At 36.6% G+C, this 72,089-nt stretch overlaps 1 protein-coding gene across 1 annotated transcript; it reads left to right on the forward strand.

Moving 5' to 3' along the window:
* The first annotated feature begins 31,289 nt into the window (after nucleotides 1-31,289).
* Nucleotides 31,290-55,447, forward strand: TMX3 (thioredoxin related transmembrane protein 3). Its single transcript, XM_032222800.1, has 16 exons — nucleotides 31,290-31,405; nucleotides 33,211-33,268; nucleotides 34,705-34,744; nucleotides 35,164-35,287; nucleotides 35,567-35,612; nucleotides 35,923-36,003; nucleotides 38,302-38,401; nucleotides 39,141-39,218; nucleotides 42,929-42,995; nucleotides 43,884-43,982; nucleotides 45,659-45,716; nucleotides 47,630-47,683; nucleotides 50,053-50,109; nucleotides 50,914-51,043; nucleotides 51,627-51,695; nucleotides 52,895-55,447. Exons 1-16 carry the CDS (start codon nucleotides 31,357-31,359, stop codon nucleotides 53,156-53,158), a joined length of 1,374 nt encoding a protein of 457 aa, XP_032078691.1. The 5' UTR covers nucleotides 31,290-31,356; the 3' UTR covers nucleotides 53,159-55,447.
* The last annotated feature ends 16,642 nt before the right edge of the window (nucleotides 55,448-72,089 follow it).

Genomic DNA, 72,089 nt, shown 5'->3' on the forward strand with positions numbered 1-72,089 from the left:
TACCAAGTTAGCCATCTGCTGCTTAGCTAGGTCCCTGTATATAGCAAGCATATTGTATAAACTAAATCACTATTACACTAGCTTTTTAGTGGAAGAAATTCCAGGAACTAATAAAAAATATTTGTAATATTGAAATGTTCAAGCACTGTCTAGCCTGGTTGCTAGGGAACACTCTGTATTTAATAATCCCTCTGCAAACTCTGGTCTTTTGCATCAAAGAGCTAATAACAGACCAAAAACCTCCCAATATTATTAGTTAAAGTACAATTTAACTTTTACTTGGAACTTTGGTATTGTTGCTGTCACCACTGTTGCAATAAAAAGCCAGTGTATAAAATCAGTGAACAACAAATGTATAAACTATGGATAATCATAGTAATAAATGCATACATTTATTTTAATTTTAACTTGTAACTATAATGCCAGGTTCACTTCTACCTTCCCTTCTAAAAGCAGACAGTATTTTCCTACTACTAATATGTTATAAATTCTTATGAATGCTTTTTGAATAAAGCACAGAGTAAAAATTATCCAAAGAAACACAAGAAGTAAATATCTTTTACTAGACCTAAGTGCAAAATCTCCATGTTAAAATAAATTCTAAGTGTAACTTGCACAGATTAGACAGACTTTCTAAATATTAAATGGGTCCCAACTTCCAAAAACATCTACATATAGAGAATTCTTCCAATCATGTGATGCTCAATTCATTCATTTTCTTCCATCACAATCAAAAGACTCTACTATATTACTGCCTCTTAAAAGTATTATAAATACATACATAATTGTTTCTAAAATGTAGTGTTTGAAGTACTCTATGGAACCAATATATCATAATGGAAAACATATATTTGTCCATCAATTTACTCATCTGGACACAGATGTAGCATTTTCAAAATGTTAGGCAGGATACTACATTAACCAAATTGCAGAAACACCTATATGACCAAACTCAATTTTATGAATGTTTTTATGGCACTCATTAAACAGTTGTAAGTCCTGATCCATTCTCCTGAATGGATTTACTAGAAACTGGCAAAAGCTGATGGAAACTAGTAAAAAAATGTCATAAATGATGTCACATGACCATTGGACAACACAACTGGTCTTAAATGTGAACCAGTTGCCACGTTGCCCAGAGTTGTTTCAATAGTGAGATAAGAAACAAACCTGAACAAACCTGAAATGCAATCATGTGACTGTGGGAAGGGGGGCAGTGAGATATTTTACAACAGTCAGAAATGCTTTACAGACCCTAAAGCAATCTTTCTGAAACTGTTGTAACTCTGGACAGTCATTAAACCTAGTTGCAAATTGATAGATTTTTATGGAGCTCTTTTTTGTCTCTTTTCCTAGGGACAAGTAAACCCTGCAACAAGAAGTTACAAGACTGTTGTTAAATAGATTATAATATCTTGGGAGCAGTGAACAATCTATGGTAGTTATTTGTGTGAACAGGAAAGGAATGGCATTCCCCAAGTAGTTGGGAGACAAATGCAAAATTTCTTAGTGAGCCAAACGATGTCTTCTGACTGTGTCTGAAGTTGAAACTGGAATAAATTTTATTTATTTAACAAACTTCAATAGCAATATACTATATACTATCAGAGGAATGGAATCAAGATCATGTGAAGTGTTAATACCACTTTATAATGCCTTGGTAAGGCCACATTTGGAATACTGCATCTAGTTTTGGTCACCATGATGTAAAAAAGATATTGAGACTCTAGAAAGAGAGAAGAGAAAGAGTGCAGAGAAAGCAACAAAGATGATTAGGGGGCTGGAGGCTAAAACATATAAAGAACGGTTGCTGCAACTGGGTATGTCTAGTTTGATGAAAATAAGAACTAGGTGTGACATGATAGCAGTGTTCCAATATCTCAGGGGCTGCCACAAAGAAGAATGAGTCAAGCTATTCTCGAAATCACCTGAAGACAAGAAGCAATGGTTGGAAAATAATCAAGAGAAGCAACCTAGAACTAAGGAGAAATTTCCTGACAGTTAGAACAATTAACCAGTGGAACAACTCCAGAAATTGTAAATGCTCCAACACTGTAAATTTTTAAAAAGAGATTGGATAACAATTTCCCTGAAATGATATAGGTTTCCTGCATAAGCAGACAGTTAGACTAGAAGACCTCCAAGGTCCCTTCCAACTCTTCTATTCTATTCTACTTTACTCTACTCTATCTACTCTATTCTATTGAAAAGATTCAGAGCATGAAAATCCCATATATATACTATAAAGCAGAATAGCAATAGCAATAGCACTTAGACTTATATAGTGCTTTACAGTGCTTTATAGCCCTCTCTAAGGGGTTTAAAGTCAGCATATTTCCCCCAACAATTTAGGTCCTCATTTTACCCATCTCAGAAGGATGGAAGGCTAAATCAACTTTGAACCTGGTGAGGTTTGAACTGCCAAATTGCAGTCAGCGGCAGTCAGCAGCAGTAGCCTGTAGTACTGCACTCTAACCACTGCACCACCATGACTCATGAAAGCTGGTACATGCTTGGACAATTGGAATTATTCTTTTTTTTAATAAACAAGATAATTACACTTTTTCAAGCAAGATAGAAAAAGCTAACATTACTTTCTGGAAATTTTGTGTGTGTGTGTGTGTGTGTGTGTGTGTGTGTGTGAGAAATCACATAATTACTTTTAAATCTAGGTTTATTCAATTCAATCAATGAAATCTTCAAAGTTCGGATCTTAAGTACATTTTTAAAATTGCATACCAAAAGCAGAAACATTATTGCAATTACATTTATCCACTTGGCACCACTATTTAATAAAATACTTTTAATATTAGCACTAATATGAGTAGTAAGATACTGTCAATAATATGATTTAAAATATTGATAATAGCAGTTTAAAAAGAATTTCTGGAAGGCGTTTAAAAAGATGTGCCTTAGTATTTCCAGATGATTGTCAATCCACCACTTGCAGACTAAATATGGACTTTTAAGAGAAAAATATATCTCAGGAAATTGGAAACAGAATCTGTTTTCCATGCTATGCAATATACAATGTACTTTGATTTAAAAAAACCTACTAAGATAGCCATTTCAAAGTATTTCTTCAGAAAATATTGATTGAGTAAATTCTTGAATTTTTCATCTACTTTGTCACCTCCACAATATTTTCTGCATTTTATTAAGATGGAAATGAAACATTGATATATGTATTGCTTTTATTTTGCTGAGAATGGATTGAATTACCTCTGTATGAGTTTTGATTTTCCAGGAAATTTGAAGCATATGGAATCCTTATATGAATCCAGAATTGAGAATTTCCAAGTCAGTTCCTATACCTTGTTTATCTTCTAAACACTTTTCAGAAGCATAAACTTTCTAAAACAAAAATGCAGTTATATAGCATTTGCAGGAAGCCAGTCACATAGATGCAATTGGTTGTAGAAAATTCAAATAATTACTTAGGTGTATGGAAGTCACATGATCTGGGGATAAGAAAATTAATTTTAGAATAAAACATATAACATATAATTATAAAACATGATCCAATATTTTTCCATATTATAAAATGTAGAATAAAGAATCAAAGTATCCAAAACAAAAATAATCAGTGGACTTAGATTTTTGTTAAAATGGCATATATAATTACAATCATAACATATAATTAATTTAGTAAAACCTGTTTGGTTTGTTTGTTTCTTGGATCCCTCAGTAAATTTTAAAGAGAGTTGGTTATTTATCTTTCTAGGTTTGAAAGCCAATAAATTTGAAGATGTGTTAAGAAATAAGATTTGGTCATGCTCTGTGGCTTTCCATACTGATTAAAAATATTTAATATTGTTAATATGGGATGTAGTAAGTAATTTAGTAAGGCAGTTGAGATTTAGAGTTCCTAATGTGATATTAAATTATATTCCTAAAATTTGGAATTTATTTCTTTAAAAAAAACCTTTAGATCTACCATTTTTGGACTGTTGAAGAAAATATGTTTCTAGAAAAATATTTGTATACCTGAGACCAAAAATAAAGACTTTATGAAATATATGTACTCAATTCTGAATTAGACTCTCTTTTGATAACAGTGGAAAGACTGGACAAATGATTCCAGGACACTCAGTTTTAACTTGTTTTATTATTTTTAATCCTACATGATTGATTGTTGCATTCTCTCTATTTTTCCTTTTACTCTCTGTAACATAATATAATATGTTGTACAGAATACAGGGTAAATATATGCCTTACCATAAATTTGACTATGGTTCCTGATCAGCATTGATACTGATGCTGAGTTGAAAACACACAGACAGTTACTGGGAAGAGAAAGCTGAATAATGATAATGAAACATGTATAATATTGTGACACAAATGCTTTGGTGTATTTACTTGAGTCAGACATTAGGATGCTACTACATAAATCTAGTGTGTGCTAACATAACCACACACATTACAGGTTTTGCTGCAGGTACTGCCATGTAGAAATAAATTGTGAACAGGAATAAGCAGATAAGTCAGTACCAGAATGCTTCTTTCTGTAGTAGATAGTGCCATTTTTTCCTGCTGAGAGCTTTAAGAAATGGGTGGGAAGTCTAGCATAGAAAGCCCAAACAATTTACAATGTACTGCACCTTTAAGGAAACGGTGTCTTCTATTGTGAGAGAAAAAAGAAGGACTGAGAGATTCACTTAATGAGGTCGGCAGTGAAATCATTCTTTCACCTGTGCCTCTAAGCAGTTTCCTAATGATGAAAGTAAAGCAGTAAACTTTTTTGTTGTTGAATCCTTCAGAAGAGAGGAAAATCTACCCTTAGAGCTCCCGTACTGGTGGGAGAGTTGGCTGCAAGTTTGTTTAATCCAGAGCTAAAAAGGATCCTGCTTGGAAAAACCCTGAAGAATCAGCTTTTAAATTTAGGACTGGCACTGTGCTTTAGCAGAGGCTATATGCTTAAGAACAACCTGCAGAGAACTTCTGAAAAGTGTTGCAGTAAGTCAATTGACTGGTAGAGACGGATTGCCTAATAGCCTATCCATCCAGCCTAGAAAAAGAAAATAACACTATTGGCAAGACACATAAAAGGCAAACTTGACTAGAGAGAAAGAAATCTGGAGACAATTTATTTAATATAAATCACATTTGACTTCAAAAGCAGTTATTTACATTCTTAAATCCACTCAGAGGGTAAGCCAATACAATTCACATAGTTTTTTGCACATTTTTCTTGTTCTTACTATGGATTACTTATATATGCCAGATCCAATCTACTTATAAATGGATTGTCATGTATAAAAAGTTGGATTTGGCAAGTTCTGTGACATAGAAACGCCCATAAACTATCACTTGGTTATTCCTCCTCCTTATTAACCTATTATTTACATTATTTTACAGATAGAAATTTGGGGAAAGAGTTTACTACCAGATAAGAGGATGCTTTTATGAAAGAACTCTACACTGAGAGACTCACTTCTTCATGTTCATAAGGCATTCCTTCAACGCTGGGAATAGGTAGACATTGCATGGTGCCAAATCTGGACCGAATGAGGGGTGTAATCAAACAGTGGGTTCCAACTTCATTATTATGCCTTGGTGGTTGGTAAGTTAAGCTGCAGTTTACAATAAAAGGCGCCTAATAGGGAGAAGACTTCATCCACTACTTGGCTTCTTTCCTCTCCATCTATGAACTCATTCGCCATAAATAAACGATAAAGAAATAAAAACAATAAAGAATACCACCAACACCACCACAGCAAATAATATTACACCAAAATTAGAAGTATTAAATACTTAAGAACTCTAAAATGATTTCCTAAATATCTCTGAAACAAAATAGTCTTAATTGAAGATGTCAAGATATAAATAGATACCACTGTAAAAAGGATTCAGTGAGTTTTTAAAAAGGCATTGCTAATGAATGTTTTGATCAGCTCTAAAATGGACTGTTTTACATAGCCATCTACAGCAAGTCTCAGTGGTGGTGGTGGCATCAGTATGCAACTCTTATGGATTTACATCTCAATCTCTCAGGCAATTCTGTAAGTCATGAGTTTGCATTGTGACATGACTCATATTTCATCACTTTTTCATACCTTGTGAATACCTCTAGTGGAGTCTGAGACATAAGAAGCTATACAAAGCTGCTTAAAAAGATTCATTGTGTTTATGCTTTATGTATATATCACTAACTAAAAAGCCTATAGCTAAACTATATCAAAGTAGTATATAATATTCCATAGTTCTAGTAAGTATTCTCTGCAATGGGCTTGCTTAGAAAACATTTTAACAGTAAGAAAAAAAATGTGCTTAGATCTCAAATACCTTCTTAGATGCAAAATATTTGGATTTTTAAAGCTTGTACTGAACATGTACTTATTTCAGTTGCCATATTAATTTACTCTGCAAAATATTTATATTCAAGCCTTGCAATAAAATACTAAAACCTATTGGAAATGAATCACCTAAAATAATAGGCTAATAGTATTAGCTGCATTAACAGAAGGCCATGTGTGCAATAAAAATTATGGATAGGGTTATCTTTGCTTTGCAAAGTCATTTTTAAAGCATCAACTCTCTGTTATCACTTTATGGCACTACTGTGTCCTGCCAAATGTTAGGAATTATTTAACATTTGGCAGGACATAGTATTACCATCAAATTATCAGATGCATTACAATGATGTTATAAACTGAGATTTTCTTTTAGGAAATTTGAAAGAAAAAAAATGATAGGTTTGTATGGCAATGCTGGAAGAATAGTTTATTGCCTTATGGAAAGAGGTTTCTCACATACAAAGTGGATCTCATCAGTTGCTCATCATAATTGATGGAATTAAGAGTTATTGACACAAAACAGAGGGGGGGTTGTCTTAACTTAGAAATTTTTATTTATTTGGAGCTAACAAATCAGGACCCCAGGTTTCAACTTTACACTGAACCAACAACTTACTCCTTTAACCTAGGATTGACATTTTAAAAAACATATCAAGATATTACAACCGCACAGAGATAAGCTACCAAAAGCAAGCATACTGCATTATGGCTTAGTGTGATATGTAAATGTTGCTATGCTCTGAGAATGTCTTTTCTTTCATGCTTTTATTGTCTGTTAGCAGGCCTTTTTGCTAGGCCGTAACTGGCAGCAAAATCTTCTATAGGAAATGGTTTAAACAGGTAGCTAGATAGGACTTGCAAAGTCTGCACATCTAGCCACACAGGACGGATGTAGCCGACCACAAATTGTTCTTGATACCTATAGAATTTGCTTGTTTTGTACTTGCTTGGAAAACAGCTAAACTAGGGCACACACGTGAAACTTAGGAAGCGCGCAGTTATCAATTCTATTATTGGTCCAGATGCATAATTTGTAACCAATGACATTTGCAATGTTTGAAAACCTCATTTGCGTATGAAAATTTATATATTCAGCTTTGCTACATAATAAAGTTGTCATTCACCCAGAGAGATCGTGCCCTCAAGTTCTTTCTAGGATTAGCTTCGTGGGTGACCCCCTTGATTGTTGTGCCCAGGTGCCGCCCTGGAGAAGCCGTTCCCTCCAGGGACGGACTGTGGTGAACAACAAGTGGTGACCCCGACGTGATTTTTTCCGCCGGACCGACGCAGTCTCGCCGCTGCGTGCCTGAGACCCCATCGCTTACCCGCGCGCTCGTCGTCGTTCGTGGAAACGACTGATCTTTCGTAAGTATGGGGGCGGATCTGTCCAAGGAGCAGGTGGCTCATGTTAAAGAACTTGGCCAGATTCTCAGAGCTTCTAAAAGTCAATTAAAAAAGAAATTTGTCTTTCCTACCAAATCTGAATTACGCCAACTGTTAATACACATTTGGCAAAACTGCCCCTCCTATCCTCACCATGGCTCCCTTAAACCTGGACCATGGGTGAAAATAGGCACATATCTCCATCAGGAACCTCGTGCTCCTACTCCGATGCTCCTGACTTGGAAGGTTATACTTGCTGCTCTTAGACTCCATCATTCTGACCCTTCTCCTGTTTTTCCCATAGAACCCCCTGATCTTACTCCCCCACCTCCTTATTTAGATCGCCCTTCAAGTTTTGTCCCGTCTGTCTCCTCTCCCTCTGTTTCCCCCCCTCCCTCTCCTTCTGTTTCTGACATTTCGCTCACATCACCTCCCCCTCCTTCTTCTGATCCTGCCGGCGTTTATTTTGCTTCCTCTCTCTCTCTCCCTACTATGGCTGGCAGTGCTGTGGCTCGTGGTTTGGCTTCTGCCCGAGCCGATCCTTCTCTTACCCCAGATGATCTGGAACTTCTTTCTGCTTTTCCCGTTGACTTAACGGGCGCCGCTGCTCCCGTCTATGAAGACCTCCCTTTTAGAGTGCTGAAAAATCTCAGACACTTGTCCACTATTTCTCAGATACCCACCCTTTTTGTAGCCCTAATTACAAAAGCCCTTCAGCTCCAGTGGAAGCCTCCTTCAACAGCTTTTTTCTATCAAAGACGCTATAACTGTCTTTGCCGATGGGAGCATGTGCCTGGCAGGAGGATGGTACATGGCACACCCAGCTCACAGAGCCACAAAAATCTGCTCAAAGAGATGAATTGGCCACTTCTTTCTTGGCCTTTCAGTTATTTGACAAACAACCGTTTAACTTAATTCTTGCTAGTCTTTATGTGACTCAGATTATAACTTCTTTGTGTGAGTCTTATCTCTCTTCTTCTGTTGATTCACAACTTTTGTCTCTGTTTCTCACTTTACAAGGTCTTGTCTCCTCTCGCTGTTATTTTTTCCATGTCTCCCATATCTGAAGTCAGCCCTTCTCTGGGCCTCTCCAGGAGGGCAATGATGTTGCTGACGCTGCGGCATCAGCCCCCCCACCCCACGTCAATGTTTGTTCTGCTATCACACCTTGGGATAGCCACTCTTACTTTCACCAGAATAAAAAAGCGCTCATAAAACCATTTGGCATTACTGCAAATGAGGCATCTGCTATTATTCAACTATGCCCCACCTGTAGCCAGCAGGCAAACCCTCTCCCTATGGGAGTTAATCCCTGAGGGACAGAGTGTTGCCAAATTTGGCAAATGCATGTTATACATGTTCAGGCTACATTATGGCATCCCCCCAAAGGGGTGAAGCCACCAAACATGTTATTAATCATTCGATTCGGACCTTTGCATCGCTGGGACGCCCAAAAGAGAAATTTGGCATTCCTTATAACAGCCAGGGTCAGGCGTTGGCTGAGCGCGCCAACCAGACATTAAAACATGCCCTGGACAGATATATTGGCAATAGGGGAAAATGCCCCCTGGCCTCCCAGCAGTGCAACACACCGGCAGCCCACCATCCTCGGCAGCGACTCGTCATTTTGCAGCTCCACCTACTGCAGACACCTCCCGTCCACCTGTCTACTATCGCTGCTTGCCTGACTTGACGTGGCGAGGACCTGCTGACCTGCTGACCTGGGAAAGGAACTACGCTGCAATCCAATTAAAATACAAAGTTCTTTGGATCCCAGGACGGCACGTAAGACCATATTTGCCAAAACCACCTATACAACCACCTACACAAACACAGAAGCAGCCTGACCATGACCAACCAACAGGAACCACAGCTTGAGGCTGTCTCTGTCTCTGACCTGGAACACAGAGCAGAGCACCCTCCACCCTCCACTCCCCCGACCGGCTGCCCTGTCTTTCGCCGCAGATCCCCCTACTATGTGTTTGGTTGAATGCTACCTGTTGTCATTATTTGAACCAGTCCGGACAAATTGAAACCAGTGTGGAAAAATTACATGATACCGTTCAAACAGTTGGACAAACATACAAAGCCTTGGACTCCTGGTGGGATTGGATGACCTCTTGGTTACCAAATTTTAACTGGTTGGGAAATGTTTCCAAGACCGTTATAACCCTTGTTGCTTTGCTGATACTGTTGTGTTGCTGTATTCAATGTGCACCCTCTTTATTCACTATGTGTAAGAATATACTCTAGCTTGGTTCCACAGAAGAATATTCACATTGTCAACCACATGGAGTTACATGAACAGTCAACCCCTTCATGGGGAAAGATCCCTTCTGCATGCCCAGTGATGAAGAGGGAGACGCTGCCTTTTAACAAAAACAGTGTTGGAATTCATTCCGGGTGTGTGTGTGCAGGGCAGTTTTTGCTGTCTGAAACACACATACACAGGGATGCAAAAACATCGCACCAGAAACATCCTTCCGGCCTAAACGGCCAGGACTCATTATGCAGCCTCATGTAACATGAAGTATGTGAGCTAGCAACTCCCACACATGCCCTTTCTCCCCCCCTATGCTGTGCTGTAACTGTCTATTCCCCCTTTGCCATGATGTGATTTTTTTATTGGTTTATGTGTAGAATGCTGTGATTAGCCCTGGTAGATGAAGAGGAAGAGTCTTTTTGACAAAAAGATAATAAAAAGAAAAGGAGGAGATGTTGCTATGCTCTGAGAATGTCTTTTCTTTCATGCTTTTATTGTCTGTTAGCAGGCCCTTTTGCTAGGCCGTAACTGGCAGCAAAATCTTCTATAGGAAATGGTTTAAACAGGTAGCTAGATAGGACTTGCAAAGTCTGCACATCTAGCCACACAGGACGGATGTAGCCGACCACAAATTGTTCTTGATACCTATAGAATTTGCTTGTTTTGTACTTGCTTGGAAAACAGCTAAACTAGGGCACACACGTGAAACTTAGGAAGCGCGCAGTTATCAATTCTATTATTGGTCCAGATGCATAATTTGTAACCAATGACATTTGCAATGTTTGAAAACCTCATTTGCGTATGAAAATTTATATATTCAGCTTTGCTACATAATAAAGTTGTCATTCACCCAGAGAGATCGTGCCCTCAAGTTCTTTCTAGGATTAGCTTCGTGGGTGACCCCCTTGATTGTTGTGCCCAGGTGCCGCCCTGGAGAAGCCGTTCCCTCCAGGGACGGACTGTGGTGAACAACATGTAAACCCAAGTATTTGTTTGATTCTCAAAAACCAGCTTAGAAAATGAAGTAATAGACTGAGCTGGAAGCAGAGCCCTCTGTAGCAATACTGAAGTTGGATTAAATAACTTTCTTGGCCTTTTTGATTTGAAGGCTGTGAGTTGTATAGTTGTACTGTCTGCTCAGAGAAGAGATTCCTTGACAATAATACATTCAAGTAATATTCCTTCAAACATTGCTTGTAAATTGCTGTTGTATTTAAAGTCCCAGTACTGACAGATAACCTTCAGAAATAAAAACAATTCCCAATGAATACAGAATGTGGATAAATTAAATAAGATTTTAGCACATAATATGTGATTATTTTCTAAATGGTTCCAGATGATTTCCTTTCAATTCTTCAGGGAAATGACTAGTTTAAGAGGAATTCAAAATTGGAATTTATTCAGTTGATTGAACTATGACTATCACTAAACATAAATCCTTTTATGAGAACAGTTGATCACATTCTCTAGCAATGTACATGCCTTGAGAGAGAAAATATTTTATTTGCATTATAGAGCAGAAACAAAATGCAGACTGCAGCTGTATGGATTATTTTGCTATATAATTGCTATGTCCTATAGTCAGCAATTGCCGTATAGCTGAATGTTCCATTCTTTTGCTGAACTAAGAATAAGACACTAGTAAACCTTTTTGGCATTATTGTCCTGAAAGCTGGATATATAGATATATCAGTAGAGTTACTAGGAGCTGAATTTGAAGGCATTCTTTATCTTACCAAACTTATGCTTTTGGATAATATTATGCAAATGTGCAAAAATGTACATTTTGATATGAGACATATAATTACATCCTTCATTGCATTTGTGATGGTTAATCAACATCTACATTTTCATTGAATTGTTTCCCTTCATGACACAGCCCTTTACTTTGTTACCAGTTCACATGTGCTTGATGAGAGAGTGGTGGTCATGGTGGTGGGGAATATTAGTATAGAAGAATTCATTTTCACTGAAGTATCAGCTGCCAGGAAAGCATTTTCTTCCCTGTTCTAAGATTTCATTATGATGGTATAGAATCCTTTCAATGAAGAAAGCATTTTAACTCAGTATTGCTGCTGATTTGAATACTCAACGAACCATTCCATTTTTAAAGTGATTGGAGAACAGTTTGAACACTGATCCTAGGTTTATTCTAATACTGATGCCAAGTGCTCTAAATCTTCCTTAACACAATCCAACTAGAATAGAATAGAACAGAATAGAACAGAACAGAACTAAATTTAAATGAGAACAGTGACAAAAAGCCCCCTTGCCTCAAATTTGTTTTATTGTTTTAATCTTATTTTTAGTGGGATTGCAACTTGCTGTGTGATTCCCTTGGATGGAAAGAAAACTACAAATATTTCAGCAAATAACAAATCTACACTAGGGCTATGCAGTGTTTCAGAGTTGGCTTCCAAAAGATTCTTCGGAGTACAGAAGGACATAAACATAGCAACTGTCTAGACTTCTAAATAAACTTCTGGAGATCAACTCTGAAAGATGGCACAGTCTCCTGGCTCACCTTCCAATTCAGGAACTGGCAAAGAATATAGAGCCTTTTAAAATATTATTCTCCCAGTTTGGCAACTGCTTCCACTGTTCACAGTATTTCAATTTCTAAACCACTGAGGCTGCAAAGGAAGCCATCTCTTTAAGACAGCAGTACACAGGGGAGGAAAATCTGCACTATAAGCAATTTAAAGCAAAGCAATTTCTAAAGGCAGAAACACATGGAAGCAATACGTTATCTTCCAAACACCATTGGGACTCATTCTGCCATTTTTTAAATTCAATATAATTGCCAAAAAGATAGCTTTCCTTGAAGATGAAGGTGTTTATGGCAGCAATGTAGTGTCTTAAAAGTCAAACCAATATGGCACAACAGCTGTGCAGTTTGGAGGGACAACAATTTGCTATAAACACAGCTGCAATGTATATCTTATCAAAATTCAGCTTTCATATTAGGTGCAGTCAAAACTGGCAAAGTTTTTGAGGTGCTTTTGAAATTCATTGTAAAGTAATAGAATAATCAATTGTCTGTATAAGTATTAGTAGTTCTCAAACTTCTATTGTTGTATGGTTGTTGTTTTTCAAAATGTTTTGCATATGTGTGTGTCTATGTGATGTGTGTGTGTGTGTGTTTGTGTGTGTGGATAGCTAGCTAGCTAGCTAGCTAGCTAGAGATAGATAGATAGATAGATAGATAGATAGATAGATAGATAGATGATAGATAGATAGATAGATAGATAGATAGATAGATAGATAGATAGATAGATAGATATAATCTCTGACAATCTGAAGCTGAATATTAGAACATGGGATATTAAGAATTTTCATACTGTTGTAACAAATCCTAATACTTTATGATTTCAAACTGAAAAAAATTGGTGAAGTCAGAATTTATTCTTGAAATTATTTGCAACAAATAATGACACTTTGGATGAAAGAAAAACTGTGAATATTTTCTACAAAAAATGCTTTGGATCTTATATCAACTTAAGTTTTTTAAGTGTTGCTAAAAATAAAGTGATTTTTTTTAAAAAAAACAACATTGCTATTTATATTCTTTCTGATTGTTTCAGGTATCAGACACCTGAATCAGACATTTATGTCTTACATTCATAATCAGTATCTTACATTAAAGACACAAGATGCAGCTTTAGTTCATTGTATACAAATAATTCTGAATTAATATGTGCATGTATATGATAGTTTTGCTCCTAACAGCATTGATCTTCAGAATTAATAAGATGCTGGAAACAGATGTCCATGCCTGGAAAGAAAACACAAATATTACATATATTTCTCCATATCAAATTTGCTCTTTCCTCATATCAGAAAAATGAAGAAACGTATGACAAAGAAGATAAACTGAGATGTCAAAAGAATGAAAAGCTCAGATTGCTCAGTTTGTACAAGAAAAAGAAAATTAAAGATGAAACAATATCATATTTAATTTTCACCAACTAATGTGGAATTTACAATAGGATTAACAATATAATACATAAAACCCTTCAGAATGAAATAATGGTTATTTGGATTGTAAATATTTTACTTAGCAATTGTAAAATAACAGTGGTAGAGGCTGATACTGGGACAAGGGCAGGGGTGGGTTCAGTGGTGGGTTTCAAATTTTTTTGGAACCTACTCTGTGGGTGTGGCCTCCTTTGTGGGAGTGGCTTGCCGGCCATGTGACTAAGTGGGAGTGGCTTGGTGGTCATGTGACCGGGTGGGCATGGTCACATTGGAAAATGTTGTGAAACTCAACTAACAATGCTCTTGCTTAGCAACCAAAATTTTGGCCTCAATTTTGATCATAAGTTCTCATTCTCTCCTTCCTTCCTTCCTTTTTCTTCCTTCCTTCCTTCCTTCTTTCCTTCCTTCCTTCCTTCCTTCTTTCTTATGTCTCTTTCTCCCTCTTTCTTTCTTTCTTTCTTTCTTTCTTTTTTCCTTCCTTCCTTCCTTCCTTCCTTCCTTCCTTCCTTCCGTCCGTAGAAAGGAAAGTGACTCCAGAGCTATGGCTGGTGTCAGGCCGGCAAAGGCTTCCCACTGACCCCCCCCCCACCTCCGAGTTCCTGATAGATCGAATTATTTCAGCAACATCTCCCCCACCATGGCACCGCGCCTCCCCTTCGCACGTCACCTCCGCTCCGTTCTCCAGCAAGCCTCATGGGGGTTTTTTTGCCTTTAGGAATAAGAATGTTTAAAAGGCTTTTTTTTAATTTGGAAAAAAAAAGTTGATACAGGTTCTGCAAGAGCAAATCTCGATCGTACGGCAATGCTTTTTAGTTCTCCAAATAATGGTCACTGCTTATTGTAGTGAGTCAGCCTCCTAACTTCAGTCCAGGCTCTGCAATTACCTTCTCTCCCCACCCGCCCCCAAACCCGCAGAAACAGGGAAGAATCGGTCATTATCATTAGCACTCTCTCAGACGCCTAGCCTCACCTTCAGACGTAAGGGACGGGGAAGAGCAATCTCCCGGGGATACAAATATTCCCCAAGTGGCCACCACCTGCTTCTCGTCCTCCCCCACTAGAAAACAGGAGAGGAGTAAAATAATGCTACGCTTTGGAAATGCGGATCTCCAACGCCAGGCCCATGCCAGGAAGTTCGGGGCTTCCCTCTGGTCTTCCTGCACAGCCAGCAGCCACATCCACAGGAGCCATGGGGAAAGGTGGGCTGTGGGAAAGGGGAGCAAGTGCGGTCTCCCGCCTGCCCGCTCCAATCTCGCCCGCCCAGTTCCCAAACCACACTCTTTGAAAAGAGTTCTCCAGCAGCCTCTGGCAAGGTGTCTTCCCCGCCCCACTCGGGCCGAAAGAAAATAAAGCAAATAAAATATAAAATGTTGGTTTACGTTTCTCTGCTGCTTCTCTCCCAGGCTGGATCCAAGAGGAGATCCATGTCCTAGTCTTCCTCCTGCCCTCATGGGCTTCAGGCACCAAAGGCACCGGGCAAGATTGTGCAGGAGCCTGCTGCCCGCTGCCCTGCCTGGCTCCCATGACTGAAGGTGAGAGAGAAGCGGTAGCTGGAACGAGGTCCAGTGTGGTCCCTGGCCCTTCCCCATAGGATCCAGGGACAGGAAGGGACCCTCCTTCAACCCTGCTGTTTCTGGGGGGTGTGGAGCCCTGGGGGAGCCTGGCGGGGTAAGGGAATCCTCTGCTCTTGTTCCTTCCTCAGCTGTGGAGGAAGCCCATGCTTCTTTTGACTGAGCAGGAGGCCAGGGAGGCGAGCAGGAGGGGGAGCTTGGGAGGCTAATGGGGCTTGGGTTTAGTCTCCTTGCATGTTGCAGCAGCCCCAAGTGTGTCCAACTCGGCGTCGAATCAGGGCATGTTGCAAGAGTGAGTGAGTGAAGACCTTTTCTGGCCAGCGCAAAGGACTTCCCTGGAATTGCTTTTCTGAGCACGGTCGATGGGCCTGCACCTCCACCACCAGAAATCCGGAAAAGGATTTCACTTCATCGCCAGTTGTGGTTGAGACAGTCAATGGGGAGGGGGGGATCTGGCAGGTTTCTCAAACTGACCCCCTCCCCCTTGGATGCGTCCCTGGTAGACCCAGAGGTTACTTACTTCTGGGTCCACCGACCAACCAGTTCACATGGACTGGGGGGGACTGGTAGAAACCCACCACTGGGTGGGTTCCTGCCAGTTCTAACCTCTTCTATAGAAGAGGTCCCACAAATCTACAGTGCAGTTTACAACCATTTCCAGCTCCCTCCCCCTGCACATCATCAAGATGAAGAGCGAGAGGAGGAATTCTGAGAATTGAAGTCTACAAGTCTTAAAGCTGTCAAGTTTGAACACCCCTGGGGTTTTTTTCTAAAGGATTAGGGGTGCAAGGGCCTTGTAACTTGACAGCTTTAAGACTTGCACACTTCAATGCCAGAGTTCCTGAGCCAACATGACTGGAGGTGGAATTCTGGGAGTTGAAGTCCACAAGGCTTAAAGCTGTCAACTTTGAACACCCCTGCGGTTTTTTTTGTCTAAAGGGTTAAAGGTGCAAGAGTTTTGTAACTTAACAGCTTTAACACTTGTGTGCTTCAAATGCCAGAGTTTCTGAGCCAACATTTTGGTTGCTAAGCAAGAGCGTTGTTAAGTGAGTTTCACCACATTTTGCAAGTTGGCCACTCCCACCCAGTCACATGGCCAGCAAGCCACTCCCACAAAACAGGCCACACCTACAGAAGGGGTTCTAAAACAATTTGAAACCCACCACTTGGCAAAGGTATCTAAAGAACCAAATTGATTGAGGATAGTTTTAGATTTCTCCCTTCCCAGCTTGGTTCACAGACTGTTGAACTGAAGATAAAATAATCCACACTGTTTATCGGACATTAATAGAATTGAGCAAGTCCATAGGTATTTCACAAGAAGAGTACTACACTCCTTTGCTCACAACAGAATACCCTATACCACCAGGCTTGAAATTTTGGGTTTGGATAACCTAGAATTACGCTGCCTATGGTCGGATTTAAGCATAGTACACAAAATAATCCGCTACAATGTCTTACCAGTCAATGACTACTTCAGCTTCAACCACAATAATACAAGAGTACAAACAGATAGAAACTCAATGTAAACCGCTCCAAAGTTGATTGCAGAAAGTACGACTTCAGCAACAAGTGGTCAATGCCTAGAACGCACTACCTGATTCTGTTGTTACATCTTCAAATCCCCATAACTTTAACCTTAAACTGTCTACTATTGGCCTCACCCCATTCCTAAGAGGTCTGTAAGGGGTATGCATAAGCCTACCATCCCTGTCCTACTGTCCCCATTTATTTGTACCCATTTCATTCATACTCAGGTTTATTCTTATGCCTATTATTTTGTAGGTTCCACCACAAAACCGCAGACGACAAAATCGCGGTCGACGAAAGCGCATATGTGACGTCATCACAGCGCGACGAAAAAGATCGAAAAATGTAAAAATAAAGCAAAAACCTTACCCTAACCCCCCCAAACCTAACCCTAAACCTAACCCTAAACCTAACCCTTAAACTAACCCTAAACCTAACCCTAAACCTAACCCTTAACCTAACGAAAAACCTAATGCTAACCCTTAACCTAACGCTAAACGTAACGCTAACGCTCTAAACCTAACCCTAACTCTTAACCTAACCCTAACCCTAACCCTTAACCTAACCCTTACCTTTATGTGAATCGGCTTGCTGTAATTTAATTTTTATTTCAATTTTTCGATCTTTTTCATCGCGTTGTGATGACGTCACATACGCGATTTCGTCGACTGCGCTTTTGTGGAACGCGGTTTTGACGGGTCACGATTTTGTAAATGATTGAGAAATCAAATAAATCAAATAAATAATGGATGAAGAAGCCTAGCATAAACACCTTTTAAGTCCCAATACTATACAGATATATCCAAGTTAAGTGTTCATGCAATAAGAAGCATTTTTTGCGCATAAAAAGTTGAAAAGTACAGTAGCGGATGTATAAAATTAAATCTCATGTGGGGAAAATAAACAAGGAGCTTTTCTTCTCATCTTTTATAATACTACAACTCTGAGTCATGCAATGAAACAGAGTAAAGGAATACAGAATGGCTAAAAGAAATGGTTTCTTCATACACTATGTATAGTTAAATTATGGAATTTGTCACCAGAAGATATAATAGCAATGGCCATTAAGTGCAGTTTTCAAACCAATATACTTTTGTTTGCAGTTGTTGTTCTCCAGTAATTCTACAGAGTGAAGCTCTGGTTGCCCAGTCATAGCTTCTGAGTCTCATTACCTATTTTTTGACAGATGCCAGGCAATGACCAATCTGGAAGAAGAGTCTTCTTTTGTTTTGTTTTTTTTTCATCATATTAAATGGCTTAATGGATACACTTAATCTGGCTTTTCCAATGAAAGCTGTATGACATACATGACTGTTCTGGTACAATACACTACCACTACCATGCTCTCAAAATCATCAAAACATCACAAGCCTCTCCCCCGCAACAAGGAGGTATCCATCGAGGGGATTATTATGGTTCATCAGCCAGATGTTTAGACTGGATGTGGCATTTTTATTCACCTTTCCAAAGACCTGGAATGGGCAGAAGCCGATGTTTGGTGGTGTTAAAGGTATCATTGTTACAGGATGTAAGCTGTTTGAGTGGTCTTTTCCCAATCACCGATTGTGATTTTGTCAATGCCAATCATGCTCAAGTGCTGTTTCAGTTGTTTTGGGATTGTATCCATTGGTACTATATTTGCTTTCTTTTACTTTTATTTGCAGATTTTTGCATTTTGTTATCTTCTCCAGTTCTTTTCCTTCTATTCTGCTGTCTCCACATCCACTATTCAGACTTTTATGTCTTCTTATTGACAATTATTAAATTTGGGTGTTATGTAGTAGGTCAGGGGTGTCAAACTCTCATTGTCATATCATCATATAATGTATCAGGACTTTGCTAAACTGGGCATGGGCGTGACCAGCACATGACGTATCTGGCCCAGAGGCCACAAGTTTGACACTCCTGTAGTAGATACTTGTCTGATTGAATTCTAAAGTCCTAGAGAAGTTTGGTGCCTTCATTTTCTATTACTTTGTCTTTTTGGTGGTTCCACCAGTTGTTGCTTGCAGGCAAGTAGTTTCTTGCAGAACTTCCAATGCTCCATAGTTGCTACTTTGTCATGGAGTTATTTTAGTCTGATGATTTTTTTGTAGCAGCTAGGTGGTCAATTGTTTCTTACATCTGTAGCACTTAGACTTACTGTATATAGCACTTCATAGTGCTTTACAGCACTCTCTAAGAAATTTACAGTGTCAACATATTCCCCCCAACAATCTGGGTCCTCATTTTACTGACCTCAGAAAAATGGAAGGATGAGTCAATCTTGAGTCAGTCAGGATCAAACTCCGGGCAGTGGGTAGAGATAGCCTACAATACTGCATGATAACTACTGAGACCACCATGGCTGTTATCGTTGATCATACAGGCAGCCAAATGTTTAGATGATGGTGGTGATGACAATAAGATAATTTTATTAGAAAAACCTATTATCTGGTTTTGCCAAAAACTATAAATGGTGGATGTTAGTACTCTCAGATCCTGATCTGGTTGGTTGCAGTGCAAACTGAATGTTGGATTTGTCTTTAATTCAAATTAGCATTCCATTTTTGTGATTTACAAATACAAGATAGAGTGTTTCTTCTCTGAATTCTAATATATGTTTCCAAACAATAATACTCCTTTTAAATGCACCAAAGTAACAGGGATGGGTGGTGGGGGAATATTGGAATCATATTAATTTATGTTATTTATGTAAATGATTTGTAAGTCACATGCAGTGCAATTCTACAGGACACTTATTTATCAAATTTATAAGACCATCCAGCTCTGGGAAGTGTACAACATTATAGACAATATGAAAATAATATAATTAAAAAAAACAATGATATCCTGACAAAGGAATAAAACATACAATCTAAAGTAAATGTATCAATTGTGTTAGTTGCCAAAGACACTCACCATTCCGGTCTTAATTGTTTGGCTTTTGAAGTATTTTTTAAAATTGTACTCGTTTTTCCCCAAAACAATTCTTCTTCTGTGACAAAGTCATTAAAACACTGAAGATTGGATGTTAATCCTATCATCAGCTTTGTCACTGTATTCCTTCCAGGAACATTCTGTACAACACATATTGACATTCATGAGTAAAGCTTCATGAATAAAATCATTCCATAATGCTCATTTGCAATATTATTAAAGTTCAACTATCATGCAAGCCTAAATTTCCTAAATGTGTGAAAAACAACAGAAAGAAAATACTGAGATTAATATTGCAAACATAGATTATTTTTCCAGAAGTAATCATCTTGTTTTGGAAATCCAATATTTTCTACCCTTGCAAATTTAAATCAAGGGGGCAATTATTATTTTTTGGATCCATCTCGAAAATTAAATCTGCTGATTTTGTGCCAGATAAATAAGAATGCAACTGACCATTTTGAAGACTGGAATTCATCAGCTGCAATAGTTTTTTTAAAAGTGCGTAGGATCATATAGAATAATAAGGTAAAGGTAAAGGTTCCCCTCGAACATATGAGCTAGTCGTTCCCGACTCTAGGGGGTGGTGCTCATCTCCATTTCAAAGTCGAAGAGCCAGCGCTGTCCGAAGACATCTCTGTGGTCATGTGGCCAGCATGACTAAATGCTGAAGGCACATGGAACACTTGCCTTTCCACCAGAGGTGGTTCCTATTTTTCTGCGTGCATTTTTGCATGCTTTCAAACTGCTAGGTTGGCAGAAGCTGGGACAAGAAACAGGAGCTCACTCCGTTTTGCAGCACTAGAGATTTGAACTGCTGAACTGCAGACCTTTCTTCTCAACAAGCTCAGCATCTTAGCCATTGAGCCACTGCATCCCTATATAGAATAATAAAGGCTAGCTATTCTGTTGTCAAGCCTTAACTTAAAGCCTGTTATTTAGAACATGCTTCTAGCACTATAGGCATTTCTTATGTCCAAAACTTTTTTTAATAGTTTATTTTTAATTTTCAAAACAAACACAACACATCCTTCTTTTAATTAGTTTCCACCCATTGCTTCTTTTTGTTAAATATTTTTTTTATTTTTAATTTTTAAAACAAACACAACACATCCTTCTTTACATACTGTAGAAAGTGTATAAGTTGGTTACAAAAAGACTTTCGTGCATCTCTTCCACACTCAACAAACATAATTCATATTAACTCAAATATTTTAACTCAGATATTTATACAGGTTACCATCATCATTCCTCCATTTTCATTTGACTATAATTGTTTAAGCGTCCTTCATCATAAAATATACCAAGATTTAATACATAACCACATACTGGCATTTCATTTACTATTTCTAAAATCCTCCACTAACACTAAATCCTTATGTCCTATTCTAGCTAAACATCCATAATATTTAATAACAAAATTTTCTAATCCTCCTTTCCAAACCAGTTTACAATTTACATACAGTTTCCTTACAGTTTCCTACCTATAGATACATTGTTATCCTTATCCCTCCTTTATTTAACTATATCCTGTATCATAACATTTCCCCCCTAATAATCAAGACTTTAACTGTATCTAACTTAGTTATTTTTTATTAACCTTTATATATAATCCAAAAGGATTTCTAATCTTCCTTTCATGGGTACCATTCAATATTCTTATCGAATTATTATTTATCATAACACTACACATTGTATACATTAGTAACATTATTAATTATTTATTTAACTATATCTATTGTCATTAACTTTCACTAAGTTTAACTAGTTTTAAATTGTGCTCTTCCATCTATCAACCTGTATCTTTCCTGTAGCAAAACAATCTCATATCTTCTGTCATTTGTGGTGTTAGTCCTTTAATCATCTCCTTAATAAACTTTGTATGGATTCTTCTTAGCAACTCCTTGCTTATAAAATCTCTCATGTAATTTCGATGTCCTTCTTTTGTTTCTGCTATGAAATTGTGCCGTTATCTCCAGATAACAAACTTTGCTGCTCTAGCTTGTAAGGTTAATAAGATTAAGCATAGATTCACAATAACATTTTATTTTCACTTTTCTCTGGTTAAAGATATACTTCAAAGGGACATCTGTATGCTTTTTTTCGTATCACTTTCTATAAACACGCAGTAAGACCTTGGAGTGCCAAATCAAGATATTCAGTGAGAAAGACAATAGTGTTTCGTTTCCAATACACAAACCTTCCAGCCTCTGAGTAGCAGTGTGATTGTTGCAATTTTCTTTGTTTCTTTTTGTATCTTTTTTGTATTTCAAGTTTAAAAAAAGTCTGGTTCTTGAATGAGTTAGAAGAACACGCACAGTAATGAAAGAGTAGAATTTTAGTCCATAGGTTACAAAGAATAATAAAAGAAAAAAAAATAGAAGAAGAAAACTTAATCCATTCATTTTAAAAGGCTTGCATAAATTCCATCCATGAAGATAGCATTTAAAAAGTAAGATAACACACTGTTTGAAACCACTCCAAATTTAATTCCACCGCTTATTTCTTCAGTTCTCCACTTTAAATTAATTTTAAGTGTTTTATAGGCAGTCTAAAAACGGTAAAAATTCCTCACCAGCTGGAAACACTTTCTCTTTCCGTATCCTTCCGTTTTCGAGCCGCCCTGGCTTCATCAGCCTTGGCTGGATTTTTTGTCGCCAGCTTGAAGAACTTTTCTTGCCTCGATCAGGGACTTCGCGATGGCTCTGAAATCAGCAAGACGTATTCTTCCTGTTCACTGTCTCTGCAGGACAGTTTAGGTCCAATTGGACCATCCAGCAGCAAAAGTATCAGCTGTGGTCTTGGAGCATTGAGACCACGTCTGTATCATCGCAACATTGGCTCCTTCCCAAAACTTTTTGTTTTGAAAAGTACTTTCTTATTCTGCAAAACACACAAGGTATACATGCTTTATAAAGTTTAGACCATAGACTTAAAATATTAAGAATGTTTTGCTATTATCTATGGCATATACCTTTATGTAGAACAGAACCTTTAAGCAATTTGACATAAAAACATAAAAATGAGTGCTATTGCCTCCTATGTTAACATACATGAAACCAGTGTTTCCCAACCAGCCTTTTAATCTCAATAACTAGTTTTTTGTTTAATGTGCCAAGTGCTGTTGTGGCCAGTACCTTCTTAACCAGACTGAGAAAGGAATGTCAACAGCAGTCATGGAGGGGTTTTCAGGAAGTGGGGTAGTTGCTAGAAATTATTCTTTTGGAGGAAGAAAAGCAGGAAATATTGTATACTGCTTCATATATTATGTAATTTTATGTTGATTCATGCCTGATCAAGCCCCTTTTTTGCCTTGAGATAATCAAATTATCAATCTAATGTTCGATACCAGCCTACCGTACGGTTAGCTGTATTTGGATGTCCCACTGAACTACAAACTAACCCACTATTTTGGGGCTATCATTTTATGCAAATTCAGTGTAGCTGATTACCTTATGAATCTGTCTCTTGTATAACCTCAAAAAAGTGATTGACTACAAAAATTCAGCTATGTATGTCGTGCAAATATAACAACTGTATTATCTGGATCGTTAAAATATTTTCCCTAAATGTGTCTATATGAAGGAAAAGCTTACCAAACCCAAATAATTTCTTTTATATTAATGCAATGGTAACCACATTTTGGTTTAGCATGCCCGTCTAACATGAGACAGTTTCGTCTATCAGCATTTTCCAGCCATGGTGCCCAGTATAGGTTCTTCTATTTGAGTACACACCTAATGTTTAGATCAACACTTAGCAATGGCTAAACAGTTGTCTAGACTGACATTTTAATTTAAGAATCTATTTTCTTCTCTCTGTCTTTTTCCAAAGAAAATAATCTTAAAATTGTAACCTTGTAATCTCCATGCTTTACTATTAAGATGGGTTTTATATGGAATTTCCTTTGTGTCTTATTTGAAAAAAATAATCGAAAGAAGTCAAAAAGGCCATATAAGATATGTTGAAAACATTACATTTTGAGATACTTTGGTTACTACTTTTAAAGCAAAATAGTTTAGCCCTTAGATTTCTGTATAATTTTATTTTAATTTTATTTGGTTTTAACTTGGTTCATGATGTTAATAAAAACCATCGTACATTTTTTCTTTTTCTGTGCTATAAAAGGGCTAATATAATAAAAAAAAATCCTCACATTTAAAAAAAGAGAATGCTGAGAGAAGGCCTTGAAATGTATTATTTATTTCTACTTTTACTATTCCTGGCAGATGCAGTAAAGAGTTTTATCATAACATGTTTTTCCATGTGATTAATATCTGTTTTGTTAACAGCAGGATATTTCTGCAAATACTTTGGATAATGTCAACATGACTGCACTAAACATATTTTAGTTTAAAGGTGCAAGACAGTGACAGCCTTGTTCCTGAGCCAAGAAAACATTATTTTGTTTTATAGCTGGAAGAAATAGTGCTGAATTTTATAAAGCCAAAGGAGTTTTGGAAGATAAAAGCCTAAGTTGCCTTATAGCTTCAGATTGACTCCCTGAGTTTCCAGAGAAAATCATCACAAATCAGTTTCAGATCTCTTATACTGACGTTGTTTTCTCCACAGAGTGCATAAAAACTGGGCATATTTCCATGTAAATAAAATTCTCTATGGGCAACAGTGACTTATAGCATGGTTAACACTAACTGATTTTGAGATGTGATTTATCAACAGTTTGGGAACTCAAACATTACCTATTCATTATTGAGTGCTAAACATTTTCTTAACAGAGGAACATTAATAAATATAAACAACTTACATTGCTCTATTGCTATATAATATCCCCACAAATTCATGTGTTAAATTTACAGTAATAAAGATTATTGTGACTAGATTTGTAGTATCTTTTCATTTATGTTCCTTTATTCCCAGTTACAGATTTGTTCTGGAACGATAACATACAGATCTACTGTATTTCTTTGTTCACTATTCCAGTGTATTTAACCATATAACCATAATCTAGACCCAAAATATTTGCCTCAGTCATGCCTCTATCTGAACTCAGGATTTATTTTCATGCCCTACTAATTGTGACATGAAGAAGTTTGAGCACTACTTTTAGATTCCACATACTTTTAGATTCCACATACTCATGCTATTGGCTTTGCCTCATTTCCAGCCTACTGTTGAGGCAAATACACTTGTCTTTAGCTATTTCCAGTTTGAAAGTACTATTTTTTTTCCTAACACAAATCTTGCCATATAAACATTACACATCTCTCCCATTGTGGACATTCTTAATGGTGGTCAGAGGCTGGGATGTGCTCGGCTCCCATCTCATTTGCTCAATGAGCTTCATAACCGATTTAACTTTAGCGATGGGGGAGTTAAATCATGTGACTTTTACAGAAGCATATTCCCACATAATGTATGAATGACATTTAGGCTATACACAGGCTCCTCGTATACACGGTCTACAGCTCTGAAAAACTGTGAACCTGCTTTTAACATGTGTTTGTTGATCTTGAAGCATGATTGAATAAGCAGGGCTTATTGCTTTCCCACATGGAAGTTTACCCTATTTTTCGGCGTATAAGACTCACTGGAGTATAAGATAAACCAAGGTTTTGAAGAAGCAAATTTTTAAAAAAGTAGCTAGGTAGATAGAGGGATAGAGAGGGAGAGAAAGAAAGAGAAATACAGTAGGTAGGTAGGTAGGTAAGTAGGTAGGTAGGTAGGTAGGTAGGTAGGCAGGCAGGTAGGTAGCGAGAGAAAGAGAGAGTAGTTAGTTAGTTAGTTAGTTAGGTAGGTAGGTAGGTCGGTAGCGAGAGAGAGAAAGAGAGAGTAGTTAGTTAGTTAGTTAGTTAGGTAGGTAGGTAGATAAGGGGATAGAGAGAGAAAGAGAGATAGAGAAATACAGTTGGTAGGGAGGGAGGGTGTGTAGGTAGGTAGGTAGGGATAGAGAGAGAGAAATATATATATATATACCTCTATATTGTAGAATACCTCTACAATTCTACCTCTAGAACTCACCCACACTTGTCCAAGCCTGCTCTTTTGCATTTTAAGATGGTTTTCCTACTAGTTAATGATTTTAGACAGGAGGAAAAACAAAACCAGGAGAGTCTACTAATAAAGTAAAGGTAAAGGTTCCCCTTGCACATATGTTCTAGTTGTTCCCAACTCTAAGGGGCGGTACTCATCTCGGTTTCAAAGCCAAAGAGCCAGCGGCATCTGAAGATGTTTCTGTGGCCATGTGGCTGGCATGACTAAATGTCAAAGGCGCACGGAATACTGTTACCTTCCCACCAAAAGTGGTTCCTATTTTTCTACTTGCATTTTTACATGCTTTTGAACTGCTAGGTTGGGAGAAGCTGGGACAAGATACAGGAGTTCACTACGTTACGCAGCGCTAGGGATTCGAACCACCAACCTTTCTGATTGACAAGCTCAACATCTTAGCCACTCAGTCACCCATCCCCTAATCTAGTAATAGTTACTCTTAAATTATCCTGCAGTAAACCTGTAGAGACAAGTGTCTTTACTGAGACACATTTGGGAGTACAAGTTAAGGAAACATAGCTATTCTTTCCAACTCAAGGATTCGAGGAACATGTATTAACATGATCATGAGGAAGAGCTTTCGGAAGAGAAATTAATTCCATCCTTGGATTTCAAACATAGAATGAATGCAGGAATTATTGCAAACCAGAGATGCATTTTTGCTGCAAATCTCTGCTATACCCATCCTGGTTGTATTCCCTAAGAATATGTGGGAGTGTACAATTATAAACTGACCCAAACAAAAGATTAGCCTCTCTGCAAATCATTGTTTCAGGTCGCTGTGTTTCTACTTGTTTTTAAATGCAGTTATGCATGCATCAGTGACGTGCGGTGACGTTTATGGCTGCTGAGGCAGTCCTCTCCCCCAACACCCCACTGACTAAAGCACTTTCTTTCGCCCGCCTGTGCTCGCGGCAGAGCTCAGGCAGACTGCGTGAGCTCAGGCAGGCGAAAGAAGGTCAGTTCCAAGTATCATGTAGAATTAAATCAGAGTCCAAGGCAAAACGATCCTTAAAGTTCCAATTTAATAAAGTAGACATCTTAGCACATCTGTGTTAATCCCAATTCTGGAAATTACATCAGAATTCCACCCAGTTAAAAGTTCATGATCTTGTCCCCACACCCACAATCCATCACATGGTCCAATCTTCTTCTTCCACGCTGGCGTCTCCACCCAGCTGCTTCCGGTCAGGTGTAAAAGTTGGTCTTCTAGAAAAGAATGAAAAAAAAAACACATTCCACAATCCTACTCCTTTCTATTCCCCCCTCCCATCAACTATGCTAATGAAAAAGCATAATGAAATAAGAGAAAGTGTGGCAGGCCAAAATTCCAAAAGGAAATTAACTGTAGGCCTGACAGTCACTTTCTTTTACCCGCCTGAGCTCTGCCGCGAGCACAGGCAGGCGAAAGAAAGTGCTCTAGTCAGTGGGGTGTCGCAGGAGAGGAGAGAATGCCTGAGCATTGCATTTATTAAAGAAAAAAGAAAAAAAGGAAATTTGAAGGAAAAGAGGGAGCGTGGGGTGGGGGGCATCAGAAATGGAGAAAGAGAGGAGGAAGAGTGAGCCCGATGCTGCAGCTTTAAACAGAATGACAGAGTTGAAACCTCTAAAAAATGCGCCCTCTACTATGAGGCAGGAGAACTGCGTGCTTCAACCACCTCAGGATTTTTTAGGCTTTTAACCCTCGCTTAACTCTGCTTGAGACCCATAGATAAATCGGTTATCCATAATTAACCTAAACTCTAGTTATATTGTCTCTATGTACCCATTTTGTCTTAGTTTAACTAATTTAAAATAGGCTGAAACAAACATATATATTTTCAAATAAGCCTATTTCATTAGAATTAAATCCTAAACTGGTTCTTATACTTGAACACAGCCAGACCTGTATGAGTTTATTGTATTTGGTGTACATTGGTTTTCCAAACATAACTTCTTTCCTTTTAGGACTATTAAATGCAGACTCTGACATTATCTAATGGTGGCAGGGAACACATCAATTCTAATAACTTAACATAAAACTTCTTTAGATCTACTGATGTTTGCTATTACGGGCTATGACAGCTCTGCTATATACAGAAATATATAAAAATGAAGATGTGTGCAAAAATGTGTTAGTCATTTCAATGAATAACTGCATAATGAATAAATAAAACATTAGTGTAATGTTGCTTTAAGAGGAAAATTGTCTGTTAATCTTTTTGCCATTATAATCTTACTGAAAACTGTAACATAATGAACTAGTATACAATTTCAAGTATATCCCTGAAAATACATTAAAAATACCATCAGCATTGTCAAGACACAGTATTTATGTTCTTTAGAATACATCCCTTGCAGATTAAGTTTGATAGCACAGTGTGTTGATAGCTATTCCATTAAACAGAGATCAGAAATTAGCAAATCCATTTAGCTAAAGTGCCACAATTGCTATTGGTACATGCATCACTTTAATTCATCATTAAACACATTTGCAAAATTATTTTCCCTTAAACCATAATGGTGTAATCAGTAGGCAACAATATGACATAGTGGGGGCAGAAGGGAAGGAGAAGAAGGGATTTTACAAACACAAAAATATAATTAATTGTGTGCAAATAATAGATAGTTCACAATTTACAACTTGTTACTTAGTGACTATTCAAAGTTACAACACAGGCAAAAAAAGGTATATGTCAAAGTTCCAATAGTTGCCACCCCTATGATCAAGTGATCACATTTTGAGCACTTAGCAAGCATCATGCCTTTATGGCCATCTGCAATATCCTGACTACACATGATCACCATTTACAATGCTTTTCAATGCTTTTTGCTAGAACTCTGTGTTTACTCCAGATTTCTGGTAAAAACACCAATTGCAGACAATTGTTTTGCTTAATTACCGTGGATTCACTTAAGGACCATGGTGATTCATTTAACAACTATGGTGATTCACTTACACTATAAAAAAGTGTTGAAAAATTGGGTCAGTGACATGATGATCCACTTAATGACCGGCCTGGCTTACGATGGTAATTCCTGGCTCAATTACGGTTATAACTTGTAGACTACTGTAGTGCCTATTTGTCTCATTTCCACAAGCGGTGTAGTTTGTTGAGGTGTACCACAAAACAAGAGTCTGTGACTGGTTGGTGCCCACCTCTGTACACCGATGGGTAGTTCTTTCCCTTCTCTGTATCATGCCTCTTGGATACGCTAGTTATGTCCTATATTTCTCTTGACTAGTTTCTCTGATCCTGTCATGTACACAAGTAGTAATTTATTGGTTGCATTTTAAGCATTCAAGATACTTCATTTGAGTCAACGTCTGAAAAGGATAGGGGCTGCTTAGCAATCTACTGTAATATAAAAGACAAAGACTTTAAAATCTACACATCAGCTCTTACAGTATTATTTTGAGACCCAAGCACCTGAAATATTTCTATCCTTATTTATCAATAGGGCTAATCTAGAAAGAAAAGGTTAATGGCAATATAACTCATTAGCATGAACATACCAATTAACAGATTCAGCCAAAAGGCAGACTTGGTCACATATCATAGTCTCTTCAGTCAGTAATAACTGACTGTTGACTATCCAAGAACAAATCACAAACTCATTTATCAATGACAAAATATGAAATTACAGTAGAATAATATATGTGGATTTCTTTTTTAACCACAATGCAATTACCACAAGATGTCACCCTAACATAAAGAATAGAGAAATAAAAATCCTGGTGCTAGAACTAGAGGAATAAAATACAACCCATTTAAAAAGTTACTTGTTTTAGAATATTTCAGGTTGTATATCTTGATTATCATCAGTTCAGTAATGTATGATTGCTTTGGTTTAGTGTGTTCAAATGGAAAGAAAGATATAATAAGAGAAAGGTTTGTGTTATTGGCACAAAGTTGAGCTACTACTATATATACAACAGGAAACAATATTTTGACAGTGTCAGCTGGGAAATGAAACATTCATATAAATGGGGGTTCTATGACTATGGTTTTATTCTAGGCATATGTAATGTGGGTTCCTTAGAGAAAAAATATATTTTATGGCCGTTTGGGTAATACTGAGAAGCAAACAAATGTGTAAGATGTTATAACTAACTTATTTCTGGTTAGATGTGGGAGAGCATTATAAATACAAAACGTTTAAAAGCACAAGGGAAATGTAAAGATTTCTAGCAAGTTTTTTGTAAGTATTAAATAAAAATAGCAATATTTAAAATATAATTATGAAAACATGTTGAGAGAAAAAACTGAAGGCTATGTATGTTGTTTTTTAAGGAAAAGTGGGATATATATCTAATAAAGTTATGGAATATGAAATTTGATAGATTATGTGTAATGATTTCTGAAATAAAAACATATGGGTAGTACTATGCTATGAAATTAAGTTGAAATTTTATGCATGATTGCATTTTTCCAAAGATTACATTAAAACTCTCAAACAGTGCCATTGGGGAAATCATCTTTACCTTAGAAAAAATGTGTGTACAGAGAAAACTATTTTGGCAACTAGAACCACATTTGCGTTGGGGGTGAACAATGACAAAAATCATCTTGCAATACAATAATCGGGTGATCATTTTTCTAATTTTGCCACACCAGAAATTGGATGGAAACAAAAAGTAGGTAAGTATACCAGAAATAGTGGCAAATAGATAATTTAAAAGTTAGGACTCAAAACTTTTTCAGCTACTCTATTTTTAAAACAAATCTGAAATTCTTCCTTCTACACCACTGATCCTTCATTCCTAATATTATGGGGAACCAAAATAAAATACTGTTGATCCTCACCTAAATTAAGCAATCAGCCTAATAAGAATATATTGCCTACATCATTCACCCTCAAGATGGACTTTCGTTCCTTACTTTTCCCAACATGATTTTTTTTTCAAGGAAAGGGTAGCGTTTTTAGAAACCAAGCTGTTGCAACAACTAGCTTAATCCCAACATTTCCATTCGCCCAGAAAATTTGACATTCGGATGTATTTGTCACTGGCTCTCTTCACCAGAACTTGCAACGAGGGCAGAAAAGAGAGAGCTGTAGCTTTTCTCACTGCACCTTTCAGGAAAACGATAAAGGCTGACAAAAGCCTTTCTTTTCCGTGGTGCTTGTAATAATTTCCCTAATAATGTACTAAAGAGCGAGAAACAGGCCGGCGCATCCGAAAACACCAACCCCCCCCCCCCGGCCCCCTCTCAAGAAGGCAAAACTCTGAGCGATCGGGCGAGGCATCGCCTAGCAACCTGCCCCGCCCACTTTCAAACAACGGAACAATCGCGGAGCCCACTGACGCCGCCGTCGCCGCGGCGGCGCCTACGCGCATGCTCCGAAAGGCAAAGCAGGGGCGGGAGAAATCTTGTTTCCCCTTCCGGCTAATGGTGCCCTTCGGGTCTGCCTACCGGCTCCTGTCATGATGCGGGCGGCGAGGAAAAAGCGGTTGGGCTTGTGGTGGGCAACAGGTACAATGGCCGCGGATGAGTTGCTTAAGGCGAACTGGGGGGGGGGGCAGTGTCCCGGGGCGGCGAGGAGCGAAATAAGGGGTTAAAACTGCTGAAGTGGGGGGGGAATGGGGATGGGGCGCGAAGAGAAGCGCGAGGTATGGGGGAGTTTGGGAGAGGAATGGGAGAAAGAAAGCGGACGCCCCCGCCGCTGCCTCCCGTAAGGCCTCTCTTGGAAAGGAGGCGAGAGACTAGGAAATGGCCCCGAGCATCGATTGATGCTGCAGGAAGCGGATTGAAGGTTGGCGGGGCTGGGGGTGGGAGAGAGAAATGAGCACAACTCTGAATAATACCGATCTGCCTTGGAAGTAAGTAGCCTCAACTGGAAGGCAGAACGGGGCCGGGGGGTGGGACATTATAAACTTAATAATGTCATCTAATTTAGGGGGTATGTGCATAACTTTGATATCTATCTATCCTCATGTTTATGTAGTGTATATTGGAAGTGGTGACCCCTTTTTGCAAAAGTGACGATAAAGTTAAGTATAAGTCTGAGTCTTGGTAAGGCCACACTTGTAATTTTGCATCCAGTTTTGGTCGCCAGGATGTAAAAAAATGTTGAGACTGGAAAGAGTGCAGAGAAGAGCAGCAAGGATGGGGGACTGGAGGCTAAAATATATGAAGAACTGTTGCTGGAATTGGGTATGTCTAATGAAAAGAAGGACTAGGGGTGACATTATAATAGTGTTTCAGTATTTGTGGGGCTGCCACAAAGAAGAAGGGGGGCGGGTTAGCCTATTCTTCAAAGCATCAGAAGGCAAGACAAGAAGCAATGGATGGAAACTAATCAAGAAGAGAAGCCACCTAGAACTAAGAAGAAATTTCCTAACATTTGGAACAATTATTCAGTAGCACAACTTGCCTCCAGAAATTGTGAATGCTCCAACACTGGAAGTTTTTACGAAGAGATTGGACAACCATTTGTCCTAAATGGTATAGGGTTAGGGGTTAGGGGTTGGACTAGAAGACCTCCAAGGTCCCTTCCAAGTCTGTTATTCTGTTCTATTCTATTCTATTCTATTCTATTGTGAAAGGATTACTTTAGTAGGCTAACCATCTAACTAACTCTGGGGGACAGGTGACTGTCTCTCTGTGCCATTTTGATTGAGAGAGATGGAGAGGGATTGAGCTCCGGCATTGGTCTGAAAGAAAAAGTTGCTTGCAATTTGTTGCTTGTTCTAAGAAGGGGAGCCAACTTTCTCCTGAAAACCTAAATTAAAAGAAGCCTGTTTTGAACTTGAGTCCAACATTTCTGTTTTTAAGTGAGACATTTGTTAAGTGAGTTTTGCCCCATTTTGCGATCTTTCTTTCACAGTTGTTAAGTAAATCACTGCATTTGATAAGTTAGTAACACGGTTGTTAAATAAATGTGGCTCCCCAATTGCTTTCGTTTGTCAAAGTGTCACAAAAGGTGATCACATGGCCTTGGGACACAGTAACAGTCATAAATATGAAGTGGTTGCCAAGCATCTGAATTTTGATCACATGATCATGAGACTGCTATAAAGATCAAAAGTGTGAAAACTAGTCATAGTTACTTTTTTCAGTGTTGTTGGAACTTTGAAGGTCATTAAATGAACTGTTGTAAGTCAAGGGCTGCCTTATTAGAAATAAGGGAATTGGAGGAATAAAGTCCCTGTAGCATTTTGGAGTAGAGATGGCTTAATAGTTTTAAATGATAGAAAATGAAAAGATGTGTGTAGGCTTTAATATATATGAGATACGACACATTATATTCTACTTCTTCTGCCAACTTTTCCTCCCAGCATTTGCTGCCTTTATACTTGCCATAGATGCATCATTTGTGGAAGACTTAGATGAATCGTAAGTATGTAGCATTTACATTAATTACAAATTTAGAGATTTATGTTTTACTATAACCTTTATGGAATGAAAAACATCCTTTAAGCATCCATTTTCTTCTTGTATATTAATGCATTGTAGATCACAAATGTAGAACAAAGACCACACCATTGTTTTCTTAAAAATGTCCTTTTCTGTAGTGCATAAATTAAACTTGATAATATTACCTAACTACTCTTTAACTATAAAAATCTTAAAATCCTGAACTTATATAGTATATGATGATACCCATAATATTTGTCATATATAAATATTTAACATTATTTCCTATTTTGTTACAAATTATGATAATTGTGGCTCTTTTGAAACAAATAGAATTGAATTAGTGCAGTTATTTGCTTCCAAAGAAAAAAAACAACCCTTTTGGTCTATAAACAAATATCAAATGTTTTAAATCAGAAGTTTAAGACATGGCAGGAAACACAGTTTTAGTCAGAAATCTAAAAATTCCAACACATGAGACTTGACAAATGTTATTTTTAGTAGCAGCTCCATAAACAAAAAGGTCTCAAAAATAATGTAATCACTGTATATGTATAATAAAAATTAAATGTATTCACATGTAGTAAATAATAGCAACACAGCAGCATGTGATAGTGAATTGAATTATTTTAGGATAGGGTAGATTCTTTTTTGCTGGAGGTATTGAAATAGAGCTGCATTGTCATCTCTTTGGAATGTTTTAGTAGTGGATTCATGTATTGAGTAGGGAATTTGAATTAATAATCTATAAGTTACCTTTGGACCATGGCATTCTACATTTCTATTATTGACCCAGGATGTGGAACTAAGTTTGTTTCATTCTCTTGGTGAATGGGCTATTCCTAAAACTAGATGGGGGAAGTGCTACCATTTTATTGTTAAGATTATCTTTTTCTGTTTTACATTCATGATAGTTAGGGACAAACCAAGTTGTATGATATGCTTACATCTTTAGGAATAATATGATTTGTAAGCAATCTCTTCATTTCATGTTATTTATATTGTTGCATTATGCCTACTTAATCATAGTTATTAATAGCGTTATAATCCATATTACACAGTAGCTTTGTGCAAGTACTTTGAAAGAGATGATTTCCAATACACAGAAATGGAGAAAAAAGCAAAGTGAAATGGTTGTGAGGCCAGCTGAAAACTTTGAAAGCAGCTGTGCAAGACTGGAAAAGACATAGCTGCTTTAATTATTTGAAGAGAGATGCTTTGCCCAACAAGTTTTTCAGAAAATGTTCGCAGCTGTAAAGTACACAAAATGGTATTCTAATCAATATCAAATTCTGTGAGATCTTTCTGTTTAAAAAGGTGATTTCCTACTCATCACTTCGTTTTGACCTAATGTAAATATCTAGACAAATATCTAAACTTAGTAAAAATATTTATTGGTTATGCATTTTTTATAGATTTAAAGAAAAACGTAAAGATGACATTTGGCTTGTTGATGTGAGTAACAAATTTGTTAAATCTTTTAAATATAATTTGCTTTATATTATTTTATAGTTGTGATTAGCCTAAATAGTACAATTATTCTTAAGAATTGATTTTTATAAATCAAAAGAATCTGATATAAATTAGCACTTGTGTTACATGTGAAGCAGTGATTTAGAACTCATTTTTGGAGGATTTGAACTGCTAATGTTAATTATTTATTACATACTTTCTATACTGAAATGATCTATGGATTGTCTGTATTTACAACTTTACTTTGCATATGTATTATTCTGCATATTGTATCTTGCTATTGCACTTCCCAAAAAAAGTATTATATGTGTCCTAACAAAAAGCATTTTTAAAGGAACAAATAGGAAACTGCCATTCTTTATTTGTAGGTTAAATTCTGAATGGTTATGATTTGTTCATAGTTCTATGCACCTTGGTGTGGCCATTGCAAGAAATTGGAGCCAGTGTGGAATGAAGTTGGTAAAGAGATGGGAAGTATTGGGTCTCCAGTAAAGGTTGGCAAGATGGATGCAACTTCTTATTCTAGTAAGTTTACTGCCAATGTACTCCATGTTATATAATTTATAATTTTGGAAACTCACAAAAGCTCAATTAGCTATTGTTCCAAAATATTGGTAATTAAAAACTCAAAATATCAATTGTCCAAATCAGTTCCTCAGTAAAAGAATACTTTCAAAGTTTATAATTCTTTTTCTGTATTATAGTTGCTTCTTATACTAGTTTGAAGTATATGAATTTGTCAAAGAGAAAAATCACATGCTCAAATTTTTCATTTTCCCCCATTTATTTTGCTTCATTTGGTAGGCATTGCCTCTGAATTTGGAGTTCGAGGCTATCCAACAATTAAACTGTAAGTTGAATGTTCCATATATTAACATACGTGTACTTTATAATGTCTCACTCTGTTTCTAAGAAAAAGTTTTGCAAACTTATATAAAGCCAATCTTTTCTTTCAGTTTTGTTTGCATTAGCTAAAAGGCAACTGAAACTTTGTGAAGAGTCATTTCTCTTTACTGTTTCCAAAGTATGTTTTTAAATACTATTGCTACATTAAAGTTATCTCTTACAATTCCATATGCAGTGCTTTCATTGGTTATTATTAAATAACCTAAAAAATCTAGCATTAAAAGTATTCACTGGTTTCATGTCTATTTAATTAGGTTGAAGGGTGACTTGGCATACAATTATAGAGGACCAAGAACCAAAGATGATATTGTTGAGTTTGCAAGTAGAGTTGCAGGGTAAGTATTTATGGGCTCAGTCCTGTCTAGCATGTAAAATGCAACTTGCTGTTTTAAATGAAAATGAAAGGTTATTGTTGCATTTAGAATAGTTTAATTAACTTCTTTGGGATATGAAAGATTTAAAAAGCAAGATGAAAAGAAATAAGAAATAATCCATTGGGTATGACAAACAGTGTATCAGTTTAAAGCTTTAAAATATATTAAATATTAATGTATCATTGATTCCATTGCCATTATAACAATGTAACAATGATGTATTCATTATTGTACTTACATTGAACTTTTTAAATGATTATAGCAATTACTGTTTTAACATAGCAAGCAAACTTTAGAAACTTTCTCCTTTAAAAAAAAAATTATAGTGGGCAATAGTCTCCTATGAAATTGCATTACTAACTCTTCAAATCTTTTATATTACCTTTGGTAATGATGCAATTGTAAAAGATAGTTACTATGGTAAAGCAGGATAGGATGATGAAATATTTGCTAGTAACTTCTACAGGGCGGGGCATAACCTTTTCCTAGGGGGTCACAGCAACACTTGTAATAACAACACAAATAATTCATACACCATTCGAAAGCCCATCAAAAACTGAGTTTATTGACACGATTTAATAGTCAGTATGACCACCATTAGCCCTTCGAACAGCATTCAAACGAGGTGGATAAGAACACAACAAATCTTCAAACAGTTCCGTTCGATTTTCCAGATTTTTCAACACAGTTTCCAAATTCATTCTCAAAGTTTCAACCGAATATCGATTTTGACCTTGCTCCTGAATCATCAGAGCTTCCACTTCATCCTTAATTATGGCCCCAATGTTCTCTGCCGGATTGAGATCTGGCGAATTTCCCGGCCAGACGTCATTGCCCCAAAATTCGACATTGTTTTCCTTTAACAATTGCTGAGTCGCATTTGCACGCATGCAAGGAGCTTTGTCATGAAGAAAGACAGCCTCACCAACCACCAAGACATTGTCTGGATCACTGAGAAATGGAATGACATTCTCCAATAAAATTTTCTCACGGAAATAACTGCCATCCCAGGATTCCCCTTTATCCTTCAAAACCCAATGCAGTTTCTTGGCTGTGAAAATGACGAAAATCCCGATGCAAGTTGGATTGCGAACGATTTGTCGATATCGTTCATGTTTGGCGATGTCGTCGACGTCTTTAGCCCAAATTCGATCGTTCTGGAAATTCGGTTTTCGAATGGCATAAACGAAGAATTCGTCAGATGGCGCCAAATGAAGAAAATCTTCCTCGGTCCATTCAGACAACCAATCGCACAACCAAAGCCGATCTTGAACGTGTGTTTGAGTTTTCAATGGTTTGCAAATGACGTGGAATGGCTTCAAACCTTCTCGTTCTCGATATCGGCCGATTGTCCTTTGATCAACTCGTTTTCCACGAATTTGAAGGATTTCTTGGGCCACTTTTCGGTTTCCTTTTCGTTGTTTGCAACTGCCAGTTGCAATGATGGCTTTGCTTTCTTGGGACAGTTGCAGAGGACGCCCTTCTCCAAATTTTGTGAAACATTCTTGGGCTGTTTTGTTCCAATTATCAGTAACCCAATCCGGATGACGTTTCAATTTGTTTGCAATCCATTTTCGATTGATAAACGTCGCTCCAGCATCGCGAGCCTCTCGAAAGGCAATGTATTTTATTCTGTCAATGATCCTTTGTTCTTCCGAATCGAATTTTCCAGCCATTCTTAAAGCAAATTTAACATTTAATAGCTCATTCAATTCAGTTTTTTATGGGCTTTAAAATGAGGTGTCGCGGAAGTTGTAAACTGCTGTCGATCTTGCTGTGACCCCCTAGGAAAAGGTTATGCCCCGCCCTGTAGATTCTGGACTGCAATGAATTCTGGTAAGATTTATTTTCAAAGCAGGTATTTTGGTTCTTTAACCATAGAATTATCCTGATAGCTTTCACAGAACTGTACTATAAGTGCTGATGACTGCTGAACCTTCTCCCTTGATAATGAAAAATGTTTTGCTTTTAAATGTAAAGACAAACAGCAACTTTAAGCATATGAAGTTAGCAATGTGTTTCTCTGTCCCCTATATGTGCATGCATTTTAATTGTCCTGGGAATCTTCATCCAGCTTTAAATAATACATTTTTAAAAATTAAAACCTTATCAGATTTAAGATAATTATGTTCTTCCAAGTGGGATTGTTGAGAATCCTTATCCTCTGAAATATGTAAGAACTCTAGGAATAGCATTTAAAAAGCAGTTCATTGCCTTTTCCTACTGATGTTGATCTTTTATTGTTTTCCTTATCTACAGGCCTATTATTCGAAATCTCCCTAGCCAACATATGTTTGAGCATGTTCAAAAAAGACATCGCATATTTTTTCTGTACATTGGTGGGGAATCTCCATTAAAGGTCTGAAACTTTACTAACCACAAATATTTGTTTTATTCATTTTAGATATAGTTTATGAGTTTCATTGTCTATCTCCTAGTACAGTTCTGTTATTGAAGAATTTTGCAAACTGATAGACATTTACTTAAAACGTCAAAGGGACTATGTCCCATTTAACTGGATAGAAATCATGAAACGGGGGTAATATCTGAATTCCACATTTTTTTCTTTTCACTTCTAAAAACAAGGCCACTAAAGAGTTAATAACTTGGAAAAATTAAAATGGGCTTGCAGATTGTGGTATGCAGTGCACACTATGAAAATGCAAGAAAAAAAGGAAATGCTATGGTTTCCTGAAATATTTATGATAATATTGAAATCAGGAAGTGGAACTATCATTGCTATACTGAGATACAATAAATGTCAATAATACAAGATAAAAGAATTAAGATAGTTCTTGCTTAACATACCAGAAAGGTGGACAGAAAAAGGATGTGTCATTTGCTTTAGCAAAAGAATGGGGAACTATTTTAAAGCTGTATTTATCTGTGATCTGTGATCACCTGCAGTGTAATTTCAAAAAAATAATACAGTGACATTTACTAGAATCATTGGAGAGGCGAAAGACCTGCATTAGTTGCTTACCCATTAAGCAAACTTCATATGTGAAATTGAACTAAAATGGTATCTTGTTCTGTTACCAGAGGAAGCTTATGAAGACTAAGAAATGCATTAAAACTACCTATTTGTATTTCCACAGGAAAGATACATAGAAGTTGCTTCCGAACTAATTGTTTATACATACTTTTTTTCTGCCTCAGAAGAGATACTTCCCGAGGTAAAATAATAATAGTTATTATAGTGACACTACCTGATTGAAAACTTAACTTATGTTGAGAAATACCTCTTTATCTACTGACAATATACTGCTTACTGTTGACAGTAGTTTTAATGAATGCCAGGTTGAGTAAGCAGTTAAACCAGAGATGGTATTCAGCAGGTTCTGACCAGTTCTGGAGAACCAGTAGTGGAAATTTTAAGTAGTTTGGAGAACCGGTAAATATCATCTCTGACTGGCCCCGCCCGCATCTATTCTTTGCCTCTTAAGTCCCAGCTGAGGAAATTGAGATTTTGCAGGAACCTTCCCCTGGAGTGGGGAGGGAATGGAGATTACAGTATCCTTTCCCTGCCACGCCCACCAAGCCACGCCCAAAGAACGGGTAGTAAAATTTTTTTTGAATTCCCCATCTAAATTAATCTGGCTATTAATTCAAACAATTATTTATTGTCTAACTGTGTTTCATGGTAGAACCTAAACTTTCTTCATTGGCTATTGAGCAAACACATTATGTTAAATTCTAATTTATTTTTACATTGATTTGTTCTAAAAGTTGTAGTGACATTAGTTATGCGGCACTTGACCACAGTGATTAGTTTATATATTGCTCTTAGTCAAATCACATCCAGGTTTAGTGCAATCTGTGAATCCAAATTAGATAAATGAAAATATTAGTTAGAGAGTTTAATTGTACATTTAAAACTTAGGTCTTTCTTTTTCTTAGAACAGTAAAGAATGGGGAGTGCAAATTGGTCTTTGCACATAGGTTTATTATGAAAGTATTGAGAATGATATCCTTTTTGATAACTGGCAACCCGATATTAATTTATGTTTATGTCTGAATGTAAGTGAATATTCCAATCAATGTTGCCTGCAAAATCAGTTTAGTTTTGAAACAGTAGCATTTTATTGAATAGATGGACATTTCACAAAACAATAAAATTCAGAAAAACAGAGCTGAGGGGGGAAAAAAGACCACTACTCAAAATTTAAAATATCAGATTAAACAAAGGTGAAAATTTCTTTTTTAGAAAGTTGAAAAAGTGGCAGACTAATCTTATTCCTTGAAGAAGAGCTTTCCTAGGTTTGGAAGCAATGCAGGCAAATGACCTTTCGTCTGAATTAGAGAAATAGCTCTCCGTGAAAAATGAATATCCTCAAAGGGCCTTCCTGCAGATCTTACTAACTATGCAAGCTCAGGAGACACAATGTTTCTGAGCCAGGCTTTCAGCAGTTCATTATTTTAAAGGTGAAGAACAACTTAAATTGAGCCTGGAAAACAATTCATCTTTATTGCTACCTCCCCAAAGAAATATTTTATAATCTAACTTAAGTATCTCTGAATGCTTTCTGATTTTTATGTTTTTTTCCTGCATTCAGAAAACTAGGAGGAAAAAACCCTTATGTTTTAAGTTGTTAATTTGTGTGAAAGCAAGCACTTTACCTTTAATGATGTCCTTTGTAAAAACAGGCCAGTGCACTTTTATTAGTACAAGTTAAATTATAGCCCTTTCACATATACTTGATATTACAGATTATATAAAGACATGGTACATCTTCATTAAATGAATTTTCTCTATTTATATTTTGATGTGGCAAATTAAAAGGGACAACCTGTCAGACAGATGATTAATAGAAGCAGCAAAGAACACTTAAAGTTTTGTTTGTAAGCACAATGGAATTGTTTCTGTTAAAAAGTATTTATAGTGACTGTAGTATCCGCTGGGGCTTTATTATAAGAGGAGAAGTTATGAAACCTGATTCAGACTCAAGGGATCATTTCGGCTCTTCTTTGCTCGAGAGAACATTCTGCCTTGGGTCCTGGTAGTTTTTGTTATCTTCAGAGCTTGAAAATGAAAAATTGGAAGAAGAAAAAGAATTAAGATGCAAATTTCCAAATTCTATGAAAGATCCACATGTACCTTTCTTTGGAATTTCTTTCTATTAATAGCAACTTAATAAACATGTTTACACTAATTGATGTTTAAACATCTTTTTAAATAGTTATGTAATGCATAAACTAGTTTCTTTGGTTAATTTAGTACTGGAAAAACATAAGCAAAATATTTATGAATTGAATTGTCATTTTAAAAGGCACATCTGGATCCTTCATGGTACATCTGTGAATAATTTTTTTTAATTTCCCTTTTCCCCATGTTATAAAAAAAGCCTAGTTTTTTCATGATCCAAGAGAGGAAGAAGGAAAAGAAGGGACACAGACGATAACATAATTTTTATCATTACCGTATTTTTCAGAGTATAAGATGCACCTTTTTTTCTCAAAAAAGAGGCTGAAAATCTGGGTGCGTCTTATACATCGAATACAGCATTTTTTTGCCTCCTGAAGCCCCGCCCTTCACAAAAATGGCCATGCATGCCCTTAGGGAGGTTTTCAGAGAGCTCCTGGGGGCTGGGGAGGGCAGAAATGAGCAAAAAAGTCCATTTTTGCCCCCCCAACCCCCAGCAGCACTCTATAAGCCTCCATAAGGCTATGCAGGCAATTTTTTTGACAAAAATGGCCCTGTTTTTGCTAAAACCGGTCTGTTTTTTGCTCATTTTTGCCCCACCCCCCAGGAGCACTCTGCAAGCCCCCCCCTCCCCGGCTATTCATGCCTTTTATTTGAAAGAAAAACGGGCCGTTTTTGGAGGTTTGCAGAGTGCAAAACCTTTTTTTCCCCTTTTGGAAAACTCTTTAACTGCTGAGAATTACATTGATCAAGTGCTGTGCCAGCAGAAACAAATCTTGGGTGCTGCAGGTTGTCAGTGGTTTCCTTCTCCAGCACATGGATAAATATACCTGGAAACATCTACCTACCTACCTACCTACTTACTCTCTCTCTCTCCCTGCCTATTGTATTTCTGTCTGTCTGTCTGTCTGTCTATCTATCATCTATCTAGCTAGCTAGCTAGCTATCTATCTAGCTATCTATCTATCCCTACCTACCTACTGTATTTCTCTCTCTCTCCCTCCCTCCTTCCCTCTACCTACCTACTCTCTCCCTACTGTATTTCTCTCTCTCCCTCTACCTACCTACTTTTTTTAAAAAATTGCCTCTTCAAAACCTTGGTGCGTCTTATACTTCGGTGCATCTTATACTCCAAAAATACAGTAATTGCTTGATTTTTTAAAAAATAGTGACATTATGTATATAATATCCATAATTTAACTACAAATACTTTAAAAAGATAAAATGTAAGGGAACAAATAAAAACAGCTGTCAGGCTCATGTTTTAAAATCTATTAAAATTATTTATGAATTAAAAAGTAAAGTGTTTTGCCAGGCATCAGACTCTGGGATGAAAATCGAAAGTTTGAGACTTTCGCAGAGTACAAACCTATGAAGCTACATGAAGATTTCTTCCTCTTCTCTTTCAACAAGCAAGAGAGAAAATCAAGTGGGCTAGCTCAGAATGAATTTTAAACTTTAGACTTTTCATAATATGATAGAGAAAGAAAAATATATCACTAACTCCTCAAAATAACAATGGCTCTTCCACACTGCCACCACATAAAATCAACTCAGGCTTTAAAAAAAAAACTTTAGCTGACAAGGTAAATACTTCAGAGAGACTACTTCTATTGCCAGTTTTATTTATCCCAGTATTAATTGAGAAATGAAATTAAAAACCAATAAATATAGTCTATAGAAAAATTAATGTGTAAAGGCAAATTGTTATTAAACTGTTCTGATTTTTTCTCATTTTTTCAGCATATAACACTCCCTGAGATGCCCGCTGTTCTAGTCTTAAAAGATGGAACTTATTTTGTGTATGATGGTAAGTTCAATCATCAGCTGTTATCACAGACAGACTATACGTTTATGGACCTTTTGTAGCAACAGTTATTTTTTTTTCTTTTTTGAAAAAAGAAGCATGTTTATTTTGCAATACAATACTCTTGTTTCATATTTATGGAGATTCAGAAGTAGTGCAGTGTCAGGTTAGATGATTTGCAGATTACCTGAGAATTGCTAATATAAGTAACTGTAGGTTGTAGCAGGTTGCTGAGCTAAGTAAGTGCTGAATAGACACCAGGAAATATATACTCTACAGAGAAATAAAATAAACCCATGAATTGCTGCAGTAGAAGAATGGATCTGCTTTGGTGCATTTTGACCAGTTTGGTTTCTTTAAAAAAGTTCACTTAATGATCATGACATTCGCTTAATGATTGCCAGGTTCCTTAATGATCACAATTAAAAAAGGTGCCTGTCCTCAATATTCTTAGTATATTTCAGCCATTGATTAGAGTCTTTTGGGGGGGGGGGGAGAATAAGATATTTTACTCTGTATGTGACCAATTTGTGTCTCTTCTTTATGGGAATGTGTAGTCTGGCATGAGGGGGGCTGCTCTTCCTCATAAGGACTGACAATTTGGAATGAGGGGTTGACACACAGGCTACATTGACAATATTTCTTTATATTCTTGATTCCTAAATGATTAGTGGCAGTTTAAAATATTGCAAATTTTGACAGCACCGGCAATTTTCAATAAGCCAGTCCATATCCTCTCATTTCCTAGGAAGCATTGGTGGGGCACAAAGCTTTGAATTGCTGTTTATTGTCTTTATGTGCTTCTAATATATACTGTTGAACTTAGGAGGTAAATCTTGATTATGTACACCTTTTCATTTGTCCTTCCTTTCTCCCTTTTTCTCCATAAAGAATACGTAGATGGTGATTTGTCAGCCTGGGTAAATAGGGAAAGATTTCAAGGGTACCTTAAAATAGATGGATTTACACTCTATGAGCTTGGAGACACAGGTAAGATGACTATTCCGTCTTATCTTATAGAATTTTAAGATGTCAACTTCAATTTAAAATAACTTTATTTATCTCTGCATGCTGTGCCAGAAAGAACTATGTAAATAAATGTGTTTTAAGTATGAATTTTATTTTGGATTGTGATGCTAAATACCTGCAATTTTTCTTAGTATCCAGAATAACTTCAGTGGTCTCCAGATTCCTTTCCCATATGGTATGAACCATTTTGAGTTTGAAGCAGGGATTTCAAGTGTTCTGGCCATGGGGAAAAAAGCACTGATATTTGAATGCATTATCCTGAGCAAGCACCGTGATGCTGTTTTGAATATTCTGTAATATTCAAAATTGCACCTTAAGCAATGTGTCTTGCTTATACTATTTCCTGTGCGGATCATTAAAAGCATCTGGGTTTTATCAGAGTAGAGTGATCGGAAGAATGTGGATTTTAAAACAGGCATTTAAATAGTGATTGGCATATTGTGGGAGCAATTCTAAATTTGACTGTTGATGTGGTGAAGAGAAAAGACCAGTGTTGCTGTGAAAATCTGTGAGTGGATTGTGATCCATTTCTGCTAGCACAGTGTGTTTCTCAACTTTGGCGACTTTAAGTCCTGTGGATTTCACCTCCCAGAATCCCCCAGCCAGCTGCTGGCTGGGGGATTCTAGGAGTTGAAGTCCACAGGACTTAAAGTCGCCAAGGTTGAGAAACACTGTGCTACAAGATCTGGTTGTTGTCTTCCGCCTCATGGCATACTTGGAAGAGGGCACTTTTAAAGTGGTGTAAAAGTACAGGTGATGAGAGAAAAAGAAAAGAAAGGAAAAGAAATTCCCCATTGATTCTGTTTATATAATTAAACTATGTGTTGTTCTTTATTTCAGGAGTTACAGTTAAATAATGTAAAAAATATTTTCTATGTGAGCTTACAGGTAGTCCTTACTTACCAATGGTAATTGGAACCAGAAACCATGCCATTAAGCAATGCAGTCGTAAGGCACAATAGCATGCAACTGCTGATTTTAACAACAGTTCCAATAGTCCCAATTTCCATCATTACACTAAACTGACCCAATTGCAGCATCCCATTGTTATGTGATCACCATTTGCAACCTCTTGCCAGCTTCCCATTGACTTTGCTTATTGGAAGCTGTCAATGAAGGTTGCAAATGGTGATTATGTGACCACAGTACACTGTAACATCATAATTGTAAAGTGCTTGTTGAGCAGTCGAATCATAATCACATTTCTACAAGGCCATAATGACCGCCACTATTATGAGGACCCATCTTAAGTACCCCTCATTCAGCAACATAATAACTTCCAACGAACACTAAATGGGTGGATGTTAAAGAAGTACTACCTGTATTTAATATTTTCCATTTCAACTTGTCTGATCTAAAAGAGAGGCTTCTTTGGAGGCCTTTTTCTGCACTGTTTCCAAGTATGTAATGTAGTCATTCAGGAGTTGCATTTGCTCCCTGTCCCCAGTTCTCTTAAGTGTTTAGAAAAACCATGATAAGTTTAGATTTATTTAATGTTAATTTTAATCTGTAATTTTAAATTTTTACATGTTGCTTTTGTTTTTAAATTTCATTGACTGGCTTGAATGCTGATGTAGAACATAATGATAGAAGATAAATCAAAACAAATATGCATTATGCGTCTCCCTTTATTTTAGGAAAGCTAGTGGCTATTGCAGTTATTGATGATAAAAACGCTTCTGCAGACCATGCAAGGTAGGTCCAGGGTTTTTGTCTTAAAATATGAGTTATTATTTTAAAACTGATGTTGAACTTTAAAGAAAAATAGCTGACTTTATGTAGCAATAGCAATAGCACTTGGACTTATATGCTGTTCCATAGTGTTTTATAACACTCTCTGAGCTGTTTCCAAGTAGCAGCGCATTGCTCCCAACAATCTGGGTCCACATGTTACCGACCTTGGAAAGGTGAGTCAACCATCAGGATTGACCTCCAGGCAGTGGAGTGAGTTACCCTTTTATAATGCATTCTACCACTGTGCCACCAAGGTTCCTGGTATATAATAGTCATAATTTAACTATCATAATAAGAATACCTTAAAATATAAATAACAACGTAGGTAGTTCTCGAATTAAGACCATTTGTTCACCAACCATTTGGAATTAGGGCAGTTTTAAACGAAGGAACATTATGGATGACGTTATGGCTGTTAACAGCAGCCATGTTTTACCATGATCAAAGTTCAGGCACTTGGCAGCTTGCCCAAAGTTAATACCATTAGGGTGCTGCAATTCCACCCACCCATCTATCCCCCCCCCCCCGTATCTCTGTCCTTTGCAAAGAAAAGGTCTAACAGAAGTGAGCCAAACATGTTTCTCACTTTGCCACCCTGTGCTTCCTTGCTTCTCTTCCCAACCCTGATTTGCCTGTTGGGTTTTCCCAGGATAAAAACAGCCCACCCACAATCCTTTTACGTCTAAAAAGATAATGATATGACTTGAATTGAAGTCCTAAGAAGGGAGTGGAAGGAAGAAAAAATATTTAGTGAAGTCTGAAGTCAGCACTCTTCAAATATTCGAAGAAGTGCCATCCAAAAGAGAGATTCGGTAATGTTTCCTGTCATTGAAGCATGCAGTTCAGAGAATAATTTACATTTGTAGGAAAGCAGCTTTTCATTAAATATTAGGAGAACAGACTTTAACCACAAGAGAATTTGAATTCAAGTTTATACCGATACCCAAAGACAGTGGCTATCAGGATTTTACCGGGTTACTTTAATTCAAATTCTTGGCATTGAGAAAGATTGGATTCAAACCAATCCTAAAAAGATTACATAAATTGTGAAGATTACATAAATTAGAGCAAGGAGGTGACTGTTGGTTCAAAGTCCTATCTGAAATTCTATGCTGGAATAGTCAAAGCAATCTGTGTTTCAGTGCAGTATACCTCAAGAAAGCAGAACCTTTGTTTTTTATACCAAAGTTCCAGAAGTATATTTAGTGTTAGTTTGTGCTGAAGAACCAACCAATAGAAAAAATGGCCAAAGGAATTTTTTTCCCCCTTCAAGTTGAAAAATTTCATAAGGAATGATTTATTACATAGACTACCATTCAGCTACTAAACAAATTCAAACAAAAGGTATTCTAGGAATCTGTCTCATTAGCAACTGACTTCTTCAATATTGCCATACTTGCATACCAGTGTGTGGCTGCAGAACCAAATACCGCTATTTAACTCTTGCATAAATCACATATTTCTTATAAAAGTATTATTAGCTGTAATATTACTGCTTATAATATCCCCAATCACTTAAAGCCTCTATGGAAATGCATCCTGGAACACTGAACATGTGATGTTACTAAGGACTACAGAAATCTATTTCTGTAGTCTTTTTTGGGAATAAGCAATTCAAATTAAAAATGATATACTAAGTTTCTTTTTGGTACAGGTTTCCTAATATTTCATAACAGTAAACTTTTTTCTTTCTAATTTGAAATTAAAGTAGAATATGGATTTCATAAAAAAAGGATTTGCAGAGAAATTCAGATGCCATGCGCAGATGTAGTTCATTTCTCATTAAACGGTTTCATGCTTGTATTCTTTATTTCCGTTGTATATTTTGACCAACTAAAGAGATACAGAAATCCAATATTTTTTTTATCTTACAGATTGAAGTCTATTGTTCAAGATGTGGCTAAAAATTACAGGGACCAGTTTCATAGGTAATTAAGTTACATTTTTTTAATGTTTATAATCTAGCTCTGCACTTTTTGTTACATGGATACATATCCAATTCTGATAGATTTTACTACGCTTCTCAGAAATCTGTGATCTTTTAATAGGTAATATATTTTTGTTTGGGAATCCTACTGTTAAAACATGTCCAGTAAATATAGTGGTTTAATTTAGATAAATAGAGATTAAATTGTAGTTTAAACTATTTGTGGTTTTCTGCATTTTAAAATTATGTACATATTACAAAATGTATTCTTTCTTTAATGTTTACAATGTAGCCAAACTAATAATATATACATGAAAAATGCAATAGTCTATAAAATAAGCAGACTAAAAAAAATGAAGAGCATAAAACAGCAGCAGCACATAATTACAAATAAGTTCAACAATCCAAACCCTTTGTTATACAATACTTACTTTACCTATCATCCATCATTGGGGTATGCTGCGTTGAGCCATTAGTAGTGCTAATTAAAAGAAGTTCTTGATAAAAACAGAGGTAATTGGGTCAGTAGTTCCATTATGTTTTGAGTTTATTTATGGCTTAGGAGAAGAAGGGCATGGGATGGGACAGCATAGGAAATGAGTGGACCAATGGTATATGCCAAGATGGAACTTATACAGCAGCAGTTAAGAAGAGGAGTAGAAGTTAGGACAATAGTAGACCACTGTGTGCTGCAATGAAAGCTGTGGAAGAGAAAGAAGGGTGCTGACCTGGGATATGGTAGTTTGTTTAAGCATATTAAACAAAACTTTCCTCTCACTTACTGTACATATGTATTAAGGAGCTGTGATAAGATAATTGTTTTCTTGAAACAAGGTACTACTATCTGCTAAGATCCTATAAGAGCTATAGAATTAGTAATCAAAGCAGTAGAAAAAAGCTATTTGTATTACCAAAAGATTTAATTTCATGTAATGTTTCTGTATTTTCATAGCTGGTAATTACAATAATCAGGAGAGCAATACGTCCATGTTACACTGTGAGATCAGTGTCCCACTTTGCTTCATGAGTTGCATTGGCTCAGTAATTTTTTGGGTGCAATTCAATGTGTTGATTGTCAGCTCCGAAGACCTTCATAGCATGGGGTCAGATTATTTGAAGCACTCTCTCTCCAATTGCTTTTACCTATCCCATCAGCTATAGAAAAACTGGCCTGCTCAGTTCCCTTCAATTAAAGAGTTCCTGCCATCTGTCAGGATCCAGCCACTGCTGGCCTCTTGTGAAGCTCATAAGATCTATTTTCTCTTAGGTGTAGGAGAAATGTATCTGTTATTAATTCATTCATCCTGGATGGCAATTTCTCTTTTTTATGTTTTAGTTACCACATCTTTTTATAATATTGATGCTTTTATTGTGTTAGACATCCAAAGTTGTTTATCTGATATGGATGGCCATATAAATCATCATCATCATCATGGTCTTAAGATCATGAGTAATAAGCTCCTTTTACTTGTTTCAGTTTTTGGATCTGTCTGTCAGATCCTTAGTGCAATATTAAAAGTTTGCACTGCTTTTCCAAGAATAGTTTGATAGTTTAGAAAGACATATATACAAAGTATAATAGAGCTCTATGTTGCTATTACATGTAAATAGTACTGTAATATTGCCTCACTCTAGTTTCATAGCTTAGAGGTATTCCATCACTTTACTTGCCCTAATTGGTTTCTGAAGCTCAGGAACCAGTGGTGGGTTACGATCGTACACCCCAGCATACCGGTGCCTGCTGGGAGCACCAGGTAGCATTCCGCCCACGCTTCTTAAAGGTATTTGATGTTTTCGGGGCTTCCGCGCACAGAATATACGGCGCCTGCGCGATGATCTGCTGAGCAGCTGGAGCATTGCGGAGGCGTTGCGGACGGTAAGTACACATGTGTGCATGTGTGCATGTGTGCATGTGCGTGTGCGCTGCACATGTTCATGTGGTGGATGCCCGGTCCCGTTGCACCGTACTGGTTGCAACGGTATCCGGGACCCACCACTCTCAGGAACAAATCCTGTCTGCTTTCAAGGCTCTTCCAGGTGCATGTAAATCAAATTTGGGGAACAAAAATCCATGTAAGTTGAAAGGATAAAATGCTACATTTGCAGTTATTTCCATTCCTAATCCTTAGTTGCTTTTTTCCTTAGGCAAGTTCTTTTATTATCGATTGCAATAGGGTGTTTTGAGTAGGTAATATTTGATAATCAGTTTTCTTTATCTATTGCTACTATCCTAAAAATTGAATCATCTTCCTTTTCCTCTTTGAATTTTCCTTTCACTAAATTTATTGGTTGAGGTCATATTTTTTGTTTGCTTATTAAGATCATTATTTATTTCAAATCAGGATAATATTGTGAATTGCTTTTTAATAGAAACTTCCAGTTTGGCTATATGGATGGAAATGAATACATTAATAGTTTACTAATGGAGTGAGTAAAACCATTTTTGTATTGTTTTCAGATGGAGAAAAAGTTGTTTGTTTCTTTCAATTAAATTCTTTAAAAGATAACAGAAACATTTAAAAAAATATTTAAATGTGTTTCCACTAGATGGCAGCATTAAATAACTAATTTTCAGGAGCTGAGAAGATTTAGCATTTATATGTATTTATGGAGTATGCACTGTGCCTATACCATGGTGACATCAGATCATGTATTATATGTCTTTCACAAGGCCACATGGGATTTTTTGTGATTGACAACTAAACAAATACACCTCCTTCTGAATTAGTTGGCAGTGAATTGTAATGACACCTTAAAAAGGGAAGATTCCCTTACTGCTGCTTTTGCCTATTCTATACTGTTTCCACTACTGCTATTAATGTTCTCTGAATTCAGTTATAATACCTTTAATTTCTCATCAGTGGCATTTGTTGGGTAAATATTAAAATTGAAAAACAGCAGTACCATCAGTTTTTATCATAATTAATGCCTGATTCATTGACCCAACAGGTTAATGCAGATGTTGAGTAGAATGAAACACTAGACAGAACTGTGAATACTTTAGAACATTTGAAAAGGATGATTAATTAGCCATAACTATTACATTTATATAAGAAATAAGTTAAACCAACCAATACCCAGGATTATTCCATAAAGATTCAGTAGTAAGTAATATGATAGAAAAAGCCTTATCTTTCTAGTTATTTTGGTAAGAATATGATCATTCTTCAAGGCTTTATTAATGAACTAGTTATATTTCAGTTTTTGAATTGTTTGATTTTACTGTTTCAGTGATTTGACAATCCCCACTATTGTTGTCCTGAATACATCCAATCAACAATATTTCCTATCTCATAAACCAGTAGAGAGCACTGAAGATCTGGTCCAGTTCATTAATAATATTTTGGAAGGCACAGCTGGAGTAAGTATTGCACATTTATTCAAAATTTTCAGCAGTTTTTCAAATTACCAAAATATGAGAGTAGTTAATTAATTATCTTACTTCATTTGAATTGTCTTGCTTGAAGCATCTTTTAATATATTTAATTGAAAAGCAAAGCAGACTCTTTGGAGAATTGCTAATCTCATTATTTGAAATGTGTCTGTGGTGTGCTTGATTGTAAAAATCATGGAAAGATTTTGGGTTTTGGAAAGGAATAAGACTGATGTGATGGGAGAATTGGAAGGAATAAAAAAGAGCAAATTTTTCCAAGAAACACATATGGAAACCCCCCTTAGGTATACAATTGGAATGACTTTATTATTACTTTAGGCTATAATAGCATGGGAAGGATTAAAATAATAGCATGGAGAGGGTTATCCAACTGTATTACTCAGCAGGAATAAGGTAGAATCCTGAACTCTACATGAGGTAGTTTCTCTTCAGTGAAATAATATTTCTGTTTTGAAGTATTGGTAAGATGACATTGTAAAATAAAGTAATTGAAAACTGGAAATATAAATAAATAATGCTGATCTATAATCTTTTATCTTTCAAATTTCAGGCATATGGTGGAGATGGAATTCTTCAACGAATCAAGAGAATAATTTATGATGCCAAGTCTACAGTGGGAGTAAGTAAAGTATTAGAAAGTATTTATAGCCATCAAGTTAAAGTAGATACACCACTTGCTAAGCACAGAAATGAATCCTGAAAGCAGCATTCAGTCGTATTATTAAGTTTGTTGGATTTGTCTTGGTTATAATACATTTTGTTTTTGAAACAAACCTGTTGACATATAAAATGTGTCATTGATAATAATTGCATAGCATTTGAATCTGTCATAGTACATATGAATAGTTGACAGGTAGAACGTGGACACTTTTTCCAAATCAGTCTTCTCTTGTATGTTCCTTCCCACAGAGAATGTAGCGTTTAACTATTACAATTTTGTTTTCCTTCTCCGATTGGTGTATATTTCTACTACTTTCAAAATATGTTCAATTGGATGTTGTGCTGCTGGAAATTGTGCTGCTAGATATTATACTGGACAAGGAAGGATGTTACCCTTTTTTTCTTTCAGATTGTACAGTTTTCTTTCCATTTGTTTATTACCTTGTACATATGCATGCATTTTGAGCTTACTTTTTATGTCCATGCCAAATTATTTCTGATTCAGTTGAGTGCGCATAAAAAGTTAATATTGATAGTTGCTGTCCATGAACATCAGTTACCATAGGACCAATGTTGTGTAGACCTCAACACAGTTTTTCATATGTATGTTGTGTACTTCTGTAGGATTTAAACTGTTCAATAATCTAAATCTAGGTCATCCTCCACCTATGGAATAAGTTCTGACTGAATTTTAAGTGCAAAAGAGTAACATTTGCATGCAAGCACTTTAAAAACCACCTTGCAAATTCCTGTAACAAAAATTAAATAGATATATTTGAAATACAATACTTATTACAAAGGTAGATGAGGCAAAGTATAAAGAAGGAAAAATGGGGAGTAACAACCAGGCTTTCTTTGAAACCCTTTTTAAAGAACATTGTGCATATTCCTTGAGTTACTGGGAATTGTTTGTGGCAATGTTGCTCGTTCTAAGGGTGAATCATGAGAAAAAAGATGTAGGGTTACCAGCAAAGAAATAAAATTAAAATTTTAATTTAAAATTTTAAAATCATTAAAATTTTAGTGCGACATTCAGTGACATTCTCCATGTCTTGATTCTTCTTAAAATATGTGGTGGGAATAATCTTCTCCAAGTTATTCAAAATGTTATAGAAATATATATGAAAATATAACTGATGGCCAATTATTTCTCTACAGTCCGTTTTCAAGAGTTCGCCACTTCTTGGTTGTTTTCTCTTTGGTCTACCATTGGGTGTCATCAGCATCATGTGTTACGGGATTTGCACTGCTGACTCGGGAGGATCAGATGAATCTGAGACATCTAAGAAGGAATCCACAAGCAGGGATCTAACTGATGAAGGCACTGAAGAGGAAGCAGAGGAAGAAAGCAGTGAAAGTCCTGTAGAATTTCCAGAGAGAGAGCAAGAACAGAAAAATATATTGGAAAAAAAGAGAGACTAAACTGTGAATGTTTTTTTTTCTGTAGAATTTCCAAATAGAGACTTATTTATTGAATACAATGATACCTGTGATCTTCAGAGATAAGAACTTTTTCATTCATTTGTGTTATGTGCATGCATTCAAGTTGCTTGACTGTGAAGAAGAATAGGGTCGGAGTTGGGGCTTTGAGGTCTCTTAGTGTTTTTGTTCTGCATAAAAAGGAAATTCAAGAGAGTAGGTGGGTTATTTTATATAATGAATTCTGAGTTGGGTGAAAAAAAACCCTCATTTCTTTTTGGATACTGATATGTACATTTAAAAACAATTTTTCCATTATGGCCAAAATTTTCTTTCTTTCCTTCCTTCCTTCCTTCCTTCCTTCCTTCCTTCCTTCCTTCCTTCCTTCCTTCCTTCCTTCCTTTCCCCTGCAATAAAACCTATAAATACTGAGTTGTAGAAATCTTTTACAGGAAATATGCTTTGAGATATTACATATTTTAGTGGCTATACTTTCAAAACAGTATTTTTTTTTATTTTTTAAGAAAATACTTTAGAATTTCTCTTTAGAAAATGGGATAGCTAAAGAGAAGTATCCCTGGTTTTAAAGATATAGAAATAGCATTTATTTACTTACTTTCTGTTTGCTCTTTCGGTCCAGTTGGTTACTTTTATATTATATTGGTCCAATGTGTTAAATCTTTTTCCTTTACAGGAAGTTTCCCTATATTTTATCCATAATCTCAGGATTCTGTTTGTTAATTGCTGCACTAGCACAATAGTTTGGTGAATGTGGCTTCTGCATAGTTAATTGCAAATCTTTTTTTTAACTTTAAACAATATTTAAGCTATTTAATAAAACCCTTGCTTTGGTTTCTGCAGCTGAAAAGAAATCTTAATATTTTATTGACTTACTTACATTGAAAATTCACTTGACATCTTCATATGGCCAGCATTTTTTTTAAAAAAGAATACTTTTTGCCGTATGTTTAATTATATATATCATCCCTCGTACTGTCCCATGATATGAATAGGGACCATGTCTCCAAGGTTGAGATCTCAAAGGATAAGCCATAAGGTTATACTTGGAATATTGAAACCATGGTGATTGCCATAGCAATCAAGCTTATGCTGATGATTTTTAAGACTATGGCTGTATAACATTCAGTTTAACAACTGAAAATAAAAAATTGTAACCTTATGTCTCATAATGGAATACTTGGCTTTAATCAGCACAGTTTCTTATATACCTTGCCAAATAAATATTAAGTTTAATGTTTTTTTTTAATAAAAAAATACGACATTAGGGCTAAGGAATTTTCTGCTTCCTACTTCAATTAATTTCCTTATCTATAACAAATTCTAACTCTAGAATTACTCTAAAGCAAAGTTGTCAAACCTAATTCTTTGTCATACAGTATTCTATTAATTGGAAGGAAATTATACAATTGTTATTGCAGTTGTTTTGAAAAAGAAACATACACACTTTTTAGAAGAACCCCTTTCCTTTCCTTGGTCTTTAAATTTTTTTTTATAGTTCTTGTGTTTTCATACCAAGTACTTTTACTAGGAGTTACTATCTTTCCAAAGAATAAATGGTTTTCTTCTAAATATAGTCAATGGAAATATTTTAACTATTACTGCTGGGTTATATATAAAATGGTTTATTTTTATTGAAGCTTATTGAAAATTCAACTAGTCAGTGAATGTAGAAATATTTTATAAATATTTTTCCCCTCAGGTGTTTCAGACATCTGTTCAAATCTAGCTTTGACCCATGTAGCAGAGATCACGCCTAATTGCTTCAAAATAGTTGCTCAAAATGCCAAAGGATAGTTTGTAGTTCTGCACATGATGCCTGTTGCCCAGTGCAGTTTAAAGGGAATTATAGGTCTCTTTTGTTACTACCGTTTCTGTGCCCATTAGATATTCTTAATCAGCTGCTGAGTGTCTCAAACAATAACATTTAGGCTAAATATAGTTTATCATTTTTCCTTTTGAATAACTAAACTTCCAGATATTTACTAAACTGAAATATATTCCCATTTTCACTTGCAACGTTTTTTACATTATAATAATTAAAATGAAAAGCCTCTGGTATAAAACAAAGTGAGCGATCACATGAAGTGCTTCACTCAGTAGCTATTATGACTTGAATCGGAAGTGCTCTAATAACTTAAATCTAAAATAAACATTATCAAGTATAAATTGGTTGTTTGTGTTGGGGGAGGTATATACTGTATAATAACAAAGGCTGGTACTGCATTTATGTGTATTTTGGCACTAATTTTTCTAATAAAGGATATAAGATTCCTTTTGGATCAGACTAAAGTGTCATATAAACACATAATCTTTTCCAGAGAAATCAGGAGATGCTTAATGCAAAGTCCATAAGTAGTACAGGTAGTCCTCGACTTACAACAATTCATTTAGTGACCATTTTGACATTACAACAGCATTGAAAAAAGGGACTGTTTTTCCACACTTATGACCGTTGCAGCATTCCCACGATCATGTGATCAAAATTCAAAAACTGACTCATATTTATGACTGTTGCAGTGTCCCACAGCCATGTAATCACTTTTTGTGACCTTCAGAGAAGCAAAATCAATGGGGAAGCCAGATTCACTTAACATCTGTGTTACTTAACTGTGGCAGGAAAGATTGTAAAATGGGTTGTAAAACTCACTTAACAATTGTGTTGCTTAACAACAGAAATTTTGGAGTTGGTTGTGGCTGTAAGTGAAGGACTACCTGCATGTAAGAGACATCTAGCAACTAATATTTAGTTACCCTTTTATCTCCATATGTCCCCAACTCTTTTCCTATTGGTCTATTTACTGATACCCTGGCACTAGCCATGATAACATCCACACAGACCTCCATCAGTTTAATTTATTTCAATGTGAAACCAGGTCTCTTGGTGTTGCTGACAGGTGTTTTTCATATTTCTTCACATCTTTTTTCTGGACAATGCAAAGTTCGTTACTCCATCCTGAGAGCCCGTTGCCATGGAATCAAATTGTTTGCTGCCTGTTTAATAATGTATCTTTAACGTACAGTTCAATTTATCTAAACATCCACTTAAAGATGAAAATCATAGGATTGCCAATTTTTTATCTGTTTCTGTGCTAAAAAATAGTCTTGCATGAGCAGATCTTCTATTGCTCAATAATTGGTCCTTGTGGAAACAATGCTGTGTTCACACTGTCAAAAATGAGTAGGAGGGAGATCACCTGTAACAAGGTAACTCAGATTAGGTTCAATTTGTTGCTCTTACAAATCTTTGCAGATACATCTTCCATTAAAATGGCATCTTGTTAAAAAGTGAGAACTATACATTGTTTCTAATATTAGAGTCAAATGTAACATAATTAAATTTATCTTACAATTACACAATTAAGATAATTGTGAAATAATTGCACTTGGAGGGTGGACAGGAAGACTGCAATTTGATTTTTCTTTGTAGCTTCCAAATATGCGATGATTGCCAAGAAATCTCAGAATCAAATGATGTGCATAAAGAGGTAGCCTTCCCTTAACCTTCCAATACTACAGTGTCAGTTCCATGGATGCAGAAATGGGAATAAGCTGTATGCTTAAAACTACTGCATAATTTTGAGTTCAGCCCCAGACAATTTAAATAGGAAAATACTATGAGGCAAAAGGGCTTGCTTACTACGTATAATCTGTTATAATGTCATTTTCAAAGTCAGACAGAACTGATATCTCTAAATCCTGTGCATATGGTCAAAAGTAATCATTTATAATCTGGGTTGTAGTGAAGCTGTTTGGAAATGTGCTAGCTGCGGGAAAGTATATATAAATCATAAAAGTATATATAAATCATCGGATAGGGTGAATTTACTAAAATGGCAGTAATATAATAAGGATGCATGCCCTACATGTGTAATGGCATGTGGACTGATTAACTCTTCATTTTATTAATCTTGGTAATGTATTCTGGGAGATGAAACACTTCAACAGTGAAACATATTTAATAGGACATGGGCCAGTGTGCATTTCTTACAGTGGTGCACATTTTGTTAAGGAACATCAAGAGAAAAGCTGTCAGTGCTGCTAACTAGAAACATGATCTGTATATTTTCCCTCAAGTGCAAAGCAGAACTATGTTATTCCCTTTGAATAGGTCATAATCATCTGTCATCCTTACTAGAAACAAGGAAACCTGCTGGCAAAACAATTGTCCGCTGCTTGTTGTATGGTTACATTTAAGTGCAAAACTTTTGGTTTAAGACCTCTATATGCAGGCCATTTCCATGTACTATGTTTTTATTTTATAGAGATCCCCAAACACCAGGGAAAACATAATTTTCCTGGTGTTTGACCCACCTTGTACAACTGGTAACTCTTTGAAAATATATCTTTGCCTCTGATAACCCACCTCTATTTTTGTGTGACTAATATTAATCTGAGTGTCAAATAAGTGCTAAATTAAACCAAGTTACAGTTAGCAGCGAAGACTATTTTGCTTTTCAAAACAATTAGGACTATTTTGTTTTCTGAGATTTCTTCTCACTCTAGACCAGTGGTCCCCAACTTTTCTAGTTTGGTGGCTCAGCCCAGTTTGAGGGGAGGGAATTGTGAGTAGCAGGTGCATGTGCCACACACAGCTCCATGTGTGCGATCTGTGGGTGCATGCGCCCCCCACTCGCACAAATGGAGCTTTGCATATAGCGAAGGATGCTTGCGTTCTTATGTGAAGTGCCACTTGTACGAGCAGAGGTGCTTGTGCACAAAGGTCCATTCCCACGAATGGAGCTTTGCATGTGAGCGTAAGCACCCTCCACTCACACAAGTGGAGCATCACATATGTGTGTTTGCCCATGTCTCGTGGCCCGCTTTCTAAAAGGCTGCAGCCTGGTAGGAAATGGAGACTCCTGCTCTAGACAGAAAGGAAAGGTTTAATCTTTTGCATAGCAGGAATTTTATTAGAAATAGTTAAGCAACTCAACTTCCTGTTCTTACCCCAAACTTTAAACTCAATGAAGAAATAGCCTGATTGAAGTGATAACTGGACAATCATAGTTCACCTTGCTATAAACAGGCCAATGCAAATTTGTCCCAAATTATTATTTTAAAATCATTTTGTACCCTTAAATTGTAATATAAATTTGATCAAACTTTAACACTTAATTCTAACCCCCATTTTTCAGCTTTCTGCCATGGGTTTATTTTACCCACTAAACATTAATAAATAGGAACCTCGGGATAGTAGGAAACCTTGGGTGGTTTTGATATTGCAGTAGTTATTGGAAAGTGCACCTTCGCATAGTATCTTTCTCTTCAATAATGCAAAGTGATGTGGATGTGGTCACAGAAAGTGGATCTTTCATTCTTCTACCATGATTAATAATATCTAGTGGCTTAACTTCAAATTCTGTTCCAATTATGATTTCCAGTTCTAGGAACAGTCACCATCATGTGAGAAGGGTTTTATTTTTGAAGTGGGTTGGTTCTGGTAGAACAACACTTGCAATATACCAACTGGGGCATCTGAACAGATGTGTAAGAGAGGATCCTCTTTAGAGCAAAGAATGTCCTTTTCTTCCCTTTGTTACAAAAGAAATGTTATATGAAAATAAAAATAAAATTAAGATGAAATTAATTTAAATCAATTAAAATATATGATTCTTACTTATTTCTAACCCTAATTATACCTTGATTGATTATGTACTGTCAAGCCATTTTCAAATCCTAGTTACCATATGCATCAATATTCTCCTACTGATCTGTCCTTAACCTTGTGTTTCAATTCTCCCAATAGTGTACTCATTGCCACTGTAACTGAGTCCTTGTTGTTGTTGGTCATCCTTTTTGACTCTTGCCTTCTACTATTATACCTACATCTATTTACCTATTTCTATATGTGTTACATGTCTGATTTTAAAGATTCTTATATAGGTTATTGTGAGCCTTCATAAATTCCCCCTTTCCCCTTCCTTTTTTATAGGCAGACTTGAATTGCCTAGATCTGTATAAAATAACTCACTTAAATATTATTTAGTCACACTCTTACCCAGCTCCCTCCCATATACTGCAGTTTCCCTTTTCAACATGTGTACCAGTGATGGGATTCAAATTTTTTTACTGCCAGGTCTGTGGGTATGGCTTGTGGGTGCAGTGTGGCTTGGTGGGCGTGGCAGGGAAAGGATACTGTAAAATCCCCATTCCCACCCCACACCAGGGGAAGGTTACTGCAAAATCCCCATTCCCTCCCAATCAGCTGGGACTCGGGAGGCAGAGAATAGATGGAGACAGAACCAGTCAGGTGGTATTTACTGATTCTCCAAACTACTCAAAATTTCCATTACCAGTTCTCCAGAACTAGTCATTACCTGCTGAATATCACCTCTGATAGATACCCATATTCAAGTGCTGAAAATATCCTCTTACCATATAGGTGTGGTCTGCTGTCTTATACTGAGGGGGAAGCAGAGAAGAAAAGGGAAAGGAAAGGCTTATGTTGATCCCTCTGAAATTCTTCCAGGTTTGTTTCCTCTTTGTGAGGCACATAGTACCCTTTCTGCCCATTGTATTATCCTACTCTTAATTTTTGTTGCTCTTCTCTGTGTTCTTTCTTGTATATACTTGTAATGATTTACATTGGCAACCAAGCCTAGACCCAGTATTCCAGCTCAGTCTGACCAGAACAGATAGAGTAGAGCAATCAAAGAGTTTGAGGTTGATGGGTGACTATACTAGAATAACATTTAAGATCACCATGTTTCTGGTTCTACATTGTGATTTTAAACAGACAAAGGGGTTTGGTATATGACAGATCAGAATTGCTAAATTTATTTCCTATACCTTGCATGGTGCAGCCAAATTTCAGCCCCTGTATGCCCTATTGATTTTAATCAGAGGATTAAATATGAATTTGGAAAATTTAACCTTTAGATGTTGAAAATAATAGCATGCATTATTTGTCTAATGAGCAATACCATGATTACTACAGCTATTGTTTTGAAGGCCCCCTCCCAACAATTTATGACTTGTTATTGAATCCAAGAAATATTTTCTATGATTCAGTAAGCACGTAACCCCTCCTTCAGTCTTTACTGTGGGGCTTAATTACTTTTCCCATTCAATTTCTTCCAGAAACAATCATTTTACTGACAATTGTTGGGATGTGCCTGGGAGATTATCTAGACCAGTGGTTCTCAACCTTCCCAATGCCGTGACCCCCAACCATAAAATTGATGTCTCAGTTCCTAAGACCATCGAAAATATATGTTTTCCGATGGTCTTAGGCGACTCCTGTGAAAGGGTCGTTTGACCCCCAAAGGGGTCCTGACCCACAGGTTGAGAACCACTGATCTAGACTCTATCCACCATGATGAAGCCAGCAAATTGTTTCTTCAACATTGTCTTCACCCATTCAATTTTCAAATCCCATATTTTAAATAGATTTCATTGGTAGCTGGTTTCATGAGTAAGATATACAAGCATATGATGTTGATTGCATCTTTTTTAAAACTGGAAAACATCAAAGTTCAGATCTTGCAGAGTTAAAAACATTTCCTTAAAATTCTTGGCATTGTATGTTCACCAACTTTTAAAGAAAGAATTCCTTTAAAAGTCAATATGTCAGTTCACGTATAAGTGTAAGGATTTGTCTGACTGCAATACTTTTTTTTAGAAATGTCAAAGTGACAGGTATGTGATTTCTGTTTAGCAAAATATTGTTTATTCTAAGTGACAAATGAAAAAAAATGCAAAGAAAGAAAATTGTGGTATTCAGACTTAATTTCAACTTAACATCCTACTTTTTCGGTATATACCTATTGATTTTACAAGAGCTTGAGTAGTTCTCAAATATGAATTAACAATCTTTATTATGACAAATATTCAGTTATGACAAGCATTCAAGCTACATAAAACAGATTTGGCTTTAAGAATTCTAGGTTCAGTTTAAAAATATTTCACTAATATCTTTATTTGCTGTATGCCAGGGCAGATAAACAATGAGTGAATAGTTTCATCTTGACCTTGGGTGTTAAATATATTCCAGCAAATTACTATTTTGTCACTAGTTAAATGCTAATTTCTCTGATTAAAACACTGCATATACTCAGTTATCATTTTTGCAAGTACTGATCATGCATGCAAGTAATTACCAAATCTCTAATTAGGACACAGGGCATATGTTTTTCAGAATGAAAAAAATATATTTTCCACTGCATCTTTGTGTCTATGCTGATGGTGAGGCTTCCTTCTAATAATGGAGCTAAGTAAAATGTACTAACTATTTAGAATCTGGAAATAACTCTAGCACTCTTTTTGTAATAATAGAGAAATGGAGAGCTATCAGAGGGCTAAGTATGGAATCATTTTTATCTAGGTTACAAATATCTAGAGTGTCACTAGGTAGAAGGGAAAAGTTATAGAAAATCCCTCCTTCTTTTGAGCCACTTAGCATTTATTTGAATTTTTGCAACCCAAATCAGTACCTCTGTTTTTAAAGGTAGCTTAACAACTTTTATACCTTTATATGATAGAAATGAATTGGTGTGTCCTAGTTCATCACTGTTAACTTGAGCAGTTGATTGCAGGGTGAATCTATCATCTAGGACAGGGATTTCAAACTCAAGGCCCATGGACTGGATCCGACCCACAGGGTGCTTAGACCCTACAAACAGTGAAGGACTGGCCCACAGTGCCTCTGCCAGTGAAAAAGGAGCTCACGAGCTCTGTTTTCACTGGCAGAGGGTTGCAGGAGGCCACCCCAGCTGAAAATGGAGCTTGGGAGCTCATTTTTGCTGCAGATCACTCGGGCCACAGGTGCCCCGGACACGAGTGAAAACGGAGCTTGGAAGCTCATTTTTGCTGGCAGAGCATTCGGGCCACAGATGCTCCCGACACGAGTGACATTAAGCTGGCCATGTCGACCCTGGCCATACCCACTCCAGCCCCCGAAATCAAACACAATTCCGATGCGGCCATCAATGAAATTGAGTTTGACACCCTTGGTCTAGGACAGTGATGGCGAACCTATGACACGCGTGTCAGTGCTGACACGCGTAGCCATTTGGGGTGACACGCACAGGATTTCATGCGATTCATCCTCGGCTCCTGCACGGCCGCCGAGGATGAAAGAATCTGTGCTGGAGGAACGGGGGGGGGGGCGGGATGTGTGATCTCCCACGTCCTCATCAACATGCCGCTCCGGCCCGCCCCCGCTATGAATATTCATATTCTTCGCCCTCGCGTCACTAGGAATATTCATAGCAGGGGCGGGCTGGAGCGGCATGTTGATGAGGACGTGGAGCTGGAAGCAGCCGACTCCACAGCCCTGGTTCACGGCACCCCAAACAAGTTCAATAATATCAAGGGCAACATACGAAATCGACTGATGAACAAAGAAGTTACTAAGCAGGTATGTTAAATAATTTGTTTTTGGTTTATTAAATACAATTATATATTGCAATTATACATTTTTTTTACATTTTTGTAGTTTAAACTATAAATTGCGCAAAATTATGTTTTTGTCGAAGTGACACACAACGCGAGTTATGCTCGATTTTTTGCCGATTTTTGACACACCACGCCAAAAAGGTTGCCCATCACTGGTCTAGGAGAAGACTGCCAGCAGCTTTATATTTTGGCGATTTTAAAACAAAACATCAAATTGGTTTAACTGCTTTGTTTGAAAACCTCGATTTGGGTTCTGAAAGTTGTTGCTGTTTTGCCCACAAAGTTGATAATTAGGCCTATATTTTATAGCTTTAAATGATCCATATTTCCAATTTTACACCTGTGGTTTTCATCAAAGACGTGTGGTACATTTTAATGACAGAACAATAAATGTAGAACTGTTACTGTGGTTGAAAAGCTTGATTAGCCATTAGGGCTAAAAAGTTATCGAGAGGTTTTCTATTTGTTTCGAAAGGGCATTTCTGTTTCTATACACCCTGAATAAAACATAAGCTATGTCATTAAAATGCATTGCTAACTATGCTTTTCCAATATTGCCATCTATTCATGAAGGCAAGAAACTGAAAAGCTATTAATATTAATCACAAAAACATTGCATTTTTATATTTCTATAAATGGATTAAACAGGTATTTCTTTTTCAAGAAAGCAAGAAGGTTTTCATCTTTTCCTCCTCAAAATTACATAGTTAATATAAGAGATCTGGTTCTCTCTAAATTGAAGGGGAAAGTCATTTGATAGCAAATGACTTGTTCTACTGAAAAAAAAAAACTGAAGTTATATTAAAATAACTGCTCCACAGAGCTAACTTTCTATAATGCATTCTATTTCAAACCCTGTTAAAGATAGTAGTTTTAAAAAATAATAATAAAATATCCAGAGTGTCACGATCTAGCACCTATCACAAAATACCACATTATAAGAAAGATGGAAAACTGAAATAGTATGGTGTTCTTGAATTCTAACCATATTTAAAGGTACTAAATCTGGCTACAACAATCTGAATATCAATAGACAGCAACAGTTTTCTCTCTGCTGTCATCTAGTGGTTGTTTGTATTTTGGCAGTCCAGATCAGGTACTCTGGTCTATTTGAGCATATGATATAAAAATTAATGTGGATGAATTCACAAATTTGCTGTGGAAAGCTGTGTATGTTTATTCAGAAATAAGTTATTTGAGGCAGATTTTAAAAGTGAATGGAATAATGTGGTACATGTTAAACAAAATTAAAATCCAGCTAAATACGGAATTGTAGGAAGCAATTATATATAATGTTGAATTTGTTTTTTATCCAGGCCAATGATATCAGATTTTTAACCAGTAAAACCTTTTCTGGCATAATTACTATACTGCAATGTACTGATAATACTCATATTACCAAAACTTGGCATGAAAGAATATGAATTTCATTGCCTCATATCTCTTAGAGTTCCTTTGGGGAAGAATTGTAAAATATCCAAAAAATACTACTACAAATGTGAATTTGGTAACTCTAATCAACTGTGCTTAGTACATTACAAAAAGAGGTAAAAAGTAAAACAGAAGTATGCAGTGGTTTCTGCAAAAAGGCCGAAGAAATGCTTCCATTTAAAATGTGGTGGTATAGAAGATTGTAGCTCAATTGGCAAATTGAAATGTGCAGAATATATTGTGGCCTGTGAAAGTGAAAGTCTTATGAAATCATGAATGATTGAAGTCATCACCAAAGAGAGAGGAATGAAACACCTGCATTTCTTAGCTTTTCAGCATGTCAGCAGTTTTTCTGAGATCTGAGGCATATTAGTGATGATTGTGACTTTGTCAAGAGAAAAATGTGTTACCATTAAAATCTATCTATAACTAGTGGTAATGAGTTTGGGTATCATGACATTAAATGACAGAAGAAATGGAGGTGGGCACAAGAGATGAGAAGGAGGTGAGTAGCAACTTCACTTTTTTTTTGTCTTTTAATGACCCCGTTAATCCCTTGCATCAGGGTAGAGTCAGGGCAGCTGAATGGAGCTGAATGCTTACTGGCTGAATGCCCTTCCTGTCACCAATGCAGAATTCACAGCATATATTTACTCATTCAGCCCAGAGAGAGAAATGTCTGCTGCTACCTAGGATCGACCTCACAGCCTCCTCATTGTGAGGCGAGAGCTTCACCTTGAGGCCACTGCACCACTATCAACTTTACTTTCAGGGTACCTATAATCCTTCCAGACTTGGTAGAGCAAAAATTTTGGTCCTTTATTGCATTTGTAGTAGAATTGAGGCTGGGATTTAAGAAATTAAATGGGTGCTTTAGGTTTAAGCACCCTTTTCACCTCTTAAAACCTCCTCCAAAAATATCACTTGTTTCCAGAAAATTGTGAAATGAAGACCTTCAAAGCTGGAAGTTTCAAATCTGGTTTTATATCATTAAATACTGTTCTTTCACCATTTTGCTATATCTTATTCCATCCCAGTCTTGCTATTCTTTATGAGCTCAACATTTGCTTTGCTAAATTCCCATCAGAGATAGGAAGCAAGATTCCAATGTTTTTGCTTAGACTTCATGCAGTGATTTTTTTTCTTCAAAACGTGTTGTAGAATGCTTATTGCAAAGCATTTTGGGGGACCAACCCTCTCCCCCCCCCCAACATGTGTTCACAGATCTCTCAACGCTTTGGGAAATTTTCTCGAACACCATGTCACTTGACCTAAATACCACTTAATATTGTTTTAGCTGTAAGTTGCGAGGTAAGGTTGAACAATCTTATTCCCTGCAATTTAGAATTGTCTCCAGAGAAATTGCATTGGTTTCTTACCTGGTTTCTGCAACCCTCACTGATTTATAACTGCAGCTTACAGTAATATTGGGAATGGATGTTGAGAAAGCATGTCTATACTGTAAATTGGGAAACTGTAGGGGGAGAGAAACCACCCTGAAACTAGGCCTTCCATATAATGTGATGCAAATGTTGCACAAGGCATAATAAGCAGGAAAATTAGAATGCAGCAAAACATCTGGCAACTAAAAATATATTTCAGCCCAAGTAAACAAGAAACCAAAATATGACCAAATAGGAAGAAAAGAGGAAATTATTTTGACATGCGTGGTAGTGTGGATTTATTTTGATTTTAATTTGCACATTCCAAGCATTTTCAATTTGTTTCATTTCATTTTTATAACTCCATTTGCATAGACCCCTGAAACATTTGTGTCATTCTGAAACATTTTTTCTTTTCCATTAAATAAAATGAAAGAGAGAGAAAGAGGGAGAGAGAGAGAGAAATAGTGAAATATATTACATTACAGTAAATTGTTTGCAAGTAGTCATTGACTTATGACCACAACTGAGTCAAAAATTTCTGTTGCTAAGTAAGTCATGTGAGTTTTGCCCCATTTTGGACCTTTCTTGCCCCAGTTGTTAAGTGAATCACTGCAGTTGTTAGGTTAATGACAAAGTTGTTAATGAATCAGTTATTAAGTTAATTAACTGACTTTGCTTGTCAGAAGGTTACAAAGGGTGATCATATGACACACACACACGGACACTGCAACTCATAAATATGTCAATTGCCAAATGCCTGTGTTTTGATCACATGACCATGGGGATATTGCAATGGCTGTATGAAAAATGGTCATGTCACTTTTTTCAGTCCCATTGTAACTTTGAATAGCGTGCTAAATGAACTGTTGTAAGTCCAGGACAAGGGATGTGGTAGCTCAGTGGCTAAGACGCTGAGTTTGTCAATCAGAAAGGTCGGCAGTTCAGCGGCTCGAATCCCAAGTACTGCATAACAGAGTGAGCTCCCATTACGTGTCCCAGCTTCTGCCAACTGAGCAGTTCGAAAGCATGTAAAAATGCTATTAGAAAAATAGGAACTACCTTTGATGGGAATGTAACAGCATTCCATGTGCCCTCGGCATTTAGTCATGCGGGCCACAGGACCATGGAGACGTCTTTGGAAAGTGCTAGCTCTTGAAAGAGAGATGAGCATTGCCTCCTAGAGTCAGGAACGACTAGCACATATGTGCGAGGGGAACCTTTACCTTTACCTAAGTCCAGGACTACCTGTACTATTTCTTTTTCCTCTTACCCTCCTTTAGAAACAGGATTGGGATGTATTTGACTAATAAGAGACTTGGGAGGGGGGGGGGTTGTTGGCATATCCTGCCACTTCACTAATCCCAGTAGTGTGAGATACCAGAAGCCATAATTTCTATCACCAGGAAATTCTGATCAAGGAAAGAAAGTGAGATAGAGATTGATTTTTCCCTAAATTAAGAAAGGACAAGCTAAAATACGGTGATTCATATTTGACAGCTGGTATAGGACAATGATTAAGGTGTGCTAGCTGCAAGGACTCCAGGTTTTAATCTCAGCCATTACTGGGCAACTTCGGGCTACTAACTCACTAACTCTTTCAGCCCAACCTACCTCCCTTGATTGATCAGAGTCACTTTAACTGATGGCAGATGCATACTGATTACTATTTTTTTTAAACAGTCTGAAAGTGATTGGTTAATTCTGAACACAGTCTCATCTCTACTGTATAGGAGGGCATGAACACCTTTGCAACCACATTATTCTATTTTTTATTGTTATTCCCCCCCTAAAATATTTCAGTTTGTTTTTCAATTAACTGTACAGTTTATATGCTATATTAAAGGGGGAAAGAATTTTGAAGTGATTTATCTAGATCTGATTTGTTTATATTTCAAACACCAGGCATTTTAACAGGGGTGTATAGACTTTCTATATCCACTGTATATGCATGCTACTTTATTTCTCCTTTGTAAATTAGGGCCTACATAGAAGAGTAGCATTTCTCTCTCTCGCCCAATTAAGATACTGGCCCCTTTTTCTTTGATAATGGTGAGTACAACTTTTTATCTTAGTTTCTTCTGTAGAGAGCAAGAAAGATTATTCTTGATATGAGATATGCCATAATTCTTTCTTAGACAAATGGACTGAAGCATTTTTAAAGCCCAGAGTAGTAAAATAACATCTAGAAATTACACAGGCTGTCACCTTAATTTACTCAACTCTAAGAAGAAGAGACGATACGAATCAAACTTACAGGATTCTGTTATTCTATTCAATCTCAATAAAACTAATTTTTGCCTTCAGAGGAGTTGATTTGGTCTGGTCTACCTAGTGGGGCTGACACCAAGCCCTCTTCATTGATTAGTAACAGTGGATCCACACTTTTTCTTCTCTTCTGGCTTTCATCATGCTTTTTCAGATTATACACAACAGCTTTCTCCACTTTCTTCAGCATGCAAGCACTGCCCAATGTTTTCCAGCCCACATATGGTAGTTCTTTTTATAAAAGCAATATTAACAGTCTACAATCTACTTCATTTTTGTTGCCAAACCTCCACTCCAATTTCCCTTCTCCTTTTCCTCCTCCTGCCATCCTAATTGTAACTCAACCCCTGTAGTTCCTCCTTATGTCTTGAGTAAGATGGCTTTCTTACGAGAATCTAAACTAAGTCTGAACAATATGTGGGTTGTTAACAGATATACCAGAATAATATCCAAGAAAAAGAGTGTTATTGTTGAAAAATAGGCATCAACTGAAACACAAAAACAATCACACAGCTTTTGTGTAGAAAATGTTCACTAAATAAAGGGCTATGTGTAAGCAAATAATAATACGCTACATACTGTATGCTGTAATCCAGAGTCTGAACACATACCGGTAGTTCGGAAAAACTATGGGCCCTATTCTCTAGTCTTAAGTAGAAAAGTCCCAAGTTCATCTGGCAGGTAGTACTGAGTGAAAATATATATTTATGAAACTTTAAGAGCAATGAATAAATAAGGGTCACTATAGATTTAGATGGACCTATAATCTGACTGAAGATAAGAATTATTTTTGATTTTCCAATCATTTTTATAGGGCGACTTTGTTGCTCACTATTACTCCTGAAAAACTTTAAAAAATAAAAGAGGATCATATGTGAAGAAGTGCTATTATGCTAAAGACATTTAGACTAACAGCATGGAATTACTTGAAATGAGAAATTTCATTTTCTTAAAATATGGGGATCTTAGACAAATGTTATGCCTATTTTATCTATGGTATGTTATCAAGTATTTTGATTATTGTCTTATTCATCTGGTTTTGTTGATCATGGGATATATATTCCATTCACCCCTTGGTATCTGTGTGATCAGTGACAACATCTACAGTATGTGGTCAACTATGCAATTCTAGAATAATATATGTAATATATAGTGTTCAATAATAGTCAGAGAAAGAATCCATAAAAATACCACCAGATTTAAATAATCATCAGATTTAATATTTTGATTATATTACTTCTGCAATGAATGGATAAGCATTTTTAGCCTTTCCATTTTCCAATTTACTCAATTAAGTTGAATACCAATTCCTATTAGAATTGGAATTGATTTTTACATTCTCCATATATTTTTTTTGTTGCAAGAATGGGAGTGTTCACTGGTAATGTTTTTACATGGATGATAGACTAATTTACCCCTTGAGTCTCAAAAGATGCTTAAAAGTTTCAATAAATTTGAATTCCCTTTGAATCCCCCCTAAGAGCATCTAAGCCTCTCTCCATACCTTATATATGCAGTCCAGGAGAGTCACAGCTTTAGTAGATCAAAGCACCAGTGATCATCTCTTAATAAAAAACCCTTTACTTCCATATTCTCTCATCTGCCTGGAATCCACACTGTACATTGGACATTAATACAATTGAGCAGGTGCAGAAGTATTTCACAAGAAGAGAACTCCACTCCTCTGCTCACAAAAAAATCCCTTATGCCACCAGGTTTGAAATTTTGGACTTGGACAATCTGGAACTGCGCTGCCTGCTGTCAGTTCTAAGCATAGTACACAAAATTGCCTGCTACAATGTCCTACCTGTCAACAACTACTTCAGCTTCAACCTCAATAATACACGGGCAAACAATCAATGCAACCTCAAGGTAAACCGCTCCAAACTTAATTGCAGAAAATATGACTTCAGCAACAGAGTGGTCAATGCCTGGAATGCTCTACCTAACTCTGTTGTTACATCATGAAAGCCCCATAACTTTAACCTTAAACTGTCTACCGTTGACCTCACCCCATTCCTAAGAGGTCCGTAAAGGGGGCATGCATAAGCACACCAGCATGCCTACCATCCCTGTCCTATTGCCCCCATTTATTTGTACTCATTTTCCTTGTTCATGTTTATACTTATACCTGTTATCTTGTACATGTTTGACCAACTAAATAAAATAAAAAAATAAAATAAAATGGACTGACCAAAAAAATACTGAAAGGTTGTATCTATCACTAACCCTTAAAGCAGAACTGTGCTATGGAAAGATCTATCTCTCCCCATTCAGCCTGATTTATCTATTATCTTTCTTGATATACACAGACTTCTCAGCTCCTTTTCTTCCTTTTTCATATTGTCTCTTTCCACTTTTCTTTCTTTCTCCTGTTCTTCAGGACTCACTATCTCTCTTAAGACAAAGAAGAGGGTTTGTTTAGAACTAGTATTGACTTCCTGTCTTCCTTAAACACTGCATTGTATTTGCTGGTCTATCACTATCCCCCAGTGATCTGATTGCTCATAGTTATTCTCCCAGTACTGTTTAAGTGTTATTTCCCCACTGAATCCTACTTCTCCCATGATTGCTGCTTTCTCCTTCCTTGCCATTTCCCACTGATATGCTTTCATTGTGTTATTCTGCAATAAAATCCAATCCCTTTGTTTGAGGTCTATACTTTCACCGTTTTAGGTCTGTATTCACTCTGGGATGTATAGCTTTTAAATACTCTTTAGTTAAAAGATTTTGCTTGTATATAGTTCCCTGCTGTAGAGTCCTAACATAATAGTATATATACACAGATCCTTGGAGGCATTACTGATAATGTATTTTTTAGTTTTTCTATTTGTGGGGCACACAGAATACTTTTATATGAATCTTGCTGTGTTTGAAGTGATAATGGACTCTTCCATTTATTATAGGATTCCCTGAAGGTACTTTACTTTGCTATGTCTTGTCTAGCCACTTTTAAGAAATCTCTAAACTGTTCCAGTCACTACTATAATGTTATAAGCTTTTTGAGTTGGAACAAATATAACATCTTTAGGGAGCAATATCTTAAATCAGCAGGTCAGAACTGAAGTCTTCCAGCAACACAATTTCTAAAATATGTAGCATCTTGCAAACTTCCAATCTTCCTTTTTTTAGTTATTTAGCCAATGTCAGCCAAGCGTCTGCCTTTACTTAAACATCATTCATTCATTCATTCATTCATTCATTCATTCATTCATTCATTCATTTTGCATGGTCACCCAATACATGACTCTGGGTGGCTAACAATAAGTGAAAGCAAGTTAAAAGCCTCAAAATAACATAAATAAATCACATATATAGCAGCTAAAAAGAAAACTCAATCAACATTTACATAACCACGATAGCCACACACTTCAGGTCCCAGGCTCAGTATCAAAAACAGGTCTTAAAAGAACTTATAAGGGTGATGGACTTGTGTTCCAGAAAAGAGCACTTTGATAGGAAAAGCTCTCTTTCTGGGTTTTGCCAGACAAAATCTATTACTGTAGATGGGCCCTGAAGCAAGTCTTTTTTTTGCCAGGGTTAATGTGATGGGTAGATAAAGGTAAAGGTTCCCCTTGCACGTATGTGCTAGTCGTTCCCGACTCTAGGGGGTGGGGCTCATCTCCATTTCAAAGCCAAAGAGCCAGCGCTGTCCAAAAAGTCCCCATGGTCATGTGGCCGGCATGATTAAATGCTGAAGGTGCATTGAACACTGTTACCTTCCCACCAAAGATGGTTCCTATTTTTCTACTTGCATTTTTACATGCTTTCAGACTGCTAGGTTGGCAGAAGCTGGGACAAGTAACAGGCGATCACTCCGTTATGCAGCACTAGGATTCAAACCGCTGAACTGCTGACCTTTCTGATCGACAAGCTCAGCATCTTACATTTCTGTAGCTTGGGCCCATGCCATGGGGTATAGTTTTAAAAATATAATGAGCTTGTAGTAGCAAAAGTTTAATCTTAATTAACTGTCCAGTTTTGCAGTGCTGATGTTTGGCCCCATGCTCAACAATATGTTTGGTCAGATAAAGGATGGAATAAGTTATAAGTGCAATGGAAAAGAAAAAGATGAAAAAAGAAATAGCTAGCTTCTTCACCAACTAGCAACAGCTCTCTGAGTCTAGAGAAAATGCTGAGATTTGATGAAACTTCCTTTCATTTCCTTGCATAAGTCAATGTAATGAAGTCTTTAAGGATTGTCTGGGTCTGTCCAAATAGATTTCCCATTTTTATTTATTAAATAATTATTTCTAATCCACCCAATCATGAGAACATCCCATGTGAGTGAGAGGAGATAAAGCAGAAACTGGACAAATTTGCAAAAAGGACAAAGGTGGCATTCATAGGGATTACTTAAAAGCAGGGCGGACCATAGTCAGTCTAATTGGATACTTTATTTAATGTCCCTTTTAATTTTTGTAATAGGTGTTTTC

The sequence above is a fragment of the Thamnophis elegans genome, chromosome 8, assembly GCF_009769535.1.
Source record: "Thamnophis elegans isolate rThaEle1 chromosome 8, rThaEle1.pri, whole genome shotgun sequence".
NCBI classification, from domain to species: Eukaryota; Metazoa; Chordata; class Lepidosauria; order Squamata; family Colubridae; genus Thamnophis; species Thamnophis elegans.

What these genes read in the sequence shown, in the direction of transcription:
- TMX3 (XM_032222800.1), top strand. Translation starts at nt 31,357, where the DNA reads ATGATGCGGGCGGCGAGGAAAAAGCGGTTGGGCTTGTGGTGGGCAACA. An exon ending in AACTTATTTTGTGTATGATG is followed by an intron (nt 42,996 to 43,883) that starts GTAAGTTCAATC and finishes TTCTCCATAAAG; the next exon opens with AATACGTAGATGGTGATTTG. An exon ending in TACAGGGACCAGTTTCATAG is followed by an intron (nt 47,684 to 50,052) that starts GTAATTAAGTTA and finishes GCTTTTTAATAG; the next exon opens with AAACTTCCAGTTTGGCTATA.